The sequence below is a fragment of the Schistocerca piceifrons genome, chromosome X (genome assembly GCF_021461385.2).
Source record: "Schistocerca piceifrons isolate TAMUIC-IGC-003096 chromosome X, iqSchPice1.1, whole genome shotgun sequence".
Taxonomy (NCBI): Eukaryota; Metazoa; Arthropoda; class Insecta; order Orthoptera; family Acrididae; genus Schistocerca; species Schistocerca piceifrons.
Window position 1 is genome coordinate 84,099,019 of NC_060149.1, and position 72,089 is coordinate 84,171,107.

Sequence of the window (72,089 nt, forward strand, 5' to 3'; positions counted from 1 at the left end):
TAAGCAGCTACAGGCCTGGATTTCATTGTAATTGCATTTGTATAACATTATCTTCTGTGGATGCGCGCTGGTCTTTGCATGGGAAAGCTGCTTTGTTTGCGCTCAGCCATTCCTTTGTTTTCCTTACGGTAGCATGAAGACATCATTTCTCGTCACCAGTAACGATGCAGGACATGAATGGTCGGTGTTGTTCACGAGCCAATTGATGACGAGCAAGCAGGGATGCACATATGGCACCCCAATTTTTTTTATTGTAGCTTAAAGTACAAGTACACCCGATTTTTGAACTTCCCCCATTGCACGAAAATATCGCACAATGATTGAATGTTCAGAGTTCGTCACATTTGTCAGTTCTCGAGTACACTGACGTGGAGTCCGCAGCTCGTGGTGGTGCGGTGGCGTTCTCGCTTCCCACGCCCGGGTTCCCGGGTTCGATTCCCGGCGGGGTCAGGGATTTTCTCTGCCTCGTGATGACTGGGTGTTTTGTGATGTCCTTAGGTTAGTTAGGTTTAAGTCGTTCTAAGTTCTAGGGGACTGATGACCATAGATGTTAAGTCCCATAGTGCTCAGAGCCATTTTGAACACTGACGTGGATTATTGTGGATTAATGCTTTTAAATGATCTTCATCAAACTCCGAAGATCTTCCTGAACATGGAGAGTCCCTAGTGTCAAAACGATCCTCCTTAAAAAGAGAAAACCATTTCCTTGCCATGCTCTGTCCATTGGCATCATCCCCACATACGGCGTAAATGTTTCTGGCTGCCTCCGCTGCTGTCACAGACAGAAGAATATGTCGGAAATGTTCCGATTTCTCCACTTAGCAATCCATTTTTGAGTGTCCACAGCTCCACTCACTATTTCCAAATGCAAACATGTTAATATTTAAACTCAGATAGCAACAATGTACTACAAATAAAAAATGACAATCGATAAATTAACGTATAGCAACCGGAAAGCAAAATGCGAAACAAAAACGCTACAAACTTATGCACCAACCTAATATGTTAACTGACTCTTCTAGGAATCGCCGTATTTTAATAATAAAATACAAAGTTTGCACAATGCCTTTGCTACTCGAGCATCTCCGTGACACTTTGACGTGCACCAAGTGAACTTCCTTTGGATCTTCTAGCCTGTCGCACTTGGTGATTTGTAAGCTACCGTCTCCGTGGGTACGGAACTTTTCCAATGAATCTCAGTATCTCCTTTCTTACTGTTAGTTTGCGGTTTTCCACTTTAAATCGCACCGTCGAATACCTCCAGATATTTAATGGTTGTGACTGTTTGCAGCGTTACACGACATTGGTCCGTATGTCTATTCATTCGCAGTACCTTACATTTATTTATACTGAGGATGAAATGCCAATCCCTGAGCTAAGTACCGGTACTCCGCAGATCTTCCTGCATTTCGCTACAATTTTCTAGCCCTGCGATTTCCCTGTAGGAACATCATCCCCGAATAGGCTTATGGAGCTTCCGACGTTGTCCACTAGGCAATCTAAGTGTTTTATGAACATATATGAAGACTTTTTCGTTGAGAACGACACGATGTGTTATATCTGCTAGGAGTACTTCAGTCCGACCACAAAAGTGATCCCGTATCCTGTATGCTCGCATCTTGTTCATTACGCGACATTGCGAAACTGTATCGAACGCCTTCCGAAAGTCTAAGAACAGGGAATCAATCTGAGTTATTTATTGCCTTCTGGATCTCGTTCCTGAGCAAAGTTAGTTGGGTTTCACAAGAACGATGTCTATGTGACCGATGTTGCTTCCGACAGAGGAGAATTGCAGTCTCCAAAAACGGCATATTACGCGACCACAAAAGGTTCTCCAATATTCTACGATAGACTGAGCTCAGCGATACAATTCAGTGGTCGTCTGGAACTACTTAACGAAAAACTGGAACGACTTGGAAATTTTTAGAGTTAGTTGGAATGCTTCCTTCATCCAACTACTCGTGCAAAACTGCTGCTCGATGGGAAGCAAGCTCATTTGTTCAAATTTATTGGCTTTCGGGAGGTGCTGAACAGTGTAAAGATGATACGGCAGGGTGTTTTGAGAATTCAGAACATCCATTAGAGTCCAACCATACCCTGATACGAAGTTACATAGGCATAGACCTGTCATGTTACGTCATGCAGGCAATTTTATTGTCACTCATGACGATACGAAGATAACGACAATACGACACCCACTCCCCGAGCGGAAAAAATGTCCAACACGCCCAGCAATCGAACCCGGGATCCTCCGGGTAGCACTCTGCCGCGCTGGAGCTTCGCATATCTTACGTAGAATACGTAGAATGGTATAAGTATATCGTCATCGTCAGGTGGTGTTACGTTTTCCCTTTGGAGTGATTTTCTATCTCACAGTCGCTTATCTGTCAGTTTCTTGTTCGTGTGGCGGCTGAAAGGAGGAACCGTATTGCTGTCTTCCGCAATGAAACGATTTCGGCATATGGGGTTTAGTGTACAGCCTTTTTTTCATCCTCTATCTATATACTGTCTCTGACTAGAGAGGTCGCTTTGATCCCTTTACTGATTTAACGTAAAACGAAGTTTCTTAGGTTTTTCCTCACGTGGTATATAAATTTTCTTTTAGATTTCGCCGAAGGCTTCATGCGTGGGTCTCTTTACGCTAGATATGTATCGTTCAGTTTTTGTTTGTCAGTGAGGCTCAGGCTACAGGTAATTCGTGGTTAAGTCCTCTTTGCTTTGGAAGCAGCTTTCTAACACAGCTGTCGAACCACGGCAAGCTTTTGCTATCCCTCACAAATTTTCTTGGCACATACCATTTTCAGGCTTATTGTACATTACTCGAATTTTGTTCATTCCTTCTCAATAAATATTAATAACTGATGTTTACTGCTCAGGTTGTTGCACTTACTGAAGAGGACTATTTTCCTTCCTTCCTTAATATTCCTACAGACGACCGGATTTCCCGCTTATCATGAGTGGTTGCCTTATCATTTGACTATTCGAGCACGACTCTTGGCCAGGCCCGAACTTCCATATGTCGTCAACCATGTGTCTATAATCTGTACTCGTACCGTCCATTATATATATTCCCATACAGGGGAGACATTTTACTTTGAAGTCGCTCGCCCGGTGTTGGCACATAAAACGATACCTCAATGCCTGTGTTATTCCGAGTTAAAGTGCAATGCATGCATGTCCGAAGGAACATTGTATCATAATTCGGAGTAACACAGGCCCTGCTGTATCGTATTTTGGGCTTAATCGCTTACCAAATCCATGCGGTCATCAAGTCCAGGGGCGGAATTACAACATATTAAATGATAATTGTATTTATTTATCCAAGGATGACTAATTTTTTTTATCCTGTAAGCTTATTTACGTTCAGGATCAACAGCCAGTGCATTTACCATTCATCAGTTCTTTCCCGGTCGTCCTGCAGTTGGCTACTGTCTTGTGATGCTGCTATCTCCTTAGAGAGAAACCCATCATCTGCAAACAGCCTCATGGAGCTTTCCACGTTACCCATTTGATCATTTTATACACTGTATACAGTAACGATCCTGTCACATTTACTTGGGGTACTCCTGAAATTATTTTTACATCTGTCGATTTCGTTCCGCTGAGAGTGACGTTTTTAGTTTTACCTGCAAAGAAGCCTTGAACCTGCTCACAAATATTGTCCGATACTGGGTACACTCGTTTTTTTTTTTTTTGTTTTGTTTTCACTGAACGATAACGCGGGATTCATTCCTCCACGTGGAAAATTTCTCCAAGTATTTCTGCGTTTCCTTAACATCTTCCTATTTTCCTGTTGACAACAGAGTCGTCAGTGAACAACCTGACGCAGTTGCTGAACCTCTGTGATAAATTATGTGTATACATTGAGAACATCAGAGCATGTATGACGCTTCTCTGGGGTACACCCACTGTTATTTTCGTTTCTTTTGAGTAAAAAGTAATACGTTCTGCAAATCAAACAGTAATCGAGCCAGTCGCATGAAGAACGGTGTCCAACCACTTTCGGAAATCTGAGACCTTCAGAAACTAGCAGTTCACCTGCTTCTACAGTTTGCAAGACATCGTGTGGAAATCTTTCTAGTTATATTTCACGTGAATGGCATTATTTCTGAATCCGTGCTAATTCTGAGTGAACCCTCTTACGTTATAATGAACGAGCCTCGAATATGATCCAGGACGTTATCGTTGTTGTGCATTCTTTCTTTTGCCATTTTTGTAAATAGGAATGAACTGCACTCTATTTCAGTCATGTGGGCTATTCTTTGCGTGATAAATTTTCGATAAATATGAACTAGAAAATTGTCTCCGCATGGCATTCAATCTCTCATTTGTATTCGTGTGACATTCGGTAACAGATTTTTAAACAAGGAATTTAATGTTTCAGCTTTCTGTCTGCTGTCTTCAATTTCCACTCTAGACTGGTCCACGTGTGGTTGGACTTAGACTTCTGTTGCTTCTAATTTCATACATATTACTCGTTACGGGTGTTGTAGTATTGTTTTTGTTTTATAGGGAAGCAAGAACATCCTAGATTGCTTTGTACTGATTATTATTCTCTCTTGTCTTAGTGCCGTGACTGGTAACAGGTAGTACAATGGACTGAATCATATGTCTCCCGATTTATAAGCAGTGATCAAAAAGTTTCAGTTCGAAGGGTGTACAGTACAGAATCGGTATGCCAATCAGGCAAAATCGTCGTGAGCAATGAGGCAATCATCCCACTGACGTGCCAGATTGACGTTTCCTGTTTGGTAAATCACCGTGTCTTGCTGCGTGAAGAATTCCGTAACTGCCTGCTGCATATCCTTGTCCGACGGGAATCGTCGGCTCTTCGAGGCATTTTTTAAGGGACCGATGGCGTGATAATCACATGGGGAGAGATCAAGACTATGGGGCGGCTGCTCGAATGTCTTCCACTTACAGGCGCAGCTTCGGCACCGCTGCCCTTCCAGATCGACCGGCGTCTTGTGTCGAACCGCGAGCAGCACGGAACTTAGCTCACCGTTCCACAACGGTGGTTTTCGATCGACAGGTCTGCCGGTGTTTGTCCTTCGGCAGCCAAGAAAAGAATAACACCACGTTGGTCGTGTTTAGACACATTTTGTAAGAACTTCACGATTCTCCATTTACAGCACGCACGTCGAGAAGACACGAATGTCACACTAATCCTTTACCTACATGTCGGTGATTATATATACCAGCATCGGAGTCGCGCTACGTTGCATATACGCAGCAGCAACGTCCTCAGACGTATAATTTTTGATAGCCCCTTATATTTCTATAATTGACTGAAATTACACATCAGATAATAACTGCACTGCATTCGCCTCTGCTAATGTAACAGTTCACGTGATCGTGATGAATTCTGAACATAAACTATCCGACTGAGGCAGCCTCGAGATCTGGACACGGTTGACAGCAGCTAAATCATCGAACCACGCGTCGGGCGCTCTAGCAACCTAGTTGTTCACTGGCTCTGCGTCATTCGCTAATGTCCAAAAGTTGAAGTGGAACTTATAAAAAGGAAAGTAGAACTACCGCGACGATTTATCCACAAAGCGGATCTTTTTTCTATTTAAGTAAGGAAGAAACACTCCCTGCTTTGGACAGGTATGTGTTTAATAGATAAAGGCTGTTCTCAACCCGAAGGTTAGTTTAAATAGTACAGCGCTTTACTACACACGGTCGTGTTAGAGGTGGTATATCCTTACCTACCTCCGACTTTTTAACTACTCAGTCATTCTAGCAATTACCCAGCTTTTTTTTTTTGTCCTGCCCTTGAGGTTTGTCCTTCAGGCAAGGTATACATCAAATCCACAATAAATCAGAACTACTTTGGGCATATAAAACAATTTGAGGAAGAAAGGAAGCTTGAACTTAACGTCTCGTCGACAACGAACTCATTAGAGATGGAGCTCGGCCTCAGATTTGGTGTAGAATACGGAAGGAAATCGGTACCATTCTGACATTTGTCGTAAGAGGTTTAAGAAAAGCACGGAGAATGTAGATGTAAACAGTGTTCGGAAATTCCCGTTAGAAACATCTATGTCTTGTAGAGAGGTGTGATTACATAATAGCCTGCCGGAGTGGCCGAGCGGTTCTAGGCGCTTCAGTCTGGACCTGCGCGACCGCTGCGGTCGCAGGTTCGAATCCTGCCTCGGGCATGGATGTGTGTGATGTCCTTAGGTTAGTTAGGTTTAAGTAGTTCTAAGTTTTAGGGACTGATGACCTCAGATGTTAAGTCCCATAGTGCTCAGAGCCATTTGAACCATTACATAATATTTTGAACAGGAAAACACTTGCGGAAACGTACCTTTTCCGTACTATAACGGTTTCATTTCACATCTTTAACTTATCCATTTCTGCTTGAGGAATTGAATTAGGCGTGACGCAGTACAATTATTAGGTACCAGTTCGAAAGGAAACATAACAAAAAATCCATTTACCACTTAAGCAGATTTGTCTGTATTAACACTTAAACATTACGTGTTTACATTGTTACAGAATAAAAAATAAAAAAAAACAGCATACTCTATGTACAGAACAGTACTGATGAATTACTACAGCGACTCTATGTGGCGACCACCAACGTTGTTACAGACATTGTACCTACGAAGCATGTTCTGGTACACACTCTCCATCCCACCAGGTGTCTCTTCAGTTTCTAGTGCAGCGGCCAGAACCCGTGCTAGCAGATTTTCCTCTATCTCCACAGCAGTCTCGTAAATTAAACTTTCCATGCGGCTCCAGAAGAAGTAGCCCATAGGAATTAAATCCGGCTATAGCAGCGGCCACGCGGTTCGACCGCCTCGACCTCTCCGTCTTTCACCATATCGTCTGTTGAGACGTCTCCGAACCGCACGTGAGAAGTGACGAGGTACACCATCACACTGAACACACTTTTCGTGACGGACATTCAGTGGTACAGCTTCCAAGAACTTCTCCAATACGTTTTGTGGGAATTTCAAGTACGCTGGACCTGTTGGCTTGCTTGGAAGGAGGTATGGCCCAGTCACATGACCGTCCAGAATACCTGCCCACATGTTAATACCAACCCGGTGCTGAAATCCCTGAACATGCGTGGCACGCGGATTTTCGTCTGCCAGACATGGCTGTTTCGCGAATTCAGATCACAGCGCCTAATGAATTTACAGTCATCTGTGAACAGAACTCGACATAGAAAGTGTGCTGTGTCGTTGCAGCGATGGAGGAACCGCGTACAGTAGGAAACGCGTTGTGGTAAAACGGCTGGATTCATAGGATTTACCCTTTGTAAGAGATAGGGATGTAACTGTTGCTCACGCAGAACGTCTCAGATAATACTGTGAATAACACCCATTGCACGCTGAATTGTCTGAGTAGGCCTACTCGTTGACGGGTTCTCTTCAATGCGAAGCAGTACATCTTCTTCAAATTCGTGCGTGCGGTGTTGCCGTGGAGCACTACAGTCCCGCCTCTTAACGGTGTATGTACCGAATGTACCTGTTTGTTGGAGCTGCTGCGTAGCTAGGGCAAAAAGTTTGTACGGTTCTGTGCTACGTTCGTGGTACAGCCGACTAGCAGCTCTTCCGTTACCTCGAGCTTCGCCATACACAGGGAGCATGTCTGTGTATTCCGAAAACGTCTACCGAACCATGTTTACTGTATCGACGCACAGGCATTGAATATGTCTCTCATCAAGGCAGACGTAGTACAAGTCATATTGTCTACCCTACTGCATACCAGGTCAGGCAAATCCGAGACTTTTCTCTTTCCCGCTGCAGACATGGACACCTTGCTCATTCGCATTGAAACTGTCGTAGAACTGAAACGGTACGTTCTCAGACACGGGGTCCTATTCAAAATATTATGTATTCACTGCTCTCTACAAGTCCTAGAAGATCGTAAGAATTTCAGAACACCTTGTATGTGGGTGGTCGACTTTTATCTCGTCGTTTTACCGAATACGAGACCAATGCATTAACCACTGCACCTCCTCCCTAGCAGCATGAGGAATGGGTTCTTCTCCATTAAATTCAAATTAAATCTTCTTGATAACTAACAAATATTTATAAACATAAATTGCCTTGAAACTCAAAATCTCTGCGACAAACCAAAACTGTTCCCCGTAGTAAATCTTTTGGGAAGGGTAATATTAGTTTCGACTCAGAAACTAATTCTTCTTGGAATAAGATCTTATCGGGTTCCTTGCCGCAACAATAAGCGATGTGTCCTGATGTTTCGAAAGGCATATGTTTCCTTCCGTTTTCTGACACTGACACCCCACGAAAACCTTCATTTGCAAATTCTTATTATAAACTGAAAATCTGTTGTGATACTCGATACTACAGTCGTTTTTCGATCTAAAATTTTTAGGAAAACAGAATGTTATTGAAGTAGTAAGGTCTTTGTTCAGGCTTGAGTTATGAAAGGCTAAGTAAAATAAACCCTGAATTCCTGATATGGAAGAAAAGCTCATCTTGTACACAAAATTTTCCCTGCGAAAGATTTTCTTTAGTTACTGAAAAAAAGCTACTGTCCAAATGTCCATCTGTCTCCATCTGAATACGTCGAGTGCCCTCGCCGACGTTGGGCATAATTTGTGATACTTCTCAGGACAGGATCGCATGAAGGGGTTTAGAAAGCAGCTCCTGCACTTATTCCAAGTGTTTTCTTTATAATTGCGAATATTGCACCACGGGAAATTTAAAGCTAACTACAGTGTCCAGATTAGTAGATTTTAGCGAATTGCGGACGAGATGAGCAACTGTCTGGTTGCAAGACGCGGCATATGATAACGATGTTAGGTGCTTTCCGTGTGATGAAGGCTAGCTTCTTTTAGGGCTAGATCTGAATCACCACTTGATCCCCGGACAGGAAGGCGTTTGGCTGTGACAAAAACCTTTCTGTTATCGCATACTAGAGTCTGGGAGAATTTCCTGTGGGGTTAAAGTTGGCGATGACATCCTAGCACTTTGTTCTGGCAAATTTAGTTAGTATTTTGTACAAGATGTTGCTCCACAATTTCGACTAGGCGTGTCATCATGACGAAGTGCAGAGGGCTGAGCCGGGAGGGGGACGCATTTAGCCACCCAGCCAAAGATAACGGAAAGTAAGGCATCAGGCGTATAATATCTCTGTCGTGCTTGCAGTATAGTTGAGAGCAGACTGCAGTCTCTCGGCGAAGTTTACAGCGTAATGCCATAAAGACACCATTAGGATCCTGTTTTACCGTGTAGAAACTATGAACGCCTCGATGCAGGTAAGCCACCCTGAGATGTGTCGAGGGTGTGACATACAGAGCGATTACAAAGCTCTGGCAATATTTCCATAAAGACGGGAAACGTCCGTAGGCCAGCAGAAGGTCGATCAGGAGTAACTACTCAACATCGCTTGAGAACTTTTATATACGTCATAGCGAGCGTAGAGCACAGTTCAGTAGTTCTACTTCAGGAGGAGGTCGAGTGGGTACTACAATACATATGAAGAATATTACTTCAGTTTAATAAAATTCTTTATTACAGATTACTTAACTTGGATGCAGTCCGTGTCTACATGAATGACAATATACACTGCCGGTAAAAATGGCAGCACCAAGAAGTAGTTGTGCCACATAAAGGGTGAAAAGTATTTAAACCGACAAACTCTGGGAGGTTGTAGGGGACATAAAAACAAATATTTTTCCCTAATGTCACTTTTTCCTATGAGTATTATTTAAACCGGTGGAGGCTGTATTACGCTCTTCAGTTGTTAGAGGCCATGTTACGATCTTCAGTTGTTAGAGGGCATATTACACTCTTCAGTTGTAGGCTATTGCTGTCCACCAGTGTAGTAGTGCATTGTCTCTGTTCACTAATGGAGCGATACATCTGGGATGGGTACACTGATATGGTAGGTACGTACTACATAGCGCACCACAACGGACGACCTGCACAGCGGGTTTATCAACAACAATATCCTAGCCGGCCGAAGTGGCCGTGCGGTTCTAGGCGCTGCAGTCTGGAACCGCGAGACCGCTACGGTCGCAGGTTCGAATCCTGCCTCGGGCATGGATGTGTGTGATGTCCTTAGGTTAGTTAGGTTTAACTAGTTCTAAGTTCTACTGGACTAATAACCTCAGAAGTTGAGTCCCATAGTACTCAGAGCCATTTTTAAACAATATCCTGATCGCCGTATCCCGCATCATACGACCTTTGCTGCTGTGTACCAACGTTTGCGTGAGACCGGGTCATTTAGCAGATTACCTGGACAGGGACGCCTTCGCACGGTAAGAACGCTGCAATTTGAGAAAGCTGTCTTGCAGCATGTGTAGCAGGATCCTTCAATCAGCACTCGCGCAATTGCACGTAATGTGCGGACGTATCAGACGAATGTAAGAACAGCCCTTCGAGAGCAATTGTTACGTCCATTTCACTTACAGCGTGTCCACAATCTGGAACCAGTTGATTATCCACCAGAGCACAGTTTTCGCAGTGGTACCTGGAACAGTGTGAAATGCATCCTAAATTTCCATCCTCTGTGTTGTTTACCGATGAAGCAACGTTTGGGCGTGATGGAGTCTTCAACATGCACAATTTGCATGTTTGGAATGAGGATAACCCACATGCCACAGTTACTAGCGCTCATCAAGTGCAGTTCTTGGTTAATGTGTGGGTCGGTGTTGTTGGGCACTGTTTAATTGGGCCGTTTCTGCCACCTAGGCCATTAAATGACAGGCACTATTACAATTTTCTCGCCAGAGCAGTGCCAGAATTGCTAGAAGACGTCCCGCTCCCTACAAGACAACGCATGTGGTTCCAACATGACGGGGCGCCGGCACATTTCAGTCGTCGTGTGCTTCGATTCCTGGACCGACGGTTCCCACCAACATGGATTGGCAGAGGTGGTCCTGTACCATGGCCTGCTCGAGCCCCAGATATGTCCCCTCTGGACTTTTTTGTGTGGAGAGAGATGCGCAACCTTGTTTACGCAACTCCTGGTGCATCAGAAGTGGATCTGGTTGCCCGGATAGTAGCAGCAGCATGAACAATTCAGGTTACTCCTGGGGTTTTTGCCCATATCAGACAGAACATGATCCGACGGTGTAACCTTTGTTTACGTGTCAATGGCGGAATTTTTGAAACTCTACTGTAATTGAAATTGCGTTGTGTTAATGTGTTGTCTCTTGGTCATAAAAAAATTGAAAGTGTTTGTTGTTTTAATTAATCTTTCTCTACCGGTTTAAATACACTTCATAGGAAAAAAATGACATTAGAGAAAAATATTTGTTTTGATGTCCCCTACAACCTCCCAGAGTCTGTCGGTTTAACTAATTTTCACCCTGTATACGAAATTTGGTAGGCGTGTTTCCACTTATAAAAAATGATATCTATTCAAATTTCGCGCCAGTCGCATACGAGTGGTGCTAGTAGAGTGAAAAAGGGCTATTATAAGCTATGTGTTCCTTCTGGGATAATGCAGAGATACTCGGCAGGAATGTAGCCACTGTAGATAACTGCTGGCATCGGTGGTCACGAGAACGTACGGTCGCAAGAAGACCGGCTCCGGACGGCCATGTGACACTACGAGACGGAAGACCATTGTGTTTGGCGTGTGGCTGTGGCGCATCGTATAGCATCTGCAGCAGCAATCTAAGCAGCAGTTGGCACCACAGTAACACAATAAACTGTTATAAATCGGTTACTTCAAGGACAGCTCCGACCCAGAGCCCCTGTAGCGTGCATTCCGCTGACCCTACAACACAGCCATTTGTCGCCTCGGTGGTGTCAAGCGAGAGCTGACTGTAAGGTAGGGTGGACGTCTGTTGTGTTTTCTGATGAAAGCTGCTTCTGCCTTGATACCAGTGATGGCCGCGTGTTGGTGAGGAGGACGCCAGTTGAGAGCCTGCAACAAACCTGTCTGCGTGCTAGACACACGGGACCTGCACCTGGTTTTATGGTCTGTTATGCGATTTTGTATGACAGCAGCAGCGCTCTCGTGGTTGTCCCATGCACCTTGACTGCGAATTTGTGCATCAGTCTGGTGATTCGACCTGTTGTGCTGCCACCCATAACAGCATTCCTGGAGGTGTTTTTCAACTGGATAACCCTCGCTCACATACCACTGTTCTAATCCAACATGTTCTATAAAGTGTCGACATGTCGCCTTGGACACCTTCATCACCAGATCTGTCTCTAATCGAGTACATATGGACAACATAGGACGACAACTTCAGCGTCGTCCACAAACGGCATGAAACACTCCTGTATTGTCCACCCAAGTGATACAGAGACGGAACTCCATCCCACAAACTTACATCCGGTGCTCGTAAAAACAATGCATGCAGTTTCGCATGTTGGAATTCAACATTCTGGCTGTTACACCGGTTATTAAAGTACCAGCATTTTACATTTGCAGTGGCTTGTTTCGCGCTTACATTAACCTGTGATCTTGCTCTGTTAATCACGCATCGAGCGTGTTGGCGGCGTGTCTTCGTCGACATCTCTCATTGGTGGCTGCGCCTGGCAGCCATTGTCCTTAGCTACTGGTTCCGTCGTAAGGTAGCAACTTTAATATAGGACTTCACTCTTCGGACGACACCATGAGGACAGTACCGACATGTGAGCTTCATTGCACCATGAAATCCAAAAACTTCTCCAAGACAATTGTCTACAGAACTTACAGTTGCCTCCGGGCGGTAATTTCCTGCCAGATATTAGTCAGTGTGGTTCTTATGAATGCTTACCATTCATTGCGGAGCCAGGAGCGTTGAGACTGAAGCAGTAATACACTGACGATGGACTCTTCACAGACGAATTTCCCTTTAGTTTGCAGTTGTACTGATATAGGAGAAAACATGACATTTAAGATTACGAACAAAAGCAGTATTTTGTATACACTATGTGATGAAAAGTATCCGGACACCTGGATGAAAATGACATACAAGTTAGTGGCGCCCTCCATCGGTAATGCTGGAATTCAGTATGGTGTTGTCCCACACTTACCATTGATGACAGCTTCCATTCTCACAGGCATACGTTCAATCAGGTGCTAGAAGGTTTCTTGGGGAATGGCAATCCATTCTTCGCGAAGTGCTGCACCGACGAAAGGTATCGGTGTCGGTCGGTGAGGCCTGGCGCGAAGGTCCAAAACATCCCATAGGTGTTCTATAGGTCAGGATTCTGTGAAGGCCAGTCCATTACACCACCGCCTCCGAATTTTACTGTTGGCACTACATACGCTGTCAGATGACGTTCACCGGGCATTCGCCATAAACCCACCCAGCCATCGGATCGCCACATTGTGTACAACGTTTTTCCACTGTTCAGTCGTCCAATTTTTACGCTCCTTACACCAAGCGAGGCGTTGTTTAGCACTTACCGGCGTGATGTGTGGTTTATGAGCAGCCGCTAGACCATGAATTCCAAGTTTTCTCACCTCCCGCATATCATAGTACTTGCAGTGGATCCCGATGCAGTTTGGAATTCCTGTGTGAAGGTGTGGATAGATGTCTGCCTATTACACATTACGACCCTCTCCGGTCTCTGTCAGTCAACAGACGATGTCGGCCTGTACGGTTTTGTGCTCTACTTTTCCCTTCACGTTTCCACTTCACTATCACATCGGAAACTGTGGACCTAGGGATGTTTAGGAGTGTGGAAATGTCGCGACAGGCGTATGAGACAAGTGATACCCAGTCACCTGACCACGTTCGAAGCCCGTGAGTTCCGCGGAGCGCCCCATTCTGCGCTTCAAATGGTTCAAATGGCTCTGAGCACTATGGGACTTAACATCTATGGTCATCAGTCCCCTAGAACTTAGAACTACTTAAACCTAACTAACCTAAGGACATCAGACAACACACAGTCATCACGAGGCAGAGAAAATCCCTGACCCCGCCGGGAATCGAACCCGGGAACCCGGCATTCTGCGCTCTCACGATGTCTAATGACTACTGAGGTCGCTAATATGGAGTACGTGGCAGTAGATTGCAGCACAATCCACCTAATATGAAAAACGTATATTTTTGGGGGTGTCCGGATACTTTTTATCACATAGTGTATATCAGCATTTACATACTCACAGGTGTAGTTTCAAAGGATGTAACAGGTAGTCAGTTGGCCTTATAGCAGGATCCACTCCGACATTTTCCTGAAGTAATTAAGAAAAATGGCGGAAAAGTGTGTGGGGAAATGACATAGGAGATTTATAATTTGTTGCTTGTGTTAGTTTGTTACCTAAGTACTCCTTCACTATATGGAGTGTGTTGTTTAACAGGTACTTTTTAACTGACGTCTTAATAAATCTGATTTAATAACATTTCGAATTTCTGTACGCAGTTTACTGTACAGTTTTATCCCCAAGTAGGGAACTCATGGCTTCAAATGGCTCTGTCACTATGGGACTTAACTTCTGAGGTCATCAGTCCCCTAGAACTTAGAACTACTTAAACCTAACTAACCTAAGGACATCACACACACCCATGCCCGAGGCTGGATTCGAACCTCCGACCGTAGCGGCCGCGCGGCTCCAGACTGTAGCGCCTAGAACCGCTCGGCCACCCCGGCCGGTAGGAAACACATGTTAAGGTTTTTTTTGTTTATTCTTTCATGGTGAATGTAAGTTCAGTCTGAATCTTGTTCTGTGTCTGAGTTCGTGTCTCTTGCCTGCTGTGATCTACTGTCTGCCCCTGACAACGTTTTTCGCTATCACCGCTTCAACACTGACTCACGTCCCAATATGTGCCCAATCTTTCTATCTCTACGTTTGATTACGGTCTTCATTTGACAGTTTTTCCTAGACGTCTTGGTCCAGGTTGTATTCGTTCCTCAATCAGTCCATCTGATCTCCGACACACCTGTTTAACGCATTTGAGAGGCGCATAATTCTTTCGTTAACGTCTTTTACATGGTCTTTGTTATACACGCGTACAGAACGGTGCTCGAAACACAGCCTCTCACGAATTTTTTTCGAGCTTCAAGGTTTGTGTTTGTGGATGTCAAGAGCAGACTATTTTTATAGAAAGATCTTTTGCCTTAAATAATCCTTGCTACTACATATTTCTCGGATATTTTTTGTGTTTTTAAACTGAGCCTTCTTCAAAACACGTGTTCTGCGGAGTGCAGAGTTTAGAAACACAAATTAATTCGCAAACACGGAAGAAGCGTCAACTTGAGCTTCTCACCCCAGAAAGTTAATTATTAAACCTCATTTCTTGATTTATTCCACTTCCAAGACAACACAATTCACCCTCTTCTTCAAGAGATTTTTTTTCATAGTTAAACATTTAATCGTCCGCCATTCGCACACTGCTATCCTAGTTTTCTTCTCGTGCGTGTTTATATTATAGCTAGTGTCTATAACAGTCGATTCAAATTTCTGTTCACTGCTATGTCATCAGCGCTGAAAACTTCCACATCGAGTTAGTGCTTTACTTCTCTCACTGCATCTTCTATGCATGTCATTGATGACAATAAACAACCTCAGCTTACATCTTTCAGGGTTTTGGGCTCTTGATCCATTCTCTCACTGCTGACTATTCCAGTCTGCTTCGCTTACAGAGAGTAGATTACACTTATATCCGTAGTTGATGCAGCACTGCCTAAGAATGGGAAACATTTTATTCTTTTACTATTAGAACACGTGAATGACTTCATAGTGCGGCTGCCACGCAGTTGCCAAGCATGCGTGGAGCCTACGAGTAAACATACCCCATATTAATCGTTTTGTTGTTTTGGAATGGATTTACCGCTTTTTTCATTTGTTAACGTGTACTGGCGCTCTCGGTCGATCACTGTGGACATCTCAAATGCTTGTAGAAACTATGTAACAAACGCAGGTATGCCCATATGCAACCACGGTCATCCTTCATATGGGCTTCCTGTTCGCTAAAGTACTAGTAGAAGATTATATTGGACATATTGGCTGGTCACTTTTTCACTTTTCAACACGTCTCGATGACAACATATTTTTACACACTGGTAATTATCATGGAATGAGTGAGGGACAGGAATGGGTTTGCAACTGTCGAAAAATGGCTCTGAGCACTATGGGACTTAACATCTGAGGTCATCAGTCCCCTAGAACTTAGAGCTACTTAAACCTAACTAACCTAAGGACATCACACACATCCATGTCCGAGGCAGGATTCGAACCTGCGACCGTAGCTGTCGCGCATTTCCAGACTGAAGCGCCTGCAACTGTCATCAGCTGTTGCTAAATTCTTCATGAAGGATTTTGAAGAACGACCACAACATACAGCCGCGCACTCTCCCGTCCCTCCGTCCATTTCTGTTAAATGGACGATACGTTTTTAATACGGCCGCATGACAGTGAGGCGCCTTAGACCGCACGGCTACCCCGCGCGGCGTTTTTAAGAGAGCTGTAAGTTCGCCGAGGCATAGCAATTCTACAATCTGTCTATTTCAACATTTGTGAGGCGACGTTTACCATCTATCTTCTTATCATCTTCCAGTACTATTTTTTACTTTTCTTTTAATAATCTTCTCAACCTGAACCCCATTCTCTTCTGGACATGCCTAATGCATTCAAATATAGAAACTGTGACGTTAGGACCATAGGGTTGGTTTACACATATCCGACCATAAGCCTTGCTGTCGTCGTCCGTTAAATACTGTATGTATCTGACACCTCTGTTTGCCACTGAACGATTAAAAATCCTGAAACTCCAGTTACTTTCATCCCACCACTTAGAGCAGTATAATTCATCTGATAGTTATGTTCATCCTCTTTCTCAGTTTCACTGCCACAAGTTTTACGGTACTTAGAATCTCTACATCAATTACCTTGCCTCTATCAAATGATGTAGCTATTACGACACCATTTAGTGAAGTGTGACCACGTTTCTGCCAGCTGTCACCAAAACATGCACAAATACGAGCGCTTTCATAGTCATCACTCTCCATGATTGCCTCTTCAGTTGCTTCCTTGATTGAGCTGTTACAAACTTCAGCAACAGCAGTTCCAATAATTTTACTGTACGTCATAAATTTTGCAGGTGGATTTGGAATGTCAAGTAATGCACATAACGAGTTTGCCTGCCTCCATCTCTTTACCAATAGATCTGAGACCATAAACTAGCTTCATGTTCTTGAGGGTATTTTTGGTTTGTCGTTGCAAAGCATCATCAGTGGCTTTAACTCAATAAAGCGAAACGCATCTGGTGAAAAAATCACGCATTTTTTGTAGTTGCAGCGACAGACCAAAAATACCCTCTAGAATTATAAAGCAACTAAGGCACTACGATCATACAAATGAAAAATTTAGGCTCATGTTATTGTAATACAAATTATTCTTTGCCATTTCTGATGTCATTGCTATAGCAGCTGCACCACATTTTGCACGATTCAGTCCACATATTCTGCACACATTATTTTTGGAAATGACATAACACAGCACGCTAAGATTCACCACAATATTTCCAAATGAGTGTTGATCTCCGCAAGCTGACAGGGCGGAAACTCCTTCAAGACACTGCAGTTTCTCTCATGAGGTGCTGATTATCTTTACATCTATAATTCTTTGTTTCCTTGACCCACTTACCTCATTTACCTTTACGAATTTATTTACTCTGAATTTTACTTTACGCAAGAATTTCTTTATTCGTGACATTTTTATGAAAACGTGCGAAAGCAGAGGAAATATATATCAACACTTACTTTACTCGCATCAAACTTCGCTAAGTACAACCAATAGCGCTCGAAAACAATAACAAACACGATCAGAACGATGAGTATCGATGATAGGTACAGGTTACGAAACCTTGACACGATAAAACAATAGAAGCAGGAAATAACGTACAAGTAATAAAAGAAAGCTGTGCAAAAAAGAAGAGGCGTGGCATTTGAATGCCCGATCGCACAGAGCGTCGGGAAAATCGTCATAACTCACGAAATAGCGGGTATTTCAAAAAAATACTCAAAAATTTAAAAATCGATTTTTTAGCCCTTTTTCCTCCCGTCTCACCTCAAACAGCAAGGATTCAAACCTGTCTTCCAGCTACCCACAAATTTTAAAGATAAATTGTGACCTGTCAGAGACAAACACTTCCTGAGAGTTGAAGCTATTTCTAATGTTCTCTGCGAGTATAGCATCATTTATACAGGGTGTTTCAAAAATGACCGGTATATTTGAAATGGCAATAAAAACTAAACGAGCAGCGATAGAAATACACCGTTTGTTGCAATATGCTTGGGACAACACTACATTTTCAGGCAGACAAACTTTCGAAATTACAGTAGTTACAATTTTCAACAACAGATGGCGCTGCAAGTGATGTGAAAGATATAGAAGACAACGCAGTCTGTGGGTGCGCCATTCTGTACGTCGTCTTTCTACTGTAAGCGTGTGCTGTTCACAACGTGCAAGTGTGCTGTAGACAACATGGTTTATTCCTTAGAACAGAGGATTTTTCTGGTGTTGGAATTCCACCGCCTAGAACACAGTGTTGTTGCAACAAGACGAAGTTTTCAACGGAGGTTTAATGTAACCAAAGAACCGAAAAGCGATACAATAAAGGATCTGTTTGAAAAATTTCAACGGACTGGGAACGTGACGTATGAACGTGCTGGAAAGGTAGAGCGACCGCGTACGGCAACCACAGAGGGCAACGCGCAGCTAGTGCAGCAGGTGATCCAACAGCGGCCTCGGGTTTCCGTTCATGTTGCAGCTGCGGTCCAAATGACGCTAACGTCCACGTATCGTCTCATGCGCCAGAGTTTACACCTCTATCCATACAAAATTCAAACGCGGCAACCCCTCAGCGCCGCTACCATTGCTGCACGAGAGACATTCGCTAACGATATAGTGCACAGGATTGATGACGGCGATATGCATGTGGACAGCATTTGGTTTACTGACGAAGCTTATTTTTACCTGGACAGCTTCGTCAATAAACAGAACTGGCGCATATGGGGAACCGAAAAGCCCCATGTTGCAGTCCCATCGTCCCTGCATCCTCAAAAAGTACTGGTCTGGACCGCCATTTCTTCCAAAGGAATCATTGGCCCATTTTTCAGATCCGAAACGATTACTGCATCACGCTATCTGGACATTCTTCGTGAATTTGTGACGGTACAAAGTGCCTTAGACGACACTGTGAACACCTCGTGGTTTATGCAAGATGGTGCCCGGCCACATCGCACGGCCGACGTCTTTAATTTCCTGAATGAAGATTTCGATGATCGTGTGATTGCTTTGGGCTATCCGAAACATACAGGAGGCGGCGTGGATTGGCCTCCCTATTCGCCAGACATGAACCCCTGTGACTTCTTTCTGTGGGGTCACTTGAGAGACCAGGTGTACCGCCAGAATCCAGAAACAATTGAACAGCTGAAGCAGTACATCTCATCTGCATGTGAAGCCATTCCGCCAGACACGTTGTCAAAGGTTTCGGGTAATTTCATTCAGAGACTACGCCATATTATTGCTACGCATGGTGGATATGTGGAAAATATCGTACTATAGAGTTTCCCAGACCGCAGCGCCATCTGTTGTTGAAAATTGTAACTACTGTAATTTCGAAAGTTTGTCTGCCTGAAAATGTACTGTTGTCCCAAGCATATTGCAACAAACGGTGTATTTCTATCGCTGCTCGTTTAGTTTTTATTGCCGTTTCAAATATACCGGTCATTTTTGAAACACCCTGTATGTAGCCGTCTACTGCCGATCGCTCTGCTGAATGCCAGCTTCTACATCTACATCTACATTGATACTCCGCAAGCCACCCAACGGTGTGTGGCGGAGGGCACTTTACGTGCCACTGTCATTACCTCCCTTTCCTGTTCCAGTTGCGTATGGTTCGCGGGAAGAACGACTGTCTGAAAGCCTCCGTGCGCGCTCTAATCTCTCTAATTTTACATTCGTGATCTCCTCGGGAGGTATAAGTAGGGGGAAGCAATATATTCGATACCTCATCCAGAAACGCACCCTCTCGAAACCTGGCGAGCAAGCTACACCGCGATGCAGAGCGCCTCTCTTGCAGAGTCTGCCACTTGAGTTAATTAAACATCTCCGTAACGCTATCACGGTTACCAAATAACCCAGTGACGAAACGCGCCGCTCTTCTTTGGATCTTCTCTATCTCCTCCGTCAGACCGATCTGGTACGGATCCCACACTGATGAGCAATACTCAAGTATAGGTCGAACGAGTGTTTTGTAAGCCACCTCCTTTGTTGATGGACTACATTTTCTAAGCACTCTCCCAATGAATCTCAACCTGGTACCCGCCTTACCAACAATTAATTTTATATGATCATTCCACTTCAAATCGTTCCGCACGCATACTCCCAGATATTTTACAGAAGTAACTGCTACCAGTGTTTGTTCCGCTATCATATAATTATACAATAAAGGATCCTTCTTTCTATGTATTCGCAATACATTACATTTGTCTATGTTAAGGGTCAGTTGCCACTCCCTGCACCAAGTGCCTATCCGCTGCAGATCTTCCTGCATTTCGCTACAATTTTCTAATGCTGCAACTTCTCTGTATACTACAGCATCATCCGCGAAAAGCCGCATGGAACTTCCGACACTATCTACTAAGTCATTTATATATATTGTGAAAAGCAATGGTCCCATAACACTCCCCTGTGGCACGCCAGAGGTTACTTTAACGTCTGTAGACGTCTCTCCATTGATAACAACATGCTGTGTTCTGTTTGCTAAAAACTCTTCAATCCAGCCACACAGCTGGTCTGATATTCCGTAGGCTCTTACTTTGTTTATCAGGCGACAGTGCGGAACTGTATCGAACGCCTTCCGGAAGTCAAGAAAAATAGCATCTACCTGGGAGCCTGTATCTAATATTTTCTGGGTCTCATGAACAAATAAGGCGAGTTGGGTCTCACACGATCGCTGTTTCCGGAATCCATGTTGATTCCTACATAGTAGATTCTGGGTTTCCAGAAATGACATGATACGCGAGCAAAAAACATGTTCTAAAATTCTACAACAGATAGACGTAAGAGATATAGGTCTATAGTTTTGCGCATCTGCTCGACGACCCTTCTTGAAGACTGGGACTATCTGCGCTCTTTTCCAATCATTTGGAACCCTCCGTTCCTCTAGAGACTTGCGGTACACGGCTGTTAGAAGGGGGGCAAGTTCTTTCGCGCACTCTGTGTAGAATCGAATTGGTATCCCGTCAGGTCCAGTGGACTTTCTTCTATTGAGTGATTCCAGTTGCTTTTCTATTCCTTGGACACTTATTTCGATGTCAGCCATTTTTTCGTTTGTGCGAGGATTTAGAGAAGGAACTGCAGTGCGGTCTTCCTCTGTGAAACAGCTTTGGAAAAAGGTGTTTAGTATTTCAGCTTTACGCGAGTCATCCTCTGTTTCAATGCCATCATCATCCCGTAGTGTCTGGATATGGAAATTTTGAAAATCAGACGTGGCCGAACAAACACGAGATTATGTGTAAACAGAAGAGGATTCCGCTCCATGCTTCGAACCACTGGGCCTCTCTGTTTAGGGAACCCGTTGACATCTGACGGTGTTACAGCAAATTGAACAAAGACACTATTTATACACTTGACAGTGAATGGAACGTGCACGTGAATACATCATATACGTAGGGCATTTGCGCGCTAAAGAGAAAGGTCCCGAGTTCGAGTCACGGTCGGGGACAGTTTTAATTTGCCAGGAAGTTTCACATCCTATACGTATTTTACAGCCTCCAATCGACGTTAAACGGCGAGAGCAAATATAATCTGTGGGCACAGAGGGCGGCACCTCTACGTGACGTCATATACCGATCTCTATAGCCGACCGGAGTGGTCGAGCGGTTCTAGGCGCTACAGTCTGGAGCCGCGCGACCGCTACGATTGCAGGTTCGGATCCTGCCTCGGGCATGGATGTGTGTGATGTTCTTAGGTTAGTTAGGTTTAAGTAGTTCTAAGTTCTAGGGGACTGATGACATCAGAAGTTAAGTCCCATAGTGCTCAGAGCCATTTGAACCATTTGACCTCTGTACATAACAGTAGGAACTTCACCAGTTTCATGAAAGTCTGTCTTAGCCTGAAACGTCGATATTGAATGTTATCATCGAGAGCTTGAGATTTTATTCGATTCTGATGCGGTAAGTTAACCGATACATTTGGCTAATCAATGATCTTGATAATGATATTGCGTCAACTGTCTTATGGAAACTTCACATTATTCTGTATCCTTTAAGCATTCTTTCGAGCGAATGTGTTTTCATTTTATTGTTATGCGCAACTTTTGGAAGGTAGTGTAGTTCTAGCGTTCAAGAGAAGCCGTCGTGTGCTTATTGCCACGCAAACGCTGCGAGGTAAGTAGCTGTTGAAGTCGATTAATTTGGGCAGTACCAGTCGGTTAATTTAGGCTGTAACATGCCTCTCATTAGGCATTTACTTTTAGGGTTCAGTCCTGGAAAGCAACATCTTGGGTGGAGCCATACCACCCAAAATATTCTTCTCAGTCTACGGTACAGAACTAACCGTCCCAAACTGGCAGCTCTTCTATCTGCCTGTCACAAAGCAATGGTATAACATCAGCTCAAGAGCAATGCTATTGGACACGCGCTATGAGGTGAAATTTAATCTTGACTGAAGAGTTGTTGTACACGCTGGTACTAGTTCAACAAGAAGCTAGTTAGACGATACGTCCGCCTTAGCAACAGAACAACAATTCGATCTAGCGGTGGTACTTTAGAGTAGAGGAAGTATACGTATAGTGAAGTGATACGATTATTCTGCATTAGTTAATTATACAGGTACATGGCAGAAGATCACATACGTCTTTGGAAGCGAAGGACACATACCATCAATTAAATTGAACGCATCTGGGATTCTGCCGAGAGGAGTGCACTAATCGCCTCTGCGTGAGCTTTTATATTGCACCCGCCGACAAAAGACGTTAGGCACCCAGAAGGAGAGGAAGAAGAGAAATTAAACCTGATGTGTTGATTTGTTGTTATTTGGTTTTACTTCAGTTAGTGAGGCTAAATGTGCAGCGTAAGTGGCAGTAAGATCGCTTTGTTTGTAAGATGTTGCATTTTCTTGCATTTACGCAGTTGGAAGCGTGTCATACAGTCATTGCATCATCTTCTGAAGTATGTTGGCACACAACTATTGCAATATAAATGTCATGAATATTATCACTGGGATAGAGTTCGTGCCCAAGCCTGTTCCACCCGTGTCCTGATCAGGGGACTGGTTAGGGGAGCCTGCTGGCCAACAGAGTTAACTCATCATCTTGCAGTTAGTTCACGCAAATACAAATTTTGTGTGGACAAGAATCGTCATTTTGAAAGATGGTACCAGGATATTGTCTCATGAGAACTAACATAGGACGATGGATGTCTGTTACGCACCGATGTGCCGTCGTCATTCCCTGATCTGAAGTCAGACCCCGAAGCTCTCCACACCATAACGCTAAGGATAACACAAGTGTATCTCCAGAACGCTGGCAGAATGTGCCCTCTCCCTTTGATGCTGCCATGGTTGCAGACTACGGTCGTCGGAGGTAGTGCAGAATCGAAGTTCTTCAGTGAAAATCATACGACGCCATCCATCAACAGTCATGTTCCACAAGTACGGCTCCGCTCAAAAAACAGCCGTCTTTGCTGTGCTGCTAACGGCAGTCTATTCGTGGGACGGCGATTCAGAAGCCCAGCTTTGCAAGTCCTCGGCCAATGACGAGGGATGACACGGGGTGCTATAGTGTGTCTGGATGGCAGGTCCATATGTGGGGCGATTGTTGTGTGTTTCGCGTGGTTCCAAGCGAGTCCAGCGTATGGATACTGTCACATCCTAACGCTTTACTCGCTTAGATACTGCGCAATTCGACCAACTGGCCACATGCAGACTTCAATCTCTGTCAGTGCTAACGTTCTCTCACGTAAGCCTCCGTAGAGCTCACTTACCACTGGTCGCAGTGCACCCCAGTTTTATACCCTGGCGGTGGTTGTAACCGCCTAAAATGACTGTAACAACAATTCCATTGATTATCTATAAGTCTACGACATTACATCTACATCGCACCATCCTTTCCAGGTGGTTAAGTTTTTTTTTCATCAGCGTCTTAATTCGCTGTGCTGCAATGTGATCCGAATTTCAGAAGTTGCAGTAAAGTGCATTACACTATGTACTCTAACCACTTTCATTCAAAATTCTTTTTCGGTGCTGTTGAGTGAAGCCTCACCGATCATTGCTTACGTCCTTCTGTGTGTTCTGTAGTACTGGGTACGTTGTTTTCAGCTGTACCGCACTATTTGTATGCCAGAAAATCTAAATATCTTATAGGTTAGTAACTGAAAATAACAGTGCCCACCATTCTTCCCCACCATCCTCCCCACCAAGCCATCCGGGAGACAATGAATTTCCAAGTAATACCGTGGTGGGCGAGAACTGATAAGTTTTTGTGGTGGTTAATGCCTTCCAAAGTTGGGCTAGTTCCATATTCGTGGAGTGGAATATTTTCGCGTTATCTGTATATATCGTATGGGGTAGTCTGCGTCTTCCGGCGAATCGCTGAAGTGCCATAAGAAACATGTCCGTTGATAAGTCTGTACAGAGCTCGAGGTGTACAGCTCGTGAGGTAGCACTAGTGAAAAGAGTGACACATGACTTGTGCGTTTCCTTTCCCACTTTGATGAATAGTGGGCCAGCAAAGTCTATTCCGGTTACAGCAAATGGTTTGGCAGGCGAAACTCGTTCAGGTGGCAGCGGTGCTTCGATCTGTTGCCCTCGTGGATTCTTCAAGATCTTGCATGCGAGGCATGAGTGTAGAATTTTTTTGATGGCCTGACGAGCTCTAAGGATCCAAAATTCGGTTCGCAGTTTGGATAGTACAGAACGAACACCAAAGTGATGGAGGCGGATGTGTGTGTCTCGAATAATCGATTGAGTGAAGTGGTGGGAACCATGGAGGAGTACAGGATGTTTTTGTTGCCTATTTAGGCTAGTGCACTGCAGTCGACCTCCTAGACGTATCAGTCCATCTTCTGCGAAAGGAAGGCATTAACCACCACAAAAACTTATCAGTTCCTCGCCCATCACGGTAATACTTCGAAATTCATTGTCTCCCGGGCGGCTTGGTGGGGAGGATGGTGGGAAAGAATGGTGGGCACTATAAAGCGATGCCTACGGAAGGTATTGGGACTGCCAAAGCTCACTGAGGAACAACTGAACACCATCTGGATCAGTATTGTAGCCGCGGTGAACTCCAGGCCCATCACACCAGGAGATGATTCTGATGCACTCACACCTTCCCATTTTCTGACGGGAGAGAAACTTACGACTATTCCGACGGGACCAGAGCCTTCAGCGAACACGAATGTAACAAAGGAATTCCGACTGAGACAGCAACTGTGTGACATTTTTTGGAACCGTTGGATTAAAGAATACCTATTGGAGCTCCGGAACTACCATGAAGTTAAACGCCCATCGGGACGAGTCATCCCCTTTCGCCCTGCCGACATCGCGCTGATCCAAGAGGACCTTCGTCCGCGACAGATGTGGAAGAAGCCCAGGATAGAAAAGGTACTACCAGGAAGAGACGCCAGGGTAAGGACGATAATACTCCGGACACCGGAAGGTCACATCATTAGTCGTCCTGTGCAGCTGGCCGTACCTTTGGAAGTCGACCAGGGTGGGGAGGATGTCACAGAGTGATGTACTTCTGGCAAGTGAGAGACTGTTTGTTTACTCTTAGGATAGTGTATGTTTGACATGTTGTATTGTATGTTCTGTCGTATGGAGATGTTATCGGTAAATCAATTTTGCATAATTTTATTCACTATTGGCGTCCTTGGACAGTCGGATCAGCCTTCTACTGATTGAGCAATCCTGTCACTAGTTATTTAGAGCTTCACTCTGATTTTTTAAAACAGGTCGCATTAGCTCCCTCGTGGGTATTCAAAACTTTTGAGCCATCCTTAGGAACACACGGAAGTTTGAAGATGTACTTATATGGAAGGATTAAGTTTTCCTATTTACTGAAAAGGAATTCCCCCTCCCCTCTCTTTTTATCCATAAATTACTGCATACAGTATTTCAGCTCCACTCAAATGCAGAACACAAGTACTGCAATTGTCTGCAAATCCTTATACGAAATTAATCTGGAATAAGATGTCTTGTTTCATTGTTTGTGTATCCTGAGGAAAGGTATGTTCTTTTTTTGTGATAAGGACAATCACAACGTAACGTCCCGTCGACGACGATGCGATTAGTGACGGAGCACAGACTGTAATTGTGGGAATTGGCGGAATGGTATGACACTGGACTCGTATTCGGAGTGACGCCGGCTCAAGCCCCGTCAAGTCGTCCAGTTTTAGATTGTCCTTGATGTCCATAAATCGCTTGAAGTTAATACCGGAGTGGTTACTTTGAAACAGCAAGTCCGAATTTCTTCCTGATTCCTTCTGAATACGAGATTGTGCTCCGTGTCTAACGACCTCATATGTTTTGTTCGTCGGTGTGATCGTTTTATGATCTTGAATTAATGGTAGAGATAGTAAAGAGTCAAAGAAGAGCTGGACGATTAGTCACAGCTTTCTGTAATGAGCGGGAGTGTGTCGGTTAGTCAACTTCATCTGGAAACTTTGCGAAACTTACTCTGGGTTGCAGAGCGCCTTACTCATTCAGTTCCAAATCCCATGCTCTAAAATGAGGTATGAAACATGTATTTACACCAATACGTCTAATGCATAACCACTATGCCGCTAAAATTAGGGAAAATCGGGCTCATACGGAAGGGTATCGACAATCTTTCTACCCCTTTACCATCTGCGTATGGGGAGAAATGAGACTGGTACATTATGTACTATCTGAAACACGTAGAACTGTGGCCTACAGGGTACAGATGTTCACTGAGGTGACAAAAGTCATTAGATACCTCCTAATGTCGTGTCGGACCTACTTTTTCTCGACGTAGTGCAGAAACTTGACGTGGCATGGACTCAACAAGTCTTTCGAAGTCCCCTGCGGAAATATTGAGCCTTACTGCTGCTATAGCCGTCCATAATTGTGGGAAGTGTTGCCGGTGCAGGATTTTCTGCACGTAATGACCATTCACTTATGTCCCAAAATCTTCTATGGAATTCATGTCGGGTGACCGGGATGGCCAAATCATTCGCTCGAAATGTCCAGAATGTTCTTCAAACCAATCGCGAATATTGTAGCCTGGTTATCTGGCGCATTGTCATCCATAAAAATTCAATCGTTGTTTGGGTGCAAATGGTCTCTCAAGTTGGATCAGAGGACCTAGTTAGTTCCATGTAAACACACATGGAGCTTCTAGCAGCTTGCAAAGTGCCTTGTTGTCAACCTGGGTCTATGGCGTCTGGGGGTCTGCGCCACACCCGAACCCCACTATATGTTCTTACCAACTGAAATCGTGGCTCATCCGAAAAAAATGGTTCAAATGGCTCTGAGCACTATGGGACTCAACTGCTGAGGTCATTAGTCCCCTAGAACTTAGAACTAGTTAAACCTAACTAACCTAAGGACATCACAAACATCCATGCCCGAGGCAGGATTCGAACCTGCGACCGTAGCGGTCTTGCGGTTCCAGACTGCAGCGCCTTTAACCGCACGGCCACTTCGGCCGGCTAAGGCTCATCCGACCAGGCCACGGTTTTCAAGTAGTGCAGGATTCAAACGATATGGTCACGAGCCCAGGAGAGGCACTGCAGGCGATTTCCTGCTTTTACCAAAGGCACTCGCGTCGCTCGTCTGTTGCCACAGCCCATTACCACCATATTTCGCCGCAATCTCCTAGCCGATACGTTCGTCGTACGTCCCACATCGATTTCTGCGGCCATTTCACGAAGTCTTGCTTATGTCTTAGGGAACGCCGCTGCTCTGGGACGTTAAGCGAAGGCCGTCGGCCACTGCGTTGTCCGAGGTGAGAGGTAATGCCTGACATTTGATATTCTCGAAATACTTAATTCCCTAAAGATTTCCGAAATGAGATGTCCCATATGTCTAGCTCGAACGACCATTCCGTGTTCAGAGTCTGTTAGTAACCGTCGTGTGGTCAAAATCACGTGGAAACCTTTTCACATGATTCACCTGAGTACAAACAACAGCTCCGCCTACGTACTGCCCTTTTATACTTTGTGTACGTGATACTATCCCCATTTATGTACATGCATATCGCTATCCCATGACTTTTGTCACGTCATTGTAGATGTACGTGTAGAAGACACGAAGACATTACACCCGACTCTGGCTGTTCTGCACAATCTTGTTAATGTTTTTTTCTTTTATTTGAAGAAAATATTTGTTCTGGGTGGTGACACTTAAATTATTCATTGAATCGTGTGTAGTGTATTTAGTGTAAGGTGGGTGGTATTACTGCCTGTTTCTGCGCGACTCAATCCGTGATATTTCCTCAGCACGTGTACCGCGTCGGCGACAAAGGCAGCAGTCCACGCACTCACTTCCGCTAAAAAAGGAGGAGCGCTCAGTGGGGAGTGCGTGGAAGGAATGCGGCAGATATTATTTAACGGTTTCCGTAACGAGCAGCCGTTCGTTATGTTGATGAAGGGCGGAGCACTTATCGTGCGTCCGCGGCCAGCACGTGGGGTCCCCACCCTTGTATTGGGGGTAAGCCTTACAACACACCAAGGAATGCTTTGCATGGAAAACCGCCGGCCGCTAATTCCCCTTGCAAAACGAGAGACAGTTTTGTGCAATATTTGCTATTTTGGAGCGGGGCGGTTCCGCCGCGTCAGCTCCGGGCCCGCCCAGTTTTTACCCCCCTCCCCCCTCCCTTATTGACCGGGCCGGCCAGTAAACAAGAAGACGGGTCATCAGTCGGGTCATTGCTTTAACGACCGATGCTTGTTTTCCTCGGCTACATAGCCGGCCTGCGCGCTTTTCTTATTGTACGCGCCCGCTCGTTTATCGGAATTCACAAAACCAATTACTACAACTTTCTGGCGGGCAGTAGTCGTTTGTTTTATTCGAAATCATTTCGGGAGACGTGTGTGTGGGGAGACAGTCCCTGCTGCTCTGTATCGGCTCGGAGACCACTGCGGTCACTTCTCGACTTAATTACCGACAATGGATCCTTACGCCCCATCGATTCATCGCGTTAACGGTTTTCAGTTTGATGGTATTCAACTTTATAACGAGCCCCGCAGGGAGTCATTTACTAATCACCACATCTACTTTCTTTTTCCGCGCCACCGATCGATTTTACGAAGAATTTCTTATTCCGCACTGATTACATAATTAGTGGTATCCGTACTCAAGTATACTTCAATGTAACAAATACGTTTTTGTGATCGGACGAGTTCCTTGGAGTGTTTTTTGAGACGTAGCTTCTTTTCATTCTCCTATCTTACGTAAATAGAATTCAATGACACTCATCTAAGGTACAATCTTGTACGAGGGGCGTTCGGTAAGTAATGCAACACATTTTTCATTTCTGACAGCAGTTGATTTTATTCACAATTCCAATACACCATATTATTCCGCAGTCTTTTGGCTACAAAACCCTGTTTTTCAACAGAATCTCTTTTCATTGCGACGGCCTTACGCCACCATACTAGGAGGGCCTGTATGCCCGCATGGTACCATTCTACTAGTCGACGTGGCAGCCAACGTCCCGCTGCATCAATAACCTCCTCACCACCCACGCACTCCGTCCCACGGAGTGGATCGTTCATTGGGCCAAACAGGTGGAAGGCTGAAGGTGCGAGATCCGGTTTGTAGGGTGGGTGAGTAAGAACAGTCTAGTGAAGTTTTATGAACCCCTCTCGGGTGCGCAGAGTTTTCTGAGGCCTTGCGTTGTCAAGGAGAGGGGAAGTGCGCTTGATTTTTGTGGTGACGAACGTGCTGAAGAGGTTGAGAGATCTGGAAATCGGCAGGTTTGCGCGACCTTATTGCGGTGATGACAGACGCCTCGCCCAACGACTCACCGTGCTTTTGTTCACTGCCAGGTCTCCGTAGACATTCTGCAAGCGCCTGTGAGTATCTGCAACACCCTGGATTTCTGTCAAAGAAACTCAATGACAGTTCTCTGCTTGGAACGCAACTCCATTACAGAAGCCATTTTTAAGGGTACGTATAGCTGCGCCACCTATCGGAACTTCGTGACACTAGAGGAGCTGAAGTGGGAAAATTTCATAATATCCCACAACGAATTTCGCACTTTTTCATCTGAAATAGGCTGAGAAAAAATCTATAACATTAGTTATAGAACGCCTCTCGGGTAAGGGGCAATCAGAAAGTTCACTTTCGAAGGTCGTACAGTCCAGAATCGGTATGCCAAATAGGCAAAGTCGCCTTGAGTATTGAGGCAATCATCCTATCGAGGCACCAGGTTGAATTCACCCGTTTGGTAAAACATTGTGTCGTGCTGCGTGAAGAAGTCCCTAACTGAGTGCTGCACATCCTCATCCGACAGGTATCTTCATAAGGGACCGAAGGGGTTACGATCGCATGGGGAGAGATCAGGACTATAGGGTGGGTGGTCGAGTTGTTATAACTTCTGCGTTACGACTTTTCCGATATGGAAACGTGCGTTATCATTATGCAGCAGCACTCCTCGGCACATAATTTCAAAACGGTGGTTTTCGACAGACATGCAGGTCCATACACATCTTCATTCTCCCATGGATGTCTACCGGTGTTTGTCCTCCGGCAGCCAAGAAAAGAATAACGGCACTTTGGTTCTGTTTGGAAGCATTTGGTAACAACTTTGCCGTAGTTCACTTTGCCATATCCACCACACGCTCGGCGGAAAGACACGAATGACACACTAATCCCTTGGCTGCTGCATGTCGGTGCTTATATACCCGCATCGGAGCCGCGCTACATTGCATATGCGCTGTAGCAACGCCCTCAAACGGAAACATTTTGATCTCCTGGGTTAGGGAAGGATGCGGAAGGAAATCGGCCCTGCCTTTTCAAAGGAACCATCCTGGTATTTGCCTGGAGCAATTTAGGGAAAACACGGAAATCTAAAACCTGAACGGCTGGACGTGGATTTTAGCGGTCGTCCTCCTGAAAACTAAGTCAGTGTATAATTGTGTCAGCATACAATAGAACACTGAATATCATTGTGCTGATTATCCCAGTCTTAGATCTCCCGAGTTTAAAGTGGGTAAATTTTGGCTTCTGATTATTATGTTATGTTTTTTTTCCAGATGTAGCGGTCCACTATCGATTCCAGGTGTGGCTATCGCAAAGCAGGAAAGATAGTTGTTTAATAAAAGATCGTCACTGAATACACGCTTCTCAGGGCCTCCAGCCTGAGCTTCGCTTGCAGGCGAGAGTCAAAAATTTTCTTTTCCGAAACTGACCTTTTATATAACGTGCGGAAACAACGTCTATTGAGTCTGCAATACCATTCCTTTACATTCTTAGATTTTTGCTGGAAAAGGCATATCAGTGTTTGGAAGACGCTAGTTGTGAGCATCGACGTCACTTGCCGATTTAATGATTGACGCTGGGTGGGCCCAGTTTATTAATCCAATAAGCACGCACATAGAAAACTGAATACAAAGAAAATTTACGTGCAAAAAAGGCGATGTACATGGGAAGGTATCACGTTTTACTGATCATACTTTCGACATTTATGAGTGGGTTGCAGGGTACGGGAGAAGCTAAACGAAAAACGTGGTCTCCAGTGATCACGTTCGAATCCAGTACCATGATAGTGCAGGAAAAACAGCAATGTGCGTGCTGAGAGAGGCCGGTGCTAATCAGACATGCTAAGGAATCAATGATACCCACTTGGAACAGTAATGAGCAAACATGTGGCAGCATGTGCACAAAGATTCACTTGGATAAAGTTCACTCGCAAATCATTAGAAGTAGGGAGATCATTAATATGGTGCTAAACAAAACAAAGGTGACAGTGAGGATCCCAAAATCAACTGATGCTCAATTAAAACTACGAGTACATTCTTCGCGCTTTCGGTTCAAGTCAACAACCAGAGCGAAGCACCCACTTACCCAACCACCAGCCAAATCAGATTTCAGCACCACAGTGATCAAAAACTTTACTTCTGTCTCCTTCTGACATTTCCGCAGCGAAAATGCACCTAGGCTAGCACCGGCCAGTGCTTGGCCTGTTGTCACCCAACGACATGAGAGGAGATCGCCATTGCAATTCCCACTCATAAGAGAAAGACTCGAAATAACCAACCAGCCATTCCCGTTGAGGAAAAGATAGGCTTGATGGTAGCTGACAGGTGACACTTGGAACTTTCGTGAACCGGTAAGTAAAGCGAAACGAAAGAACGCACCTTAATTGGGTAACGAGCAAGCGAGGTGGTAGACAGTCGCCATCTCATGCCGTGAGAAATAACTTCCCGCAGTGGTTCCTCACCCCAGAATATTTGAAACGTATGAAACTGGAGATATCACACTCCGAGACGAATGTGACAGACCTCTGAAAGGTCGAAGTCGAAACAAGGCCCCAAGGGTAGATGATATTCCGTCAGAACTACTGATAGCCTCGGGAGAGTCAGCCGTGACAAAACTGTTCTAACTAGTGTGCAACATGTATGAGACAGGCGAAATAACAGCAGACTTCAAGATCAATGTAGTAATTCCGTTTACAAAGAAAGTAGTTGCTAACAGGTGCGAAAATTACCGAACTACCAGTTTAATAAGTCACGGCTCCGAAATACTATTATGAATTCCTTACAGAAGAATGGGAAAACTGTTAGAAGTCGACGGCGGGAAAGATCAGTTTGGATTCCGGAGAATTGTAGGAATACGCGTGGGAATACCGACCCTACGGCTTATCTTAGAAGATAGGTTAAGGAAAGACAAACCTACATTTATAGAATTTGTAGATTTAGAGAAAGCTTTTCATAATGTCGACTGGAATACTCTCATTATATCAGAAGGTAGCAGAGGTAAAAAACAGGGAGCGAAAAGCTGTTTACAGCTTGTACAGCAACGAGACGGCAGTTATAAGAGTCTAGAGGCATAAAAGGAAAGCAGTGGTTGAGAAGGCAGTTAGACAGGGATGTAGCCTATCCCCTATGTTATTCAGTGTGTACAACGAACAAGCAGGAAAAAACAAACTTAACTCCGTCCGAACAGGCCTTGGAAGGCCCTACTGTACCGACCGGACGTCGTGTCATCCTTAGCCCACAGGCGTCACTGGATGAGGATATAGAGGGGCATGTGGTCAGCACGCCGCTCTCCCGGCCGTATGTCAGTTTATGAGACCAGAGTCGCTACTTCTCAATCAAGTAGCTCCTCAGTTGACCTCACAAGGGATGAGTGCACCCCGCTTGCCAACAGCGCTCAACAGACCGGATGGTAGAAAGAAAGAAGCTACCAACATGTCAACGTCGGCTATCGCTTTCCCACATAATTCTGGAGAGCCTCTCAAGTTTTCTGACGCAGCTCGCAGAATCGAACCATTAATGCCGAATAAGCTAGTTTGGGTAATCTCTGGAGACTTTGCGGGTCACCCCGATGCTCTTACTTCTGTGTCTCTATTCAGCTACCATGCTGCTGGTATGGTGAAGTGGAAGGTAGTCTTCTCCATGCTGGATAGAGAGATCAAACGATAGGCAACATACGCTCTTCTAATGCGTGAGTGTATGCCTCCGAAACACCCTGGAAGAAATTGCACCCAGATCTTCCATTTCGGTTGCAATCTTCCAAACTCAGATAGCCAAGGTATCCCATCACTTTGTGCTTGGGCAGCAATGTGATTTGAAGACCATATGAGAGTTGTTAACTCTCCATAAAGACGGTCTACCAGTCTCAGCCAACAAAATACTTTTTCTTCAATCCATACCAACGAAGTAGAAAAGTCCACCTCCGTAGTTGAGTAGTCAGTGCGGCTGAATGCCATACAGGCGGCGCGGGTTCGATTCCCGGCTGGGGCGGAGATTTTATCCGCTCGGGGACTGTGTGATGTGCTGTCCTCATCATCATGTCATCATTGTCGATACGCAAGTCGCCGAAGTGGCGTCAAATAAATGGACTTGAGCTAGGCGGCCGAACAACCTCAGATGGGGTCCCCCGGCCAGTAATGCCATACAATTATTTCATTTAACCAAGTAGACGTCCTTGTCGGCTAGTACATTCTGGAAAAAGAGAATCACTCACACTTATTGACAACAGGATGTATTAGTTTGTTTTCGTGAGGCTTTCAGTCATGGAAACTAACAGCATGAAGTCGTCGGTGGACGGTTACTGGCAGGTCAACATTTCTGAACACTTCTATAGCTGATATCCGGTCAAAGAAAACCATCATAACGACCGGGAGAGCGGTGTGCTGACCACACGCCCCTCCTGTCCCCATCCTCACCTGAGGATGATACGGCGGTCGGATGGTCCCGATTGGCCGCTTGCGGCCTGAAGACGGAGTGCTATAGCTGATATGAATGCCTTCCTGATACTGCCATTTAAAATAGCTCGATTGTGGTCCCTAGTAATTATTTGCTTCTTTTTAGCGAGTACGAAGACCTCCTTCACCGTTCGCTTGATAGTTTTAACTCATATTTTCTCAGTTATTGCTGTGACGCTACCTGCTATTGCTGTAAGAGCAATCAGGTGATCCCTTTCCCATATACCAGCAATGCGCCCCTAGATGCCGCTGGCGGGTAACACAAGATTCTAAAACAACCCATTACATTTATTCATTTCTTCGTTTTATACAGGGTGTTACAAAAAGGTACGGCCAAACTTTCAGGAAACATTCCTCCCACACAAAGAAAGAAAATATGATATATCGACACGTGTCCGGAAACGCTTACTTTCCATGTTAGAGCTCATTTTATTACTTCTCTTCAAATCACATTAATCATGGAATGGAAACACACAGCAACAGAACGTACCAGCGTGGCTTCAAACACTTTGTTACAGGAAATGTTCAAATGTCCTCCGTTAGCGAGGATACATGCATTCACCCTCCATCGCATGGAATCCCTGATCCGCTGGTGCAGCCCTGGAGAATGGCGTATTGTATCACAGCCGTCCACAATACGAGCACGAAGAGTCTCTATATTTGGTACCAGGGTTGCGTAGACAAGAGCTTTCAAATGCCCCCATAAATGAAAGTCAAGAAGGTTGAGGTCAGGAGAGCGTGGAGGCCATGGAATTGATCCGCCTCTACCAATCCATCGGTCACCGAATCTGTTGTTGAGAACCGTACGAACGCTTCGACTGAAATGTGCAGGAGTTCCATCGTGCATGAACCATATGTTGTGTCGTACTTGTAAAGGCACATCTTCTAGCAGCACAGGTAGAGTATCCCGTATGAAATCATGATAACGTGCTCCATTGAGCGTAGGTGGAAGAACATGGGGCCCAATCAAGACATCACCAACAATGCCTGCCCAAACGTTCACAGAAAATCTGTGTCGATGACGTGATTGCACAATTGCGTGCGGATTCTCGTTAGCCCACACATGTTGATTGTGAAAATTTACAATTTGATCACGTTGGAATGAAGCCTCATCCGTAAAGAGAACATTTGCACTGAAATGAGGATTGACTCATTGTTGGATGAACCATTCGCAGAAGTGTACCCGTGGAGGCCAATCAGCTGCTGATAGTGCCTGCACACGCTGTACATGGTACGGAAACAACTGGTTCTCCCGTAGCACTCTCCATACAGTGACGTGGTCAACGTTACCTTGTACAGCAGCAACTTCTCTAACGGTGACATTGGAGTTATCGTCAACTGCACGAAGAATTGCCTCGTCCATTGCAGGTATCCTCGTCGTTCTAGGTCTTCCCCAGTCGCGAGTCATAGGCTGGAATGTTCCGTGCTCCCTAAGACGCCGATCAATTGCTTCGAACGTCTTCCTGTCGGGACACCTTCGTTCTGGAAATCTGTCTCGATACAAACGTACCGCGCCACGGCTATTGCCCCGTGCTAATCCATACATCAAATGGACATCTGCCAACTCCGCATTTGTAAACATTACACTGACTGCAAAACCACGTTCGTGATGAACACTAACCTGTTGATGCTACGTACTGATGTGCTTAATGCTAGTACTATAGAGCAATGAGTCGCATGTCAACACAAGCACCGAAGTCAACATTACCTTCCTCCAATTGGGCCAACTGGCGGTGAATCGAGGAAGTACAGTACACACTGACGAAACTAAAATGAGCTCTAACATGGAAATTAAGCGTTTCCGGACACATTTCCACATAACATCTTTTATTTACTTGTGTGTGAGGAACGTTTCCTGAAAGTTTGGCCGTACCTTTTTGTAACACCCAGTATAGCAGCTGATGCAACTCACACGAAAAATTTGGGGAAATTTGTCGTTGAAGTGACGGCGGTAATGGGGTCACGTAGCCTGTGCTCGTTGACGAATCTGAATGCGAAGAAGGACTGTGCACAGCAATTTCAACTTGTTGTCGCAGAAACATACGTGTGTTCCTGACTGTATATACGAGTTCTTAATAATATTTGGTATCTGACAAAATATAATCTTGTGCTGCCTAATAGAGCTGCTCCCTTCCAATCATAGTAGGACAAGATGCCTGTGATTACAGTACAATGTCATTGTTCATTCTTATTCGAATTTTAGTTGCTTGCCAGTATTCAAACAGTGCCGTACGAAACATATGTCCTGATAGATCACAATGAAAAACAGAGACGCGTAGTGGTTTCACTTCAAAAGAAACTAGTGGCATGTCTTCTCAGAGGACAGATAACAGAATATGATGAAACGTGTACAGACAGCCCTATCTGATGCGTAACTGGCCACTAGATGTTACGAGCGGCGCGACTTGCCATTGCAAAATGAAGGTGGAAGTATTGTTGTCCGTAGAGATATAGTAACAGGAGAATGATTCGGTCAGGATAGATTTCGAACGTAGAGTAGATATTGGAGGTCACCTGAGTAACAATTCCATCAGAGATTTTTCAACCCTTCTAAATCTGTCCAAGTCGGCTGTTGGCGATGTGGTTGTAAAGTGGAAACGGGAAGGAACAGTTTCAGCTTCCCCAAAGATCAGGCAGATCTCATGTACTGACGGACAGGGACCATCAAGAATTGCAGAAGATGGTTGTAAAATATCACATTAAATCAGCGGAACGAATCACTCGTGAATTCCAAAGCAGTCCAGCTAGCAGAATGGCTGTGCTTATGGATTTAAAAAGAATGGGGTTCAGTGATTGAGCAGCTCCTCCAAAGCCACAAAATTCCTGTAGTCAGTGCTAAGCGATGTTTGAGGTGGTGTAAAGAGGGACGGCACTGGAAAGTGGGTGACTGGAAACAGTGATCTAAAGTGACGAATCACGCTATACCTATAGGAATCCGATGGAAGGATTTGGGTTTGGGTTTGACGAATGCCTGGAGACCGTTACCTGCCACCATGTGTAGTGCCAACAGGGAAGTAGGGAGTAGGTGGCGTTACAGTGTGGGTATTTTTAATGATTAAGTTGTGGTGACTTTATTGTACTTAAGAAAACGCTAAATGTAGAAAGGTATGGACACAAATTTAAAGCCATGTAGAGGGAAAATTCGCAGACGATAATAATTTATACGAGCATGATAATGCATCCTGTCCATGGGTCTGATATATTAGGATATGTGTTTATACATTTCAAGTTAAAGTACCTTGGTAATACCTTAAAAATATAGTTTGAGACGCATTGTAAAGTGTGCAGACAGAAGCTAGTACACATCTCAGTTAAAAGTTTCGTAGTTCAAGACGAAATTCATGTGTCACTAACCACACATTGGCTATCAGCTACTAGAGTGTTTTGTCATCCGGTTAAGTCTGAAGTTGTGAAGCAGATGTATGCGAACACTCTGTGGAAATGGGTTATTCAGTGGAGTAACCGCCTCTCTTAAATATTTCAGCTGACAAATATTTACGGAACACATTCCATATCAGGCTTGGATTGCAGTATTAGACTTCTGAGGTATTTGAGAATAAAAGACTTTTCGTCGATATAAATCAAATAACGTTAAAAATTAGATGTTTATTTTCTTTTGTCTTTGATATAAAGAATTAAAAGGGCTAACAAAGATTTGTTCATTTAAATAGATGTTAGTTAGTGTGCAAGGTTGTATATCAGTCAGTAGGGAAAACATTCAACTACACCTTTAAATGAACTTTATTCTAAATTTTCTACTTGCAGACAATTATAATAGTTTCAAATGGCATTTCTGATACATCTTACCCCTCTGAGAGAAGAATTTATATTTGTACCCACTCTTGATCCGTTACTGACTGCAATAAATGTTGGATCGATACCTTCTTCATCAGTAATAATATTAAACTTCCTGGCAGATTAAAACTGTGTGCCCGACCGAGACTCGAACTCGGGGCCTTTGCCTTTCGCGGGCAAGTGCACAGTTTTAATCTGCCAGGAAGTTTCATATCAGCGCACACTCCGCTGCAGAGTGAAAATCTCATTCTCATTCAGTAATAATATTGTGTAAAATAGCAGTAGGCCCTACAACCTCTACTGCAGTGTCAACATGATTTATAGTCTTTCAACAAAATTCTTAATTTTGATGAAAAAATGCCGAATGAGCAATCCATAACTCTTCTTGCTCTCGCAATAAAGACTGCTTTTTCAGCAGTTAAATTTATCGCTGGGCATGCTTGCATCAAATATGGTCTTGACGGAAATGCTTTATCCCCAACAAACACATGTGCGACTTCCTCGTCTGAATTCGACATGAATGAACCCTCAGACTAAATTAGTTCATGTGATTCCATTTTTTGATGAAAAACAGAATTATTAAATACGCCAGTGTCACTGTCTCGTCCATATGATCAAACATTCATCGCTATAAATCTATATTTTGCATTTTTTACTGATAAAAGAACCATTGAAAAGAAATTTTTTAACTGAAATACTGACTTTCCAAATGAAGGTGGCTGCGAATTCTTATCTTTTTCCCATTGACGCTGCCAATGCGGCTTGGAAACAGCCATTTGTTGTAAAAGTGTTTTCGCGTATTAGAGAAGTTTTCTTTAGTTGTTGTGGCGTATGTAATGCCAGAAACATGACCAGGGACTCTTGACACTTCTTTCACGAAGTTTACCACAGTTGCTTCACCACCTATAAATGAAAAAGCGAGCTAGTGAAATGACGCACTTGTAGCATAACACGTAAAGAGAAAAAAATGTATTTATGAACAGTTTTGCTTTTGTAAAGGATAAATTGGAACAGATAATCTACAGTAACTGCTCTCAGTGGAGAAACAGATTTCTCCTATTTCTTTAAAAAAAAATTAGTCCTTCACTGCATGAAGTTATGAAAACCGTAACCGTTTTGCCATTAACACGCAGAAAATACTTAATTGTTTACGTTATTTACACAATACAAACTACAATAGCACTGATATGAAACAAATAAATTGTCAAAGAAACACAAAAACATTCTAATTTTATATAGGTCACTTTACATGTAGGAAGCACATACCAGTATGCAGCACAAAATTTATGAGCTGAAAAAGTAGATTATCTAAATCCAATGATCAGGTTTTTCCCACGCTTATCGGATGCTGAAAGATCATGGTTTTATAAGGAACACTCCTCTTCAACCGCAGCAGTATCAAGGCATTTTCCCCAACGCAAATTACCAAAGGGGTGGAGATACTTTATGCCAACCCGAAAAAATGAAAAAATTCAAAATTCGGTAATTGTTGTTGATTTGTACTCTCAACATACTTTTTAATGAGATACTGACTAGCGAGTGAGGCCCAACACCTGGAAAAACTGAACATGACATTAATTGCGTAAGGTGACATCTGCTACTGAGTCTTAAAGTTTTGAGTTAAGTTTAACTGAAAAATTGAATTCGTGTATGGAATCTCGTAGAAAACTTAATTAAAAAACCGTAAATATTTTTTTTTCAAAATCTTAAAATATAAAGTAAGTAACCAGATTACAATATATTGAAAAGGTTGGGATAAAGTACGGCCCTCACCGATCCCCCTTGTTATTACAAGGGTTAAACCACGCATGAGAAAGTCCAACGTATCTGTGTTCACCTTCGTATTTTCGAAGAAACTGGCTGGTGGCCTTCGTAGTTTATGATATAAATGAATTCTCCATGAATATTCTTCCCTTTCTGAATGTTATGCATAGCGTTCCTTCATCGCCTTACAGTGAGGTAAAAAAAGTCCTCGGGTACCTCCCAATATCGTGTCGGATTTATACACTCCTGGAAATTGAAATAAGAACACTGTGAATTCATTGTCCCAGGAAGGGGAAACTTTATTGACACATTCCTGGGGTCAGATACATCACATGATCACACTGACAGAACCACAGGCACATAGACACTGGCAACAGAGCATGCACAATGTCGGCACTAGTACAGTGTATATCCACCTTTCGCAGCAATGCAGGCTGCTATTCTCCCATGGAGACGATGCTGGATGTAGTCCTGAGGAACGGCTTGCCATGCCATTTCCACCTGGCGCCTCAGTTGGACCAGCGTTCGTGCTGGACGTGCAGACCGCGTGAGACGACGCTTCATCCAGTCCCAAACATGCTCAATGGGGGACAGATCCGGAGATCTTGCTGGCCAGGGTAGTTGACTTACACCTTCTAGAGCACGTTGGGTGGCACGGGAGACATGCGGACGTGCATTGTCCTGTTGGAACAGCAAGTTCCCTTGCCGGTCTAGGAATGGTAGAACGATGGGTTCGATGACGGTTTGGATGTACCGTGCACTATTCAGTGTGCCTCGGTCGTATGCAGTCCTGATTGTGGCGCTCACCTGCACGGCGCCAAACACGCATACGACCATCATTGGCACCAAGGCAGAAGTGACTCTCATCGCTGAAGACGACACGTCTCCATTCGTCCCTCCATTCACGCCTGTCGCGACACCACTGGAGGCGGGCTGCACGATGTTGGGGCGTGAGCGGAAGACGGCCTAACGGTGTGCGGGACCGTAGCCCAGCTTCATGGAGACGGTTGCGAATGGTCCTCGCCGATACCCCAGGAGCAACAGTGTCCCTAATTTGCTGGGAAGTGGCGGTGCGGTCCCCTACGGCACTGCGTAGGATCCTACGGTCTTGGCGTGCATCCGTGCGTCGCTGCGGTCCGGTCCCAGGTCGACGGGCACGTGCACCTTCCGCCGACCACTGGCGACAACATCGATGTACTGTGGAGACCTCACGCCCCACGTGTTGAGCAATTCCGCGGTACGTCCACCCGGCCTCCCGCATGCCCACTATACGCCCTCGCTCAAAGTCCGTCAACTGCACATACGGTTCACGTCTACGCTGTCGCGGCATGCTACCAGTGTTAAAGACTGCGATGGAGATCCGTATGCCACGGCAAACTGGCTGACAGTGACGGCGGCGGTGCACAAATGCTGCGCAGCTAGCGCCATTCGACGGCCAACACCGCGGTTCCTGGTGTGTCCGCTGTGCCGTGCGTGTGATCATTGCTTGTACAGCCCTCTCGCAGTGTCCGGAGCAAGTATGGTGGGTCTAACACACCGGTGTCAATGTGTTCTTTTTTCCATTTCCAGGAGTGTATTTGCCCAACGTAACGCAGCAGCTCAACGTGACTTGGGCTCAACAACTCTTTTGAAGTCCCCTGAAAAACATTGAGGCATGCTGCCTCTTTAGCCGTCCATAATTGCCGAAGTGTTGCCGGTGTAGGATTTTGTGCATGAACTGACCTCTCGATTATGTCTCATAAATTTTCGATGGAATTCATGTTGGACGATATGGGTGGCCAAATCCTTCGCTCTAATTGTCCAGAATGTTCTTCAAGCTAATCGTGAATAGTTGTGACCCGGTGACAAAACGTATTGTCATCCATAAGAATTATATCGCTATTTGGGAACATAAAGTACAAGAATGGATGGAAATGGTACACAAGTAGCCGAACATAACCATTTACAATCGATGATCGGTTCAACTGGACCAGAGAACCCAGGACATTCCATGTTAGCACCGACCATATAATTATGGAGCCACCGTTAGCTTGCACAGTGCCTTGTTGACAATTTTGGTGGCTTCGTGGCGGCTGCTCCAAACTCGAATCCTGACATCAGCTCTTGCCAACTGAAATCGAGATTCATCTGACCAGGCGACGGTTTTCACGTCGTCAAGGGTCCAACGGATAAGATTGGAGAGGCGTTGCTGTTAGCAAAGGAACTTGCGTCTGTCATCGGATTCCATAGCCCATTAGCACCAAATTTCGCCGCGCACACGTCCGTCGTATGTCCCACATTGATTCCTGCGGTTATTTCACGCAGGGTTACTTGTCTGTTAGCACTGGCAACTCCGCACAAACGCCGATGATGTCGATCGTTAATTGAAGACCGTCAGCCACTACGTTGTCCGTGATGAAAGGTAATGCCAGAAATTTGGTATTCTTAGCACACTCTTTACACTGTGAATCTCGGAATATTGATTTCCCTAACGATTTCCGAAGTGGGTGACCCATGCGTATAGCTCCAACTATTATTCCGCATTCAAAGTCTGTTTGTTCCCGTCGTGTGGCTATGATGGTTCAAATGGCTCTAAGTACTATGGGACTTAACATCATCAGTCCCCTAGACTTAGAACTAATTAAACCTAACTAACCTAAGGACATCACACACATCCATTCCCAATGCAGGATTCGAACCTGCGACCGTAGCAGCAGCGCGGTTCCAGACTGAAGCGCCTAGAAGCGCTCGGCCACACCATAAATCTTTCCACATGATTCACCTGAGTACAAATGACAGCTCCGCCAATCCACTGCCCTTTTATACCTCCTGTACGCGATACTTACGCCATCTGCGTGTGTGAATATTGCCGTACCATGACTTTTGTCAACTTAGTGTATTTTCGTAAGTAAAGGTAATTGTGCTTCCACACTGCCGAGGAACAACATTCTACGGTTTATGGACGGCTCTTCTAGTGAGAGTTCGTCTCTCACACGCAAGACACCCGAGTGTGTCGTCCGATGCGGCTGCTCGTAGTTGGAATGTCGCGTATCAAGATCTGGCGCGGGTGCGGTTGGTTCTGTCGCTCACGTAGGACGCTGCCTCAGGGATATATTTGTGTCAGACGTGTGACGTATCTGCTGTCTGTCGATTTGCTAGTGAGCAACGGAACTATTGCCGCGCTAGTGGTTGGGGCTCGCCTGGCTGTGCGTGGCTGTGAATGCGCAGGAGGCTTGACGCCGGGCCCAGGCGTGGCCAAGTGGCAGGCGTTATGTTTGTGGCGGCGCTCGGTGATTTGTCGCTTCCTGGCGCTGCCGTCGCCGCTGCCTCCGGTGTTGCGTGCGTCCCCCGCCGATTGGATTTGTAATTTGCTGTGCGCGCCTTGTCAAGAAGTTTCACTCGGGTTTTCCACCGCCGCCGCCGCCGGCGCCGCGCTGGCAACTGGCCAGAGGACCACACATTTATTCCGATAATCCGCAGCCAGCACATCATCATCCCCCCTGTAATCTTTCCCCTCTTTATTCACCACCTCGCTCTCGTCCTGCGCAAGCTGTACATTTTAACTTGGAGAGGTGTGAAAGATAACGAATTGAGCCCAGTGCCTGGTTCTGCGTCTGCAGGCGCCGCCGGCCTTTTTCCTTTTTCCCGCGTCTGCCTTTCATTTTTCCCCTTTTTTTTGGGTCCCGCCAGCACAGACGCAAATTCGCAAACAAAAGTGTATTCGACAAACAGTTTAACGGAGCGACCGCTGTTGTCCTCTTCCCGCAAACGCTGTAAATTTCCAGACGTTCGCCAAGCAGCCGCGTCCTAAGTAACATTAAATTGACAGTATCTCCCTCCTGTCTCGAGTTCACTGTAAACATTGTTATTTGCTTCCGGATTCGCATTTCGTGCACACCGAGATTCAGAATACGTGGTGATTTGTGGCTGCGAGAATATAGCAGTGCGAGAAGTGTTAGTTTGGCGCCACGGGAGAAGCGTCGTTGTACAGAGGGTGCGGCGCATCGCTAGAACCACTCGTGTTAAGTAAGGAAAAATATAATTTGTTCCTTACAGCGTCCGAATACTTACAGAGTGTGGTGGAGGGTATTTGGTACTGGAGCAATATGACACTCGAGAGCCATATGGTGAACGTCAGGGGACTGTAATACGATCGTTGTTAGTCGTGTTAAAAATTAATGAAGTATTCAATAGTATCAGAGCCAATCTCAGACTTTTCTTAGATGATGCAGTGATCTATGACGAAATTCTGCTCCGTAAAAATTGTGTACGAGAAGTCATTGTTTCCATGCTACATTCATGAATGGAATGGAAAGGCTACAGCAAAAGCGAGCCCTCTTCACACTGAGTCGCAGAGTGATGTGCACAATGCTGTAGAAAAGAGCTAGCTGCCAGTTTGTGCTGGCATTTTATAGATCGTTTGAAGTGGTCACACTGACATACATTCTGAAAGAAATGTATCAAACAATTTAATGCCGATACAGTACTCGATCTACTCAGTCGTTACTTAACGACTTATGCGGTTATGATGCAATCCTTAAAGCCAATATCCAATTTATACAACAAAAACAATTTTTCTTCTAGTGTTCCAGAATTTCCAAATTTTCTCAGTACAACATCCTTTTATAAATGCTTTGTGAATAAAAGTATTCCGTTAATAGTACATTACATACTTCTGTAAAAGTAATGGTAATTTTCTGCACCATATATTAATAAGTCAAGTATATTTAATACATTTCTACTTTTGTTTTTCTCTTCCTTGTCGCAAAAATAGAGAATGCCTTTTTTTATTATACATTACATACTATCGTACATCATACCGCATTCGTAATTTGCTCGGTGAATAAACATATACATTACTTAATTTTTCATATATCTTTGGAAGCTATGGTTTCAGTTTAAAAGTAGGCGAGACGCTCTTCTCTGTTTAAAAATTTTTATATAAAAGTGTAACAATTCCCTATTCAGTCACCACGCAGTCAAAGATTTTTGCGCTATATGTTCCCAAAATCACGTATGTTGTTTTCTGGAAAGATATTCTATAACTAGTAAAAAAGTGGATGTAACGAATAATGTACATCTGCTCAACAAATATTTCCATGTGCTCATCGTCTGCGGATAATTTTCGCGGATATCCTTCCATTTCTATGAGTTGCTTTCTAAAGATATTGCTTTAGTCGCTAATTTTCCATCCATCGTTACAGTGGGAAAATTGTGTCGTATAGGGAGCCGAACCCGGCTCCCTGGCTACGGTCAACTAAACCAATTAGGTCGCTGAATCACGCCTCTGAGACCAACTCAGACCTTCAACGTCACCATTATTGTCCTCCTATTTGGTTTCTTTGATTTCACTGCTCCCATAGGTATCAATATTCATGGGTCTATACTACTGGCGGGCCAATCCATCAGTGTTCTGGAGTCATAGTGAAGAAGGACGTGGAGACATGCTCACTTTAAGCGTAGGCAGGAGATCCAGATTCGAATCCCAGCATGCCAAAATTTTAAGTGTGACGATAGATGAATAATAACATCACGGTAACTACTTAGGGAAATTATTTAATTGATTTCAGTTTCTACAGTGGCTTTCAAGCCTCCATCCACAACAACAGTACAAGTATACATGACAACTTATGTCGCAGATGGTGAAACGAGTGTAAGAATGCATGATGAGATAAATAAAATTGTTCAGTAAGTAAAGTGGAACGAACATTTAATTTTGGTGGGAGATTCGAATTCGATATTATAAAATGGAAGGGAAGGAAAAAATGTGGTGTGGAAAAAAGAAAAAAAACACGTGAAAGGAGAAGCTGCCTGGTAGAATTTTGCAAAGAGCAGAGTTCAGTCATTGTACACCCTTTGTTTAAGAATCACAAAATGGCCGATAGAAATACAACAGAAGACAAGCTACCTAGCTTTGGGAGACGGGGTAATGAAGGCAGCGAAGGAACAGCTACGCAAAAAGACAAGGTCCAGTGAAACTTCTTGGAAACTAAAGGACACGTTACATGTAATTCATGAAAATAGAAATGCAGCCAAAGAAAAGGCAGAAGCGAACACAGCGGTCTAAAGAAACTATTACAGAAAATTCCGAATGGGAAATCAGGAACGGATAGAGAAGAAATGCAACGCTGTAGAAACATGCATGACCACGGGATAGATAGATGCAGCGTGTAGGAAAAGAAGAGCAACTCTATGAACGTCGTGAGCTAGGATGCCAACTCGGTTTTAAGAAAAGATAAAAAGACTGATAAATGGAAGGAATTGGAAAGAAACTTCGAGACAGTACTACGGGAAAGGAGGAGAAAGAGGACGAAGATGTGGGAGACGCGATACTGGGAGAAGTATTTGACAGAGCACTTAAAGTCGAAACGAGGGAACTCGAGTAGTCAGAATTATAACAATCTTAGGAAGTACCAAGCTTTACAAAATTATTTCACCTGATATACGGGTTAGATGAGACAGGTAAAATAACCCCAAACTTCAAGAAGTATGCAATTGCTAAAAAGGTAGGTGCCAACAGGTATGAACATGCCGTATCATCGGTTTAATAAAAAGGGTTGCAAAATACTGACAACAATTCTTTACAGAAGAATGGAAAAACTGGTAGACGACGTCGACTTGGAGAAAATCAATGAGAGCTGTGGAAAAAATCTAGGGACTCGTGACGCAATACTGACCCTACAATGAAGACCTACTAAATAGTGTGTTGGTTCACCTTTGGAACACAAACAAGCAGAGAGAATTAGATAATGCATTGGTAGGTTTCCGGACGTGTGTGGCACCAGATGTCTACGCACAGGTCACGCAGATCCCGTAAACTACGAGCCGATGATTTGTGGATGCGGAGCTGGCGCTCCACTGCGTCCCGTATGTTTCATATCAGGCGCATTTGGTGGCTTAGACATCAACGCGAGTTTAATACAGTAATCCCCACACCACTGTAGTACGATTCTCACCCTGTAACAAGGTTAGTTATCCTGCTGGAAGATGCCGTGGCTGTCGTCGGAAACATCAAGCATGAAGGGATACAGGTGATCCGCAGCAGTGTTCACATAGTCCGCAGTTGTCATGGTGCCTTTGTTTGCTACCAAAGGACCTACGGAAGTCCATGTTAAAGTCCTCTCCCAACGGCGTGCATCCGTAGTGCGGTTCATCCAACTAGGCGACACGTTTCCACTGATCCGCGGTCCAAACTCGATGATCCCGTACCTTCTGCAGTCGTAATTGACGATGGTGTTGGGTCAAGAAGGGTGCACTCAGGTGTCATCTGCTTGCGGATCCCCATGTTCAACAACGCGCGCTGAACAGTGGGTTCCAAAACACCAACCTGCTCCAGCGTTGCACTCTGTCATTGCCACAGACCGCCGCCTGCCCTGCTTTACATAGAGGGCAAGCGTCCAACCTCCACATTAATTATGTCAATTAGACGTCTAACAACTTGTCGCATACTTGCGGTTTCACCACCCTTCGACCATTTTCCCTAGATACTCCCGACAGTAACTCGCAGACAGCTAAGCAGATTCGCCATTTCCGAGGTGCTCGTTCCCAGGTACCGGGATACATCAGTCTGCCTTTTGTCACAGCACAGTCGCTAATACCAGTGGCTTCCCCCATTTGTGGCCCGTGTGGTCGCTAGAATGACTCTTCATTCGTCCCTGCACCGCTTACATAGCTCCTCTACCACATCATATCTCCACAAGGCCAGCAGCCGACATTCATTGTCGCGATGGGCTGTTGTCGTAATGTCTCGGCTCATCGTTACATTTGAGCAGATAGACTGAAGAAAGACAAACAGGCAACAATAGCATTTGTGAAGTTAGAAACAGATTTTGAAAACGTCGACTGCAATACGCTCTGTTTAGTTTTAACGTCATTTGGGATAATATACAGGATGCGAAATATATTTTACAACTTATACAGAAGAACTTATACATAGATTAAAGTCCATGAAACATAGGTAGACGTACTGAATGGAGTGAGACAGGAGTGTAGCCTATCCCCAACGTTATACAAGCTGTACACGGGCAAACACTAAAGGAAACAAGGGACAAAAGTCGAAAAGAATTGAAGTTCAGGCAGAAGAAATGAAATTTCTAAGTTTTATCGCTGAAGTTGTAATTTTGTTAGAAACAGCAAATGACTTGGAAGATATAATGTATCTAACGGACAATGTTTTGAGAAGAGGTTATAAGTACGCAGAGATGAAGGGTTTGTACAGGACAGATTAGCGTGAAAAGCTGTGTCAAAGCATCCTTCGAACTGAAGATGACAACAACAACTCTGCCTCGTGATGACTGGGTGTTGTGTGATGTCCTTAGGTTAGTTAGGTTTAAGTAGTTCTAAGTTCTAGGGGACTGATGACCATAGATGTTAAGTCCCATAGTGCTCCGAGCCAGTTGAACCAGTTGAACAACAACTATTTGCTCTCTCTTCTTAGACGAGTCGTAGTCTAAAAATCGTCCACCATCTCAGTTTGATACAAAATCATGCGTAGAAATTTGAGATGTGAATCATATCAACCCTTTTCAAAGAATTCAGCTTTATCCAAAAATCACACATTTCTGGAGCTGAATTTCAGTTAAGACAAAATAACGATACATGCATTTAGCCATGAAACTTCCTGAGCAATAAGCTCTTTAGTAGTGGTATCATGTGTTTATCTCTTCAGCCAGCATTCACTGTTCATATGTTAAAAAGGAAAATCTTTCGTATACAACGTATGATCTCTTCATCATACGATTCAGCGGAATTATGAGATTACTATCGATAGAAAATGACTAGTAACGTCTTACTCTTCAAAGTTCCTTGCGGAGACTATAATTTAACATTGTAGCCTTAACGTGCTTAGTCCATTTAGCACTATTTTCTTTGACTTTGCTCTGATTTTGCGTCTGTGAGATCGGGCAAACGTGCATATTGAATCCTGCTCAGAGTGAAAATAGCGCAATATTTATTAAATATCGTAAGAAGGAAAGTCATTGGTTCTAAGAAGGAAAGAAAGAAATCAGGATTCGAAGTTCCGTCGACACCGAGGTTATTTATAGACGCTAGTGGGTTCTATTTGCTCCCCACTCATTGGGGTAGACTTTATATGTGCGGCTTCTCTTTACGTTCTGTATACACATTACAATATAATTAATTGTTTGCATAGGGCTTGAACATCATTTGCTGTATCGATAGAATTGGAAATAAGAAAATTACCGAGCGATGTGGCGCAGTGGTTAGCACACTGGACTCACGTTCTGGAGGACGACGGTTCAAACGCGCGTCCGGCCAACTTGATTTACGTTTTCCGTGATTTCTCTAAATTGCTTCAGGCAGATACCGGGATAGTTCCTTTGAAAGGGCAAGGCCGACTTCCTTCCTCATCCTCCCCTAATCTGATGGGACCGATGACCTCGCTGTTTGGTCCCCTCTCCCAAATCAACCAACCAACCAAGAAAGTTAATTGGGTAAGTACATGCAGTTTGTAATGAGCATATTTAAAGACGGAAGATATTTGAACAAGGAAGTACTGATGAATGGCCGAAGTAGCTGAAGCTAACAAACCATTCGTCGGATAATGACCCAAAAGACCGGTGGAGAGTTGATTTTAACGTATAACATAGTTTCACAGAGAGCTGTCAGTTTCAAGAGAAATTGGAATTATAGCTTTTGGTAGCACTGATATGGGCTAAAAAATGTGGATAATAACAGCATAGTCAGAGAAGATCGTATCCTACTAGAAACATCAAAACTTAAATTTCACATCTTCCAGCTGATAGTGATACTAACACAACATTTGAGATGGATCTGCGTGTGGCGATTGACGGGATTGCTGATTCTCGAACAACAGACTGTTTCTTTGCAATTTTTTATCATTTGAAAATGACTAGTCAAGAGACTAAAGGAATCTCCGGAGATAATCGTAGAAAATGAGTACGAGATATATTATTTGGAACCTGAAAGCAGGAAATAGATTGTTATAGAATTTCTCCGCTGACACCAGACTAAGCAGAAGTCGTGGCTTGTGTTAGAAAAGTTATACCTGCCTCTCTTGTACAAGAGTTGGCCCATCAGAAAGTGAAAGTTGATCAGTGCATATAGATAAGCGCAAGAGGCCACGAGATACTGTGTAACTGCGTTGCTATTGTTTTATTGAAGGGCGCTCCATACTGTTATGCGATAAGTTAAGTACAGTCTCGGTAATTGCAGATGATAAGCGTGTTCATGTAATGAGAAACATTCTCATTCAGGTTCAGAAAAATGTGTGCTGTTACTTTGCAGTATACATACAGAAAGTCAAAGCAAAAAATCCCTTTACAGACAGATGCAACGGCAACGTCTTATGAATGGCCTCTTTTCTGAGTGAATTAAACTTGCTTCGGATCCTCCGAATAATTAATTTGTTATAGCCCTTCCTCGCATCTAGATTCACATGACTGTTCAATCTTAAAACGCTAAGGGCAGAAACTACTTGATACTTGAAGTTCGTGAATGATTCCAGTGATTAATCACCGACGATGTAATCAAACGAGTCAAAGTTTTTGCCTGTGGACACAAATTTTTAGGGTCAGCTACCGCTGTTTGCACAAATCTCTGGTTATCTGCAAGTGTCTTTGAATTCTGTAACGATGTCAGCTCCCCGTGTCAAACTGCTACAGACATCCGTCACGTTATTTGTACACCTTTATCTGCAGCGCCCCTATCACACCCTCTTGAAGTACTGATGACGTGACGATGTCTATCCAGTAAGAGATTCAAACCGAACTTTTTCCGCTAGGGAATCTTCACTCGTGAACGGGGAGACCAACCTTGTTTTTACAGAATCGGTTCTTGCGGAGGCCATATTGATTCCTAGATAGGAGTTCTTTTATAGTTACTGTCTCTTGATACCAGAATTCATAAACAAAGTGTAGATGATATTGACACAGATTAATGTCCGTTTCAGTAACTCGGTTCTTGAAAAGTCACATGTCGTCTGACGAGATGGTAGCGCATCATCAGGCTTAATTATCTGGGAGGTACACAGACACAGACAGTGCACAAAATTAGGGACAGCAACGATGAATAGGTGGTAGCGGCGTTGGTGGTGTCTCATGGTCAGTTAGAATAACACTGGGGACGCCAGTGGACATCATCTGAGGTCGTTTGAAGAGCCTAGTTTGGTAGACGGTCGTATGGATGCATTTCCATACGCATATGCTGAAGTTGAAAGCCACACCTTACTAATTGTTGCGAGCACAGGGAAGCTAGAGAACTGTACTGCAATTAAAGTGTACGTTTGTTATCTGATGCGTATGCAAGTAGTATGTGGTTCCGCACATGTCACTTCACGTTCCTTAGTTTGTAAGTAATACTTGACTGAACATCGAAACAACTGTTACTATCCCTCGGACGGTACAAGAGTTCAAATTAAGCGTTAACAAACAGATAAAACCTGTGATTTCCTTACATTCAAACACTATGGTAACATTCTCCTACATCTTTTTAAAACGTATGTATGTACCATGCCTTGCAGCGAACAAACGTTAATTGAATTATACCATCCTTCCGCTGCCCTGTAACTTATTATTTTTATTGCTAAGTAAAGAACGTGCTTTAGTATCGCTTTTATTTCCACCGTACTACATAAAAAATTAAATACATTATAAAGGATCACAAAGTATTCAAGTGCCACCTAAATAATGAACACTAAGTCAATTTGAAAGTTTCGATTGCAGAAGAAAAATATGGATCATGCTACTTGAAATACACCAGTGTGCCAATACACATGGATAGACATCCTGAAACGGCAAGTGGCTGGAATATACACCGCTGGAGAAAAAGTCGCAACACCAAGGAGTTATGCAACATAAATGAAAGTTGGTAGGCGTGTTTCTACATCTGAATGTTGATGTCTATTCAGATTTCCCGCTAGTAGCTTCAGAGTAGCACCATTAGCGCCACTATAGTGATGCAAATAAGGTTTGCTCTAAATACACGCTGTAACGGTCGTGAGCGTTAGTTACCTATGAGATTGGACGTGGTGAGTCGATGTAAATCGAGGATGCCTTTAAGGCGACAAAGACGCCAGTGTCAACACCTCACTGAGTTTGAACAAACTGGATGTTCCTTCTGCGACACTACAGAAGGACTTGGCAAGAATGTAGCTACTGTACATCATTACTGGCTGCGGTGGACACGAAAATGTACAGTCGCAAGAAGACCGGGCTCCGAACGGCCACGTGTCTCTGCCGAGAGGGAAGACCATCGTGTTCCGCGTATAGCTCTATCGCATCTAACAGCATCTGCAGCAGCAACTGAGCCGCGGTTAGCACCACAGTGACACAAAGAAGTGTTACAAATCGTTTACTTCAAGGACAGCTCCGAGCCAGATGTTCTGTAGCGCGTATTCCACTGACCCCAAACCACCGCCATTTGCGACTTCAGTGCTGTCAAGCGCGAGCTCACTGGAGGGCAAGGTGGAGATCTGTTGTTTTTTCTGATGAAAGCTGGTTCCGCTTCGGTGCTAGTGATGGCCGTGTGTTGGCTAGAGGGAGGCCCTGCAACCAACCTGTCTGCGTACTAGACACAGGACCTACACTTGAAGTTATGGTCTGGTGTGCGATTTCCAATGATAGCAGCAGCACTCTCGTGGTAATTCCACGCGCCCTGAATGCATACTTGTACGTCAATCTGGTGATCCGATGTGTTGTGCTGCCATACATGAACAGGATTCCAGGGGTTATTTTCCAACACGATAACGCTCGCCCACATACCTCTGTTGTAACCTAGCAAGCTTCACAGAGCGTCGATACGTTGCCTTGGCCTGCTCGGTCATCAGATCTGTCACCAATCGAGAACGTACGGGACGTCATCGGTCGACAACTTCAGCGTCATTCATAACCAGCATTTCACAGTAGATTATCTCGTTCTTACATTACCATGTGATCTTTCAATGTTAATCACTTAAATAGTATACCTAAACAAACCTGTTACTGTAATTTCATTAATCTATTCCTATTTCTGTAATTTCATTACCCTACATTAATATTTTTTTCCGTCAGTGTATGTACGCACAATACGAAAACGGTGTCAACCCCGTTAGTGTTTAACTTCATTTCACACCCATATTTACGTAAAGCCTATTTGTGTTATGTGTGGCCCCTTATACTTCCAGGCATATGTTATATATGCCGAGAAACTTTCACATGAATATGCATACTGCACAATATCGCCGTCAGCAGTCTTTTAAAATGTGAGTGTGCATCTGATCTACAGGCAACTGACAAAACCTTGTTACACACTATCAGTTGAGTCTCAGATCGCATGGATATCGGAGGTTACGACCAGCCCGAGTTCGTACACGCAAACGCCATTGCTGTATATCTACATAAACTGAGTGGCAAAAGTCACAAGAAGGGTCCCCCATATGAGGATTTGCCGAGTATAGCGCCCGAGTCTTGCAATAGGATGCGGGTTTGAAGCGTCGGACTCGCATTCGGGAGGACGACGGTTCAAACCCGCGCCCAGCCAATCAAATTTAGGTTTTTCGTGATTTCCCTAAATCACTCCATGCAAATGCCGGGATGGCCCCTTTGAAAGGGCACTGCCGATTTCCTTCCCCATCCTTGACACAATCTGAGCTTCTGTTCCGTCTCCGATGGCCTCGTTGTCGACGGAACGTTAAACCCAATCTTCCTTCCTCTTGCCGCCGGATGTAGCGAATGTCGCGAGTGTCGTGACGAAATCTGAACAGTCTATTACAAACTGTTGTGCAACGATCGTGAAGGTACATCGCCTTAGATCTAATGATAATCGACAGGAGGTGAATGGTTCATAGTGTATCGGAGACAACACAAGGTGTCGGGTTTGCTTAGTCAACAGTGCCTAGGATTGACTCTCAGTATCTCAGAGCCAATGTTTCTACATGTGTTAACCGCTGCACAGGACGGCCACAAGTGTCTGACGAACAGATGTGACGATGCCTCTGCAGAACCAGGCGGGTCCGCAGTGAGTCAGACAGCCGCCGATACAAATGCACTGCATAGGGCCTTATGGGTCAGCAGCCGACTAGTGACTCTTGACCTCTTTTTTGCATACAGGTGAGTTTATGAACGCTCCCCCACTTCCTCCTGTCGGGCACTGAAGTGATGTTGTCGATACCCGCCTACGCACGATGAAATCAGCACCAACAGCCGTCTCCAGGACGGTTGTATCACTTCGCAGAGCATATGCCTGCAGTTTTGGTTCGTAAAGGAGAATATCGTTATCAAAATCATGTCCAGTACGTTCCCACGTCTTTTGGCCCCTCACTGTAGCGTAACAGTAAATTTATGTAGAAATAAATGCAAATGTCGTGTGACTAGGGCCTCCCGTCGGGTAGACCGTTCGCCGGGTGCAAGTCTTTCGATTTTACGCCACTTCCACGACTTGCGCGTCGATGTGGATGAAATGATGATGATTAGGACAACACAACATCCAGTCCCTGAGCGGAGAAAACCTCCGACCCAGCCGGGAATCGAACGCGGGCCCTTAGGATTGACATTCTGTCGCGCTGACTACTCAACTACGGGGGACGGACATCTATGTAGAAGCAATACGTAAAAGAAACAATGTGTCACATGGAAATAGCCCCTACATGTAACAGCCCGTAAGATGTATGTTCAAAATCAAATGGCTCTGAGCACTATGGGACTTAACTTCTGAGGTCATCAGTCCCATAGAACTTAGAACTACTTAAACCTAACTAACCTAAGGACATCACACACATCCATGCCCGAGGCAGGATTCGAACCTGCGACAGTAACGGTCGCGCAGTCCGAGACTGTAGCGCCTAGAACCGCTCGGCCACTCCGGCCGGCTAAGATGTATGTCTTAAAAATGTGTTTCAGTCTATAACAATGCCCTACAGTGCTCTCCTCCGTAAAGTTTAGAAAGTTTGTTGGTAGCTGTTCATATTAACACAGGACAGAATTTGTCTAAGTACAACTGAAGCCCAGTACAGCACAACAGGCAACTCAGTTCGTCGCGGGACAGTACCGTGGTCCTCCGTTATGAAAAAAGCATCATTTGTAGCAGCTGATTCAAAACCACTAATTCGTCTATCTGACAACCTGAAATTTTACCCAGAGCATTCTACAGATTAAAAATCTGCCATGGTGTTTGTAGATTACTCCAAATTCAAAAGACAAGTGTGTTTCAATATATACACAGGTTACCGTCGGTTTTAATATGAATGTATATTTTTGATCTTTCTGTCAATAAATAATGCCGGTATCCACCAAATTAGAAGTGACCACTTCACATAGTTCAACACCTAGAATGGTAGCTTACAAGACAGGGATGGAAGGCAAAAATGGAATCCGTTTCAAACAGTAATGATTCTCTTTCTTCACAAAATCAAATAAGAAATCCAAGATGAGCAAAGAGTCGGCAGAAGCGAATCTTGCAGTGGAATGGAGACGATATCACGGGGAAAAAACCTCTACGTTGTAAGTGTCCGCACAGTAAAACTCAGTTCGAAAAATTAAAACAAGCATCCCTTCATGTTACTTCATTCTGTAAGATAGTATCGTTTAAATGACCCTAATTTAAAAATTCAGTGTGACGCATCTGATGAGTGCGTCCACCAGGCCAGCTTTTCTCTGTTTCTGTGTGAAACTGTCTCAGAAATTCGATCGATTTCTCCTCGTCTTACTTCCCTCCGTCCGTAGGGGGAAAAACAAAGCGAGCCTATGACCCTATTCCACTTCAGATTTAAAGCTTCTTCGATTTGGCACTAACCAATAGCCAATATTTCAGAGGATAAAAAAGTAATTAAACCGATGCCGGAGATGAATCCGGCATTTCCGCGACTGCGTTCGCGCTCGCTGCAGAGATAAAAGGCGGAGGGCGCAAAACTTTGGAGAATCCGCAAAATATTGGCGGTGGCGCGGCTCGGCGTAAACAAGCGCTACAACTTCTGGCGCCGGCCGCTTATATTTCAAACGACCGCAATATATGGTATCGGTACGTCCATCCCGTAAAATTAATTTTATGCATGGCCACTTATAGCGTGCATTACGCTGGAGAAGACTGCCCCGCGTCAGCCGTCGCTGTTTACTCATTTCAACCATGACGCTCTCATTTGCATACTAAATGTGACTTGACAGCAAAGCGTCTTCCCGTTATTTGTAAACAAAGTTAAAGCTACATGCTTGCACTGAAGCAAAATCTGCATATTAATCAATACAGTCTCTGTTTTGCTACGGCCATTACACGTCTTCCTCTGCAGTTTTGTAGCTTCAGGTTTTGCATCATCATCATATTTGTCTCCCCGTAGACCAATATTTACAGTCAATATTTACAAAAGCGCAGTTTCGGATCAAACACTGGCAAAAAGATATAAAAAAGATGTTGGGTGAAGTAGCTACTAAAAGTGATTGAAGGCCATTGTGCTACTTCACCTTAAAATTTTCCACTGTATCTCACTGTGACAGAGAAATATTGTTATGCAGATTAAGCGTTTACATTGTGTAAAAGCGATGTAACCGGCAGCACTGTGAGGCTGTTCGCAAACTATAGTATTGTCTGTAAGAAAAAAAGAGGATGAAAGATTGCTTGAGGAGGTGGCAGTTAACTTTCAATACGAACAAATGTAACGTATTGCTCATAAATATATCACTGTTCCGTTACACAGTCACTGGACAGTTAACAGCTGTAAAATATCTAGGATTAACCGTCCAAAACAATCTAAAATGGAACTACTATTTAGATTCATTCAAGAGACTTAAGTACACGAAAGAAGTAGCTTACTTGACCAAATTCCTGAGTATTACATGTCATTCCGGGACCCTTACCAGATAGGATTAATAGAAGAAGTGGACAAGATACAAAGGAGAGCAGCGCGTTTCGTCACGGGTTCGTTTAGTAAGCTTAACGCTCAACATGCTTCAGTTGCAGAGTCTACAAGAGAGGCGTTTTTCAAGAAGCACAAGCTAACTGTTACAACTACGAGAGACTACTTTCCAAGAGAAATTATCCAACGTATTACTTCCTCTGATATACATCTCGCGAAATGTCCACGAAGGAAGAAATTGGAAGGAGGAAAGGAAAAGATCATTAGAGGCGAAGAGTTCACAGTGGGATAGCATGGGGAAGGAAATAATGTATCTTTGTTCGAGTATCTGCCAGTTGAGGTTTTTCCAAATTTGTTACACTCTTTCGCCAGCGAAAGAAGCTTGTAATACTAGTTCACACGATCCTTCGTCGTATTCGTTCCGTATACCCTGTTACATGTGACTGATACGTGACCCACAGACGTTGAGCTTTACTCATGTATGGGTCGTACAAATGTTTTGTAGACAATCTGCAGTTTCCTAGCAATGAATGGCAACCTGCCATCTGATTTATTTACAACGGACCGTATGCGTTTGTTAAATGTCATATCTCTCCACATTAATACTCCCAAATAATTGTATGACATGACAGACCCTTTTTATCACTCACTAATTTCACAATCGAATGATACCATGTTCTTACGATTCGTCAAGTGTAGAACTAGAAACATTAAAAGCTAGTTACCAGTGTTTTCATCAAGCTGCGGCCGGACGGTGTGGCCGAGCGGTTCTAGGCGCTTCAGTCTGGAACCGCGCAACCGCTACGGTCGCAGGTTCGAATCCCGCCTCGGGCATGGATGTGTGTGATGTCCATAGGTTAGTTAGGTTTAAGTAGTTCTAAGTTCTAGGGGACTGATGACCTGAGATGTTAAGTCCCATAGTGCTCAGAGCCATTTGAACCATTTTTTGCATATGCTGTACACTGTTTATCAAATAACTCAGTGTTGTGTTTGTGTTGCAAAGAAATTACATTTTTTGGGAATGGTTATAGTTAAAGAAATTACATTATAGGTTTACAGCGTCAGAATGTGAAACATACATTTCCCTTCCTTCACCGTAAGCAAATTTTGTGTAACTAAAATATTTGGTACTTCAAATCTACAGAAGCTGTAGCTATCGCAGATTAAATTAGATCTATTTTTCGTTGCAATTGGTCCAACGCCTGATTAGAGTGTGTCTGGAGTGTCAAAGAAGTAGCAGAAAATGTAACAACAGCCGATATTCATTATTCGTCAGTTCCCGTTTAACAAGGAGAAACCACACCTCGTGGCAGAGTGTCGGCATACCGGTCGGGACGATTTGAAACCGAGTTCTGCGAGAGGATTTACGTCACAATATTCCCTATAAAAGGAATCGAAGTCAGGGCCGTGACACAAGAACCGTTCGGACTACGTGGAATTATTAGAACAGTCGCAAATAATGAAATTTTATGTACACATATTAGACTAGTTAATTGTTGCTATACACGACTGCGAATGTTCCACACGAATAAAATAACATCGGGCATATGCAAGGAGGTAATAGTGTGTATACTTGGTTCTACGAAAACGTGCTGAAAAGTGACTCCTCAGAATTGATATGTGAAAGCTCTTAAAGCTTTTTAAATAAAACAAACATTGTTAGTATTCTACATCTTTGTTCTTCTTGTCTTCATATTTATTTCTCAACATAGTCAACCTGACGACGAACATGTTTCTCGCTATCAGAGACCAGTTTGTTGCTATCGTCACTATAGAATGTTTGACTTCGTTGACGGAACCACAGCCTCACCTCTGCTCGCACCGCTCCGTCACCATCAAAGTGAGGTCCTCGAAACTGTTATTTAAGTTTTGGAAACAGATGAAAATCTGATGGGGTCAAGTCGGAACTGTATGGAGAACGATCGATGACAGCGAACCCAAGGTGCCGCTTGTGTGTCGTCTGGCATGGACGAACTCTTCGAATTCGAAACTCGATTACAACACGGTGTCACTCACCGACATAATTATGTTACACACAACCATGTTATACGCTAGAATTTGAAGACTTCGAGCGGTAGAGCGCTGCCAATATATTGACATGAAGAAGAAAGATGTAATATGTTAATGATGCTTGTTTTATTTAAAAAGCATTAGTGAAAAATTCGATGGCATTACTTTTCATCACTTCGTCGTATTAAAAAATTCTTCAAGCCATTCGCAGATCTGCGAAGAAACTCAGTATTATAGTACCTTGGTTATTAGCTAAACATGTGGTGCTATGGAACGCATTTCAGAAACCTTGCATCTACTGTTTGCAAGATATCGTGTGTGAATAAATTATGCTGTGTTTTACACGAGTTGTTTCTGAGCCTTCCTTCCAGGAATGAAGATGCTCTAAAATCAAACATCAGAGATATTGGTCTGGCTATGCTGCTTTATATTTTCCGTCGCTTTTCTTAATGTCGGGATGGTTCCTCCATATTTGTTCAAGTAATTTAGGTCTTCGTCTTAGATAAACTCGACGTCGACGTGCTGCTAAATTTAATAATCATCGCTTCTGGATGATGATGATGTCTGGATTGTGGGGCGTTCAACTGCGCGGTTATCAGCGTCCGTACAAAATCCCAACCCTTACTCAGTCTAATCTCGCCACTTTCAGGAATGATGATGAAGATGATGAGGACAACACAAACACGAAGTTATCTCGAGGCAAGTGAAAATCCCTGACCCCGCCGAGAACTGAAAGCGGGACCCCGTGCTCGGGAAGCGAGAACGCGACCGCGAGACCACGAGGTGCGGACTCCTTTCTCGAACAGACCATCTCGTGTAGTGCCCGTTTGTAAGCGGAACCCTGTTAAGGTCTAACGCCTAAATTGATCAGAATATGTCCCAAATTTACTGATATGATGTGGTGCACCAAAAGAAAAATTTGTTTGATCTGAGTGGCTTCGCAATTCTGTTGGAAGTAACATTCCCCATACTGAAAAATGTCGATATGACTGGGAGTGGTAATATGTAACATCACAAGATACGAGTCACATTTTGGTCACAGTCAGTCATATGGAAGACAGACCACACCGCACTGATACTCCTGGTAGGTTAACATGCTACTCTTCAGTAATGTATGTGTCTTCATTAGCCCAGTACACTCGCTTTACTGCTTGCTTCAGTTTAAAGTTCGCTTTATCCGACGACATAATTAAGTATCAGAAACGTTCCCTTTCCTCACACATGCTTAGAACCACTTATAAAATTGAATTCGTTTGTAGGAATCGTCCTCGTTTAGAGCACTAAGAATTATCGAAATGCAAGTCTTAAGTTGCTGAGTAGGCAAAATTCTATGTGCACCCTTGCTCTGTTTATCCCATTCTGACGAGAAACTTCCCTGACGGACATATCTTGAGATTGTCTGAAATCCTTTACCACTACGGTAACATTTGTGTCGTCTATTAAATTTCTGTTGCTTCCACAGCGTCCCGTCGTCATGTCGAATACGTGCAGTAGCTAGTTGTTAACTTTTCTGGTGATGGTGTTGCAAATTCAGCCCTCCCACGTCGTCGAATTTTGTTTTCCAATAATACTGTACCGTACAGGTCCGATATTCAAACGATAACTGTACCTCCGACCTCTTTGGTTACAATCCTGCAAAACGTATTTCTTGTATTATTTTGTTTTAGAGGGTGTATATATTGTCTTGAGACCCTGTACATTACAGTGCCAGCGCTATGTGTCTTTGTGTTTCTTTGTGTGTGTGTGTGTGTGTGTGTGTGTGTGTGTGTGTGTGTGTGTGTGTGTGTGCAGTTTGCCGCGTCAATCTTACATTTGTATCTTAATCCATACACGGATGGAGATCATTTTGACAATTTCACAAAACTCATGAATCACTAGCGAATACCATACGTAACAGCGTTTTTAAATACTTGTCGCGTTGGAGAACTCTAATTTGCGAGCAGAAAATTTCTTTGGAGGTAAAAGATTTCCTCGGAGACTGCGCACAAACTAATTCCGCATGTCTGAGCCCAGGGATCAGCTTTGCTCGATGAATCCGAAAGCAGCAGCAGTAATTTGGACCTAATTACGTTCGGTGTGATAGTGCAGCTTCGTTAGCATACATAGCAGGCAGCCAATAACATTCGATCTTTGTGGAGTCGAGGGACCCGCGAGTCGAGAAGACTGTAAAAACACCGGGAGGAACCGCCAATCTTGGATTTGCCGCAAATACTGTCTTCGGTAGCACGCAGATGATTTCTGTGCCGTCGGTGTTATAGCTAGAATAGTTTTATTTTAAAGAATAGACGTTTACGTTTACATTTACCCCTTATTTCATATTTCGCACCGACTGCAGAATTATTTAAATTGTTTTGAATTTCATTTTTTGGAGGTAGACCACGTTTGAAAATTATCAGTAAATTATGCTCCTTATTTGCGTAGTTAAGAGACAACTTCCTACTGTTCATGAATTCGAAGTGACAGATTTTTTCTTGACTGGAAGTAACAATTGGACAGTAACATACAAATGAGTGCATCGTATAACTTTACACTGTTATACCGTAAAATTGTGTCTCATGACACTCTTACTGGCTACTCCTAGCAAAATCGAGGCAGGTAAATGAATGGACAACTTAATAATAAGGTCCGTCTACTAAATTTTAAAGATCGTAGTTTATTCTCGAACGTACATTTCAAATGCAGCCATCTTCAGAATTTCGGATGGCTTACGAAGAAGGTTCATTATGATATCAACACAACATAAACGCCCATCTGTTGGAGGCTATCTTTAATAGAAATTCGGGAAGTTATGTCAGGTTATATATAAAATTGCGGTGTAGAGTATGCAGATATTCTTAAGATTAATAACATACCTGTGCTGGGAGTCTTACTGGTTTCTGTTGCTCATTGCACTGCAATGAAGTAGCTTCCCCATGTCTTTCAGAATCGTATATGTGCATACACAAGTTTCAAATACATCGCTAATTGAAAAGATAGTTTAATTTAGTTTAATTGTTCAAAATTGATAAACAACTTAATGTTTTACACAACCAAAACAAAATGTTTAAGCGAAACTTCACTTGAATATTCTCTGGTCGTAGACAATTAAACCGGCTATTCCTGTTATACATGAAAATTAAGAAAGAAATTCATATTACTGGTTGCAAAACGTATGCGAATTACTAGCCAATCGATGTGCTAGGATACTGTCAGGGAATTGAATGCACGATAGCATTTTTATATGACGAACTAACATATTTTAATAACTAATCAACAACTGTAACGAAGCCGTGCAGTAGGACAAAGAACGTATCCGGTAGGAAAGAGCCGAAAGTGGGAATAGAAAACTGTAAAACCACGATAGATAAAAGTGTATGAGTCTGTGTGTGTGTGTGTGTGTGTGTGTGTGTGTGTGTAGAGAGAGAGAGAGAAAGAGAGAGAGGGAGAGAGAGAGAGAGCGAAGTTCATGTGTATTTTGAATAGTGATTTAAAATTAAAAACACATATAACTTGCGACAAAGTCGCTTTTCCGTCGCGTTATCATCTCAGTGACGATCATTCGAAAGCCGGCTAATGCCCTTGAAATGAAGCTGTACTTTAAAATGTGTGTTGATGATTACAATACCTTATTGAAATGACAGTGGGCGAACTTTATTATTAAATTTTTCTTAAAATCTTAACTTAAGGGACAGAGAATTTTTGTGATCTTTCTTCTGGATATGAAACACAATGGCAAAATATGCTGCAGTTATGGCTAATATGTGTGTTCGTAAATGTTTCCATGCTCTTTTCTTGAAGTGTTCGTACATTTTAGTCAATAAATCCTCATCATAGTACCAGTGCACTGATAACAGCATGTAGTATGTCACATAATGCCAGTTTAGTAAGTCTTAGCCGTGTTGACATAGACGAAAGGCAAAAACGAAACAATTTCGTGGAAACTTGAGGAGAATTTATGAATACCCAACTTTCTTTATCGTGGTTCTTCGCTTCGGATACCTTAAATGAAAGGAAGAGCAACGTATGGTATTTTCTTTTGTGGCAAGGTTTGGTACGGCATTCTGATACGGAAGCAAAAATACATCCAGGAAGCGTCACAGGAAAACCTAATTCGTTTTCTTTTTCAGGCAGTTCCCATTACCTATAATTAAGAGAAATTGGCGCATAAGTGTTGTATTACTACATTTGGGTGTCGTTATTTATAGCTCTTAGTTTTAGATGTCAGACATTCTGTTATCGTACCGTTAGAATATTTTTTGTGACTATTATATACGTTGAAGTAAAACCGTACAATATACATAAAAGAATATAATTTCACATCTGCGTTAAATGAACAATTATATTCTCAGATAATTTTCTCTGTTTGAGAATACTGAGAGCTTTTGGTTAGGAAACTGAGAAGACTGGAATACTATGTTCTGGAGTACAAATATTTAGATTCAAAGTTTTCAGAAACTTGCTGAGTCAAACAATAAGTTAAGCCAAAGCAAATGTTGTATTGGATGAATATTGGCTTAAATGTAACAGACATGTGTTTGCGAATGAAAAAGAGCCATATGGTAAATGTTGTGAAGTTACTGGTGAATTTCACAATAAAAATACTGCAGACTAGAATAATACCCTAAATAACTTACAGAATATGCAAACATGAAATAAAGAAGATTTACACCACTATTCAATGACATCTGGACTTGTGAAAAAATTTGTGACCAATGGAAAGTGTCTAAAATCGTTAATACGCACAAGCAAGGGGACGTCAGGAATTTTCAAAGTTACAGAGGCATTTCAGTACTGAATTCCACCTACAAAGTAAATATATTAGTAATTCTATGAAAATGGCAGTCAACAGTGGAAAATGTATTACACGAAGAACAGTCTGGTTCAAAATAGGAATACCATACATTGGTGCAAATTTGTTATCAAACAGTTAATAGATATTTGAGTAAAAACGTGCATATTAAAATCTGGAAATAGGTAAAATTTTTCCAGTTTTATGTTTAAGTGACATAAATTAAAAATCAAAATACGTGCTCTCCATGTCCGTACGTTGTAGCAAGCATTCGCTGAACAAAGCTTTCACGGCATGCGCTATCATAGTAAAACTGAGATTAAAATACAGAGAAGCAAGGTATAATCATGTGGTGATTTGTTTTCCTTACTCGTTGCACTAGATTTGCGCGTCCTCAAACATCAGAGCAGAACCTGGCAAATATTTAATGTAAAAAAGTCGTAAAATCTATCACTCTAGCCATGTATTTATAGATATTGAAACACTTTTAATTGCTCGCTTTGTAATAAAACGTAAGCAGGAAGGATCTGGTTGTTTATACACATTGCCAGCTGAAATGGCACACTTTTGGTTGCGAGGTATTTAGTATTCACATCATTGACCACACACACAGTGTACCCATGTCATTACCCCAACGAGGAAAAATGTATCAGCTGTCCACTCTATAGAAATGAAAAACGTCACGTGAAGAGTGAATATGAATACATAAACGTTGGCGTAAAATTAACATCACGGCTTTACCAAATTCGTTTACCAGTAAACATTGCATTTCTGTATTCACTATTTTTTACATAGAGGCACTGACAGTACATCGCTCATACCACGGCTGCGAGTTTGTAAATATGTGATGCTGAAACCAAAAAAATTCTTAAATATATACAACAAAATAAAGGCATGATATTCAAACTTGAATATACGCCTTGCAGTGGAAAAATTTTGAGAACGAAACAAATTTAACTACTTAGCGTCTTCAAATTTCTCAAGCAACACAGGGAAATTAGTTAACTGTTGCGAAATAAGGAAACTATTTTAACTGAAAATGCCAGTGAAAGAATGGTGTTTGAGGTAATTAGCAACGCAAACGACAACTCTAGTCCGTTTCGTCTGTTTTGTGTGGAGTAATCGGCACTTTACATTTCTTTAATTTCGCTTTCGAATTAAATCTGGAACGTACTCTATTAACAGGAAATTTCTTGCACGCTTATGAGGTATCTGTTTCTAAGGGCAGAAGTAAGTATCCGCCTGGAGCAAGGAACCGTCGCAGCGGGAAGGAGACGCACGTATAAATATGAAATCAGCAATATGCAGCGTGCGCGCCTAACTTTGCTAATGTGTGCTTATCTTCGTATTTGTCATAAACGAAACTTGGCTTGTCGAGGAGCGCGATATTAGCGGGAGCGACAGTGGAAAATAACTTTTGGCGCTGTAAAACTGGCTCTGTCTGGCTGTGCTTCTGCGACACGGCGCAAGGACGTGTTCCCCGCGCGCATTAATATTTGATGCGGGGGCCAGGTATATCATTCCCGCAATGAAGGAGCCCTGCCTGCTTGCTTTATTTATCCGCGTGACGTCCGCCGTACGCAAATGAAAAATCTACCACAAGGCGTAAGCTCTCTTCGCGCATGGAAATTTAATTCAGCAACCAGCTGTGGCCGGGCGTGCGTTGATTCGGACGCAATGTGTCACCTGATCGGAGTCTTGCTCTCCCCTCAGCGCTCAAACAGTGAGAAAACTCTAACCCCAACTCTTTCACCGCCCTCTGCATATTTATTTCATGCCGGCGATTCGATAGCGGGAAGGTGCGCGCGGTTTCCCGGTTATGCTTAGTCTGTGCCTACCCTCCCCTGCTGTGCGCGTCTGCATTCGTTAACCCGCCGGACGATGATAACGCACGCTCGCACGCTTCTTACTGGCCGTGCTCTGCACATCCTCGCCACATCTAATCGCGTATCAACGATTCGCTTAGTTCGAGACGCTTTAAAATTACTTCGTATCGATCTTCTGAGATCTACACACTCCTAAGAAGAATAAATTCCTCGTCGATTTCATTTACTGCCTCCCATATTTGGTGCAGGCATATTAAAACTTTTATAAAAATATTTTTATTACTGTTATTTGCGATTTTGTGAACTGAGCTACTCCATAGCTCAAGTAAGTAAATTGAGTCCCAAACAGTGCCAGTATTCCACTTTTCATATACACCCCTCCCCCAACCCACCCTCTTTTACATTAGTTATTACAAATGAATCTTCTACGTAAAACAGAGATAGACTAGAAATTAAACTCGCAGTGTAGAAATAATTATAATAATACCAATTATTAGTTTCTACACTACAATAGGTTTTGTATTTTAATACAGCAAAAAAAACAAAAAAACTGTGGAACTTGTAATTAAATACGGATGATTAAACTGTAAAGTCTCTTCAAAGTTGTAGTCATTAGAAATGACGTAAGGAAACATATATAAGGGGAATTCACTTGCAGACTCCGCTTCGAGTACAGAACTAAAATTCTGTCTGTCACTGACCTTCGATAAATGAACCTAGTATTTTAAAATTATTGAAAAAGATTTACCCGAACTTTCATACAAATACCGCATGAATAATATATAAAATTTATTCCGTAATTATGTAATTCTTACTACAATTGTGTTTTGATTTCCTATAAAGCTTTCTGCATAAACTAAAAAGACCTGTTGTAAACAATTTTTGCAGATTTTAGTACCACGTCATGCTCCGCAAACGTACCCTCTTTCATTTGGCAAAATATCACAAATTAATATTTAGTTTTAGTTTAGTTTCTAGTTTTAGTTATATCATGTTCCGTAGATCATTTTCCCGATTATTTTATCGATATGGTGTGGAACAAGTCAGATTACAAGATACATATACACACATGAATAATGCTAATGTTAATTTTACTGAAATTTTTAGTTCTACACATGCAGCTACATTTAGAGGTACATTTTTTTACCATCTCTCAAACAGAAACTCGTCCATGGAGTAGAAGGAGTTGTCCAAAAGAAATGATTTTAAGCTAGATTTAAAACTTGATCTGCTACCTGCCAGACACTTTACGTTGTTTGGAAAATGATCAAAGATTTTTGTTGCTGAATAATGTACTCCTTTTTGAGCAACTGACAGCTTCAATAACGGATAGGAAAGGTCATTTTTCCCTCTAGTGTTGGACGTATGAACATCACTGTTCTTTGCGAATTGAGATGCATTATTTGTAACGAATTTCATTAGCAAATTGAAAAGGTGCCTGCATGACGTCCTTGGGTGATCACCACTAATTACTTCACTGCTCTCTTTTGTGCAATCAGTACTTTATGTCTAAGTGGTGAGTTACCCCAGAAAACTATTCCATAAGACATTACTGAGTGGAAATATGCGAAGTACATTAGGTGGCTGATCTGTTTATTACCAAGGCTAGCGATTATTTTGATGTATGTATTACTTAAACGTAATCATATTTTCCAATACCACGTACCTTAAATATGTTTTGGAATACTCAGTTATTACTTTCACATACGGAAAGAAAATTTATCTTAATCCTACAAATATTTCTGAATAGTTGTCTGTAGTCTCCTAGCTGTGGCTGATGGCTTTTTGAGGTGAATTACCTTTACCTTTAACTGTGTTCCGACAGTTTCTATGTCAGTGCATATGAATAATCTCCTTTCATTTCATACTACCACTGTAGATGACATCTAAGTCAACGCCATAGATTATTTCAACTTCTTTTCCATGGCACGCGCTACAGGTTTATAAAAACCTGTGTTCTCCACAGACCAGTTGCATATAGATTCTACAATATGTACAAAAAGAATGTGAGAGAGATATCTTCTATACACGTAACCCAGTGTTCTCTGCATATGTTTGTATGAAGTGTGTAGCGGCACATTTACTTATATTGCGCTTTCAGTATTTAATTGGCTAAGATGTATTTTATATATTTTTAATGTGTGTAATGGCAAGTCTGAGTACGGAGACGTGGAAGAGGCCATTTTTTCTTCTTCTTTCATCTCTGTTTCAAAACATACTGGAACAGGAGCAAACAGTGTTACAACTTAACCTCCGAATAACACCGGATCTTAGACATCAGAGCACTGTTGTAGCTGCAGATGTAGAAAGTAGCAGCACCCAGCATTAAAGTATTAAGGCACAAACATCAAAAAGACTTTTTTGTTGATTAAACTATATTTAAAACCATTGAATTTCTTTTGTCTTCAGGAACAAATATGCGAAAGCCTCATCTTTGTGGAACATTCTACCGTATTAGCAAATATGTAACTATGCTACCCTCCACATATCTATTCCTGCTGGAAGTCTTATATTTCTTTTAAATGATTTGTCAATGGTTATTTCGTTTGAGCTTAGCCCCGCCAGACACGCGCCTTGAATCTCGAAGTCAGTACACGCAGCTGGTCTCAAAGACGCTTTCGGTTTCCACCGCTTTTAATGTGCATTGTGATACATATTATGTAGACAGGTGTTAGTAAATGAAGTAGTATCACTACAGTTACTTTAATATATCCATCTGAATGAAAAAATTGTATTTTGATCAAAAGTGAGTACGCAAAGTGGAGATACTTAAAAATAAGCTGCTATCAAAATAACACGATGTTAAGGGAAATGTATTTCTTGCTGTTTCTACAGACATATCTGATTTTTCCGGTTTTGCTTTTGCAGTCCACTCGCCATCCTCGTGGACTCGTACTTGATTCCGCTTCAAAACTTTTCACACCACAAATTCAAAGCCCCCCACTTCTCTCAGTTGGTATTTTTGGCAAAGTTTTTGTCGTTGCCCTTTCTTAGGGATGGTCTTGCAGAAGCGCAAAAGAAAGCTGCCTCGAGACTTCTCTTCTTCAGTTGTTCATCTGTATTTGTGTTGAAAGTAATAGCGACGTTTATCGCAGCTGTCTTCATGATCCTATAAAATACAACCATTGGGTGTCGTCTTGTATCTTTAGCTTCATTATATTATGTCGTTCTCGTTTCGTCTACCACGTCAGTTCCACCCTTAGTAAGGTTATACGATGTGATAATTTCTATTTTTTATCATCCCCTGTATTTTCACTAATATTCCCATCGTGATGAATCGTAGACAGAAGTAACACCACTCTATTTCGTTTCGGCACATAAGAGACTACGGTGCAGTTTAATTGAAAGCCAAACAATATATGAATTTTCTTGTCGGTTTTTAGTGTTAATAAATCTCTTTTGCTTCCTCAGTGTACCAACGGTGGCCATCTCCTGTGTCATCTGTGCATTTGCAAGCTCGTAACTTGTAAAATAAGTGTCATAAGTTATGTTGTGCCCTGTATTCATTATAGGCTGACAAAATCTCTGAACGAGTCCAATTGTCCTGTTGTACTGTTTCAGTAGGTCTTCAGGCTGTTGTCCAACATACAAATCCATGTTGAATGCGCAAAACATTCTGGTATCCACTGCTGTAAAAATCTTTGCCATATTTGTTTGGCTTGTTTGGCACGTACTGAAGCAATCTGCATCTTCCACGGAATGCTTCTAATTTTTCATCAGCTATCGCGTATTCAGAAATAGTATAAGCTTTCAGAACTTTTTCCACAATTAGGTTGTTTTCTCTCTCCCACATTTTATTTCTTTATCGTCGAATCTGAGACACTGAAGAGAAAACTAAGTCTTTTGATATGCATAGTGAGACGATACATTTCAGCTCCTGTGCCATCTGTTCGCCACAAATCTTGTAGATTTAATCGATGGGCACGCATTTACCCAGCGTATTAAAATAATCGCAATAAAGCCTTCATTTCACTTTTATTAGTTTGCTGAGCATCTCTCACCTTAGAAAAGTTGCCCTGGATACTTTGAATATACCTTTAGTACATTTAACGAGTTACCAGCGCTGTAGAGGATTTATAGTACATTTTGCGGCACTTTTCACACCCAGTGAATGAGCTGTGATATGAGAATATGTGTGCGAGTTCTTTGGCGGAGTAAGTGACTTCCGTACTGTTTCATTTTTACCAACAAACACTTGACTGCCTGCACCATAATCACTGTCTCCTGTCACCCGATGCTTCTCGTTCGGTGTCGGAATCATTTTCAAATTCTGTGTCCTAGATTTCTTAAACTCGAATTCTCTATCTTCGAAATCATCAGCTTGAATATCAGCTAACACTTTTCAATCAGCTGCCCGATTCTCTGCTCTTCTGCCTCGTACGAATATGCCATGATGCAGTTGCAGTGCTTACAAGCTACTAAAATAATGTCCCAAGCAAGATAAAGTGTGTTCTAACACTAAAAATAGCCAATACTGCATGGATGCGCGCGTGGGAAAAGCCATAACGGAGCTAACAATGAATTGATAGCAGTGCCCGCGACTGGTCCGTGATATCCTAGAACTGTTTGTCGTAAGCTAACCGGAAGTGCTACTGTTAAAACACTAGGAAGCAATTGTGAGACATTGTATTAATATGAAAATATTCTGCTTGGTCTAACAGACCACCTGTGTCCTGCGTATATTTCCAGTAAACATTTATTTATGCAACTCAGAATGTTTCGTATCACTTAAACGAATCGGCAAATGAAACGTAAAACTTAGCTCATAATCTGTACCATTTGTAAAACACTATATCTGTTATTGCTAGTACTGAGCTGTGCAGTGTAACTGTGAGTAAAAGAAATACACTCTTTACTTTAGCAAGGATCAAATTCCAAATAATAATAGTGTTATTTTGACAGAAGGCGTTTACTCATTATAGACACAACATTACTTCAGTAACGAAAACTGGGCTTCTTCTGGGGGTGTAATGTTTTACTGGAATTTCACGGGAATGATATAGAATTTCAGAAAATAATTTCACTTTAATGTATTTTTAATTTAAGTAGGACTTTGTAAATACATGTTAATGTCTGAAAGAGACAGTAGACTTTGGTTACGTACTGGGCTCAACATTTTAGTAATACGTTTTCATTATGCAAATGACTTTTTATCCTTGTTCAGTGCAAACACCATTCTGAGTGATTGTCTTAGCGCACTGTTATCATGCATTCTTGACGAATTAGACAGATCTTCATTATGTTTGTAAACAGACGGAAATATTGGAAACAAAGTTGGATGGCAACTTAAATACAGTGAAATTAAAAAACTCTCAGAAAACGATTATCGTAGGTACCTAGATCATAAATCTATGTATTCTGAAATGGGTTCAAATGGTTCAAATGGCTCTGAGCACTATGGGACTTAACATCTGTGGTCATCAGTCCCCTAGAACTTAGAACTACTTAAACCTAACTAACCTAAGGACATCACACACATCCATGCCCGAGGCAGGATTCGAGCCTGCGACCGTAGCAGCCGCGCGGTTCCGGACTGAGCGCCCGGAACCGCTAGACCACCGCGGGCGGCTCTGAAATGGGTGATTTTGGTTTTATGTCATGAATGCTTACTGCCTTTGGTTCAGTTTCTGTTTTAGGTTCTTTAACGTTTAATTGCTGTAGTTGTTTGCAAATACATTTTTTAACCTGGCTGTGCAAATAAAGAAACATTTTAACACAAAAATCCGTATTTCTTGTATGTAATTTGATGTCTCTAATTCCCTCCCCTGTGTACCGAAAATAAAACAACATAGAATAAACAGTAAGTTCGAAATATTCACCCATGTTATTTATTACATTCCTGGATACACGTCGACAGCAGAGAAACAGCTTCATCCACTACAAAATGTACATGAGATTTAACTGACTTTGGAGTTATAAATATGATACACACTAATTGTTTAACATGTTGCAGAAGGTGGTTTTAAGAATCAAATAAACTACTACCTTCAAGAATAAATCATGAACTGTGGTTTCACCAGTAGTTGCAATAATAACATAAAGTAGTTTGCAGTTCTGCTCTTGATAGATCGGAAGCATCCATGCCAGTGCTGAACTATTTACAGTGATATCAGTAACAACTGGAAGAGAAAATTATGAAGACTCTGCTTGAATTATGACCGTCCACAAAACCTTTAAGGAAATAAGAACTTTACAGTATTCGGCAAACTTTGGCTAAAATCTCATCACTGTCATAAAGGTACTACCACGAGGAGAAACATAAGCAAGGCAATGAAACCCCTCTTTCAGAAAAGCTCTCAGATCTCTAGCCAACAGTAATTATATTATGTAACGCGATGCTAATGACTATTCAGTTTAACACATAGACCGTAAAACGAAAAAAGATTAGAAGTTTCTTGAAAGTATGATTCCTCTTGCATTTGTTTACTTGGTTTTAATATTGACTCCAAGGAAACAAATTATGAATGTTTATCTTGTGTACATTGTATTTCAGGGTCTGCAGGGTTAGACAGGTCATATTATCAACACACTTTCTTTGCTTGACCGTTTCACTGCGTACATACTGGGTAGAATTTTTCTTGGCCGTACGTTTCCTGTTTTTTCTTCATACATATATCATACATCTATCTCACGTACAGCCCATTTTGAGATTTACGTGAATGAATTTTCTTTATGTGTTAATGTGTTCTGAAGGCCCTAAAGTTCATCTGGTATTTGACTATTTTTTTTCGGTAAAGACTTCATTGGAAGAATTGTATATAATACGAGGCGAAATTGTTAATTTGAATTACTTAAAAGTAAGTAGATAATGAAACAAAATGAAAATTTCACGAACGCCAGCATTATTAACTCATCTCAGCACTGACT